The sequence below is a fragment of the Spinacia oleracea genome, chromosome 1 (genome assembly GCF_020520425.1).
Source record: "Spinacia oleracea cultivar Varoflay chromosome 1, BTI_SOV_V1, whole genome shotgun sequence".
In the NCBI taxonomy this organism is placed as follows: Eukaryota; Viridiplantae; Streptophyta; class Magnoliopsida; order Caryophyllales; family Amaranthaceae; genus Spinacia; species Spinacia oleracea.
In genome coordinates this window covers 31,432,804-31,504,892 of record NC_079487.1, presented here as the reverse complement: position 1 = coordinate 31,504,892, position 72,089 = coordinate 31,432,804, and the positions used below count along the sequence as shown (strand labels likewise).

Genomic DNA, 72,089 nt, shown 5'->3' with positions numbered 1-72,089 from the left:
CCTCTGTTGTAGAATCTGCGATGGTACTCTGCTTAGAACTCTTCCAGCTCACAGCCCCTCCATTGAGACAAAATATGAGACCAGATTGTGATCGGAAATCATCTTTGTCACTTTGGAAGCTTGCATCGGTGTATCCAGTGGCAACCAACTCATTATCTCCACCATAGACCAAGAAATCATCCTTAGTCCTTCTTAAGTACATAAGGATATTCTTTGCTGTCATCCAGTGCGCCTCTCCTGGGTTTGACTGGTATCTGCTGCACATACTCAAAGCATATGCAACATCCGGTCGAGTGCATACCATGGCATACATAATGGACCCTACTGCAGAGGCATAAGGAACATTACTCATGCGCTTGACCTTATCAGGTGTCGAAGGACACTGAGTCTTGCCAAGTACGTGAAATGCCATGTTGCATGGGAATGAAACTTCTTTTGGAGTTTTCCAGCTTGAACCTTGCAAGAACCTTATCAATATAAGTCTCTTGGCTAAGTCCAATCATCCTTTTGGATCTATCTCTATGGATCCTTATTCCCAAGATGTATTCAGCTTCTCCTAGGTCTTTCATGGAAAAACAACTATTAAGCCATTCCTTGACTGACTCAAGCATGGTCTTGTCGTTTCCTATGAGAAGTATGTCATCCACATACAAGACTAGGAAAGCAATACTACTCCCACTCAACTTCTTGTATATACAAGATTCCTCTTCATTTCTAAGGAAGCCAAAAGATTTGACTGCCTCATCAAATCTGAGGTTCCAACTCCGGGATGCTTGCTTAAGCCCATAAATGGACTTCTTAAGCTTGCAAACTTTTCTTGGACTGTTTGGATCTTCAAAACCTTGTGGTTGTGTCATGTACACATCCTCTTTCAAGAACCCATTCAAGAAAGCGGTTTTGACGTCCATCTGCCAGATCTCATAGTCATGAAAGGCAGCAATCGCAAGAATTATCCTAATGGATTTCAGCATGGCTACTGGTGAGAAGGTTTCATCATAGTCAATACCATGAATTTTTCTAAAACCTTTTGCCACTAGTCTTGCCTTAAAGACATCAATGTTTCCATCTTTGTCCTTTTTCAGTTTGAAAATCCATTTGCAACCTATGGGTTTAACCCCATCAGGCAAAGCAACCAAGTCCCATACTTGATTTTCAAACATCGAATCCATTTCGGATCTCATGGCTTCAAGCCATTTCTCGGAGTCTTGACTCGTCAAAGCATTTGTGTAGCTAGTAGGTTCCTCATGTTCTAAAATCTCTATTTCAGAACTTTCAGTCAAAAGGAAATCAATATATCTCTTTGACGGAATGACGGTCCTACTAGACCTACGTTGGGGAACAACAGGAGAAGTTTCCACCTCATTAGGTTGAGGGACTTCGCATGGATTATCTCCAAGTGGGACGGTAGAAGGCGCATGAATGGAATGCACCGCCTCCTGAGCATTTTCATGCTGGGTCGTCTCTGACGAGGTGTGAACCTCATCCATTTGTTGCTCATCTCGAATTTCTTCGAGATATACATTACTCCCACTTGTTTTTCTGGAAATAAACTTCTTTTCCAGAAAGACACCATCGCGAGCAACAAACACTTTGTTTTCGCTTTGGTTGTAGAAGTAGTATCCCTTAGTCTGTTTTGGGTAACCCACAAAAAGACACTTATCGGACTTGGGTGAAAGCTTATCAGAAAGTAAACGTTTTACATAAACTTCACAACCCCATGTCCTTAGAAAAGACAATTTCGGAACTTTTCCAGTCCACATCTCATATGGCGTCTTTTCTACTGCTTTGGACGGAGCTCTGTTGAGTGTGAATGCCGCTGTTTCAAGCGCAAATCCCCAAAATGAGGCAGGAAGGTTAGCAAGACTCATCATGGACCGAACCATATCTAATAGAGTTCGGTTCCTTCTTTCGGAAACCCCATTCAATTGTGGTGTCCCTGGTGGAGTCAATTGCGAAAGTATTCCACAATCTTTCAAATGATCACCAAACTCTTGAGATAAATATTCACCACCACGATCGGATCGCAATGCTTTAATTTTCTTTCCAAGTTGGTTTTGTACTTCATTTTGGAATTCCTTGAACTTTTCAAAGGATTTTGACTTATGTCGCATGAGGTAAACATATCCAAATCTGCTCACATCATCAGTAAAAGTAATGAAATACCCGTACCCTCCCCTAGCCAAAGTACTCATAGGTCCGCAAACATCAGTATGTATGAGGGCTAAAAGATCATTGGCCCTTTCACTTGAGCCTGTGAAAGGAGACTTTGTCATTTTCCCCATTAAGCAAAACTCACATACTTCAAATGATTCAAAATCAAATGATTTGAGAATTCCATCCTTATGAAGTTTCTCTATGCGCTTTGAGCTTATGTGGCCTAATCGACAATGCCATAGGTAAGTAGGGTTCAAATCATTTGGTTTGTGTTTCTTGTTTTCTATGTGATAGATATGGTTTTGTAAGTCTAGTACATACCAACCATTTGATAATTTAGCAGAGACATAGAACATACCATTCAAATATGCTGAACAACAATTATTCATAATTTGAAATGAAAAACCTTCCGAATCCAAAATCGGAATATAAATTATGTTCTTGGTAATAACTGGAACGTAATAACAATTATAAAGTTCTAATATTAAACCAGAAGGCAAGCGTAAACTATAATCTCCTACATCTAAAGCAGCAACTCTTGCTCCATTGCCTACTCGGAGATCCACTTCGCCTTTGCTCAAGCTCCTACTTCTTTTTAGTCCCTGCACATTACCAATAATGTGAGATCCACAAGCGGTATCAAATACCCAAGAAGCAGTTGTAGCTAAATTAACTTCTATGACATAGATACCTGAAGTTAAAGCACCAGTCTTCTTATCCTCCAGATATTTGGGGCAGTTCCTCTTCAAATGACCAATCTTGTGGCAGTGGTAGCACTCATGTTGAGCAGCTACCTTAGCCTTGGGAGTGGCCTTTGGCTTGGTTGAAGAGTTCTCATTGGCAACTACCTTGCCCTTGTTCTTCTTCATGGGAGCCCCTTTCTTCTTGAACTGCTTACCTTTACTAACCATTAGAACATCCTTATGTTTAGGTTTACTTGGTAAGTTTCTCTCAGCCTGAATTAGTGAACCATGCAACTCTTGCAGGGTAGCCTCCCCTCCTTGCATGTAGAAGTTCAACTTAAAGTTATGAAAATCTTCAGGCAAGGATCTGATGACTATGTCAGTTGCCAGGTCCTTAGGATAAGGGAAGCCCAATTTCTCCATGGTCTGAAAAGTCCAATCAAATCGAACACATGCGGACCAACGGGCTTCCCCTCTTCCAACTTGGAATCCAGAAGTTTGCAGTTTGCTTCAAATCTCTCCAATCTAGCATTTTTCTGAAACAAAGTTTTCAGTTGCTGGATTATGCTGTAGGCATCCAGACCATCAAAACGTTTTTGATACTCTGGTTCCATGCAAGCAAGCATCAAGCATGTTACTTGCAAGGAGTTATCCTCTAGAGTTTGTCTAGCTCGCCTTTGAGCTGCAGTAGCATTTTCTGGCAGGGGTTCAGGGAGAGGATTGTCAAGAACACTTTCTTTTCCTTCCGCTCTGAGAACAATTCTCACAACCATTTTCCATTGTAGGAAGTTGGTAGCATTCAGTTTGTCTTTTTCAATTAGAGGGCGCAAGTTAAAAGTAGAGTTGTTTGCACCAGACATGATAACTACAATAAAAAGTAAAGCAAGATTCAATATAATGTTTATCAAAAGTAGCAATTAAACAAATTCAATTCACTACTACCCTTTATTCAAAATTAGAAGTCCCCATTGAATAAAGAATTAACCAAGATCCCCTCCCACTACAATCAAACGGACTTTGGCCCTGCTACTTTAATTTATAGTATTCGAGGTAAGTAAACATTTTACTAATTATAACTAATTATAACTCTTGGTAGACAGGTTAACAACTCTTTGTATTTTCCTATCTCTTAGCTTCAAAACCCAAAACTTTGTCTTTTGATAGTTTTGTTGAGTTAAACCAAACATTAACATGTAAGTTTCAAAAAACCTACCCTACTATCCCCGGAATTATAAGCAACACCCTGCTTTGGCAGAACCTATTACTCATGATCTAAGGCTTTATAGGTGTTGTATGGAAAAGCACTTAAACTCAATATTATTTTGGGACCTAAGTTTACTATGTTGGTTAATTAAAAGTGAACACATCGCTTTAAATAACCACATACATAAACTCAATAAGCATTTTAAGGCAATATAAAATGCATAAAAATAAATGTGATCCTAGTATGGCCCCTAAAAAATAAGCTCAAATCTTCTTGGGTTCCTGTTCATCTTTCTTGGATCTCCATCCTTGAATTTCGGATTGAACCTTCTTACTCCATCGAGCTCATAATACGAACTTTATAATCTAATTTAAACTTTTAAATTAAATTACACCTTCTTACTCCATCGAGCTCATAATACGAACTTTATAATCTAATTTAAACTTTTAAATTAAATTACAATAATACAGAACGATGCGCAGATCGTATTTCAAAATTTACAAGAATACAAAACGATACGCAGATCGTATTTTCTATCCTATTTTGGGCCATACTAGTCACTTGCATGTAACAAAATATCATATATATTCCATACACGCATATAATATCAAACTATATTAAACACAAATTATTTACTTATTAACTGTTAATAAGCAAATAGCATTTCCAAAATAATTATAAAAACTTAAACAATTTAAGTTTAACATTATTTATGAAACTTTATTATTTTAATTCAATTACTATTTAAATATGGCTAGAATAATCGTATTAATCAAGAATTTGCATTTAAAGAAACATATTAATTTATGCTCAACTTAGAAAATCATATTTTCCAAAAAAAAAATATTTCCAAAATTACCAAAACTGATTTTTGGGAAATTTATTCAATTTATAAAGGTTGATTTGGGAAACTTTTCCAATTTGGACCTTGATTAGGAAAATCAGATTTTCCTTTTAATGCACTGTGAAAATGATTTTCAAAATTCCCTTTTCCTTTTTTTTTTTTTTTTTTTTTTTTAAAATGAAGAACAAAGCAGGAACAGTAACATTTCAAAATAGCTTCATCGCCGGCCAGCAGCCACCAGGGCCGCCGACCAGCTTCCACGGGAATGACCCAGCCACGCCGCCCGACCCATCTACCAGCAACTGCCGGCAGCAAGACCGGCGTCGACGTCGTGGCCAGCACAGCAGCAACCGAACAGCAGCGATGCTGGCTGCTCTTCCGCCGCGATGATAACCGACTGCCGCCCTGATAATCGCCGGAACACGGCCCTAATTCACCCCCCCACCGTGGCTCCATCATCGGAGGTGGGCCACCCAGCCATGGTGGGCAATTTTTCATTAAATTGTGCAACATATTACCAATTTAAATTAATCTTTATCCAACCTTTTAGATTAAGAAATTTAATTAGGTGTGATAATCCGAAAATTATGGCAGAAAATTTGAGTAATTTAACAAAATTAAAACTGAATTTTTAGGTTTGTTAAAAGTTAGATTTCAATTAGAATCTTTATTCAAATTAAATCTAACAAGAATTTAAAATTTAGGGCATAATTATCTCATTTTATTCAAATAATTCAGAATAATAACAATTATAATCCAAAAAATTCGAATTAAATTATGAGGCAGTTCTATTGAATTTTCTTAACAAATAAAATTAAAAATTTTAATTGTTATCCTTAAATTTTATGATTAATCGAATTAAACATAAAATTTAACCAAATTCAATAATTAATAAACAAAAATTCCGAAAATTAGTTAAAAAATTACCAAAAAATTTCGGCTATTGTATAAAAATTAGGGGATAATCATTAGATTTATTTAACAAATTAAAAATCAAATCTTTAATTGTTAACAAATTATTTCCATGATTAATCTTATTAACCAATAAATAATTTAAAATCTGACGAATTTAATTTAAAAAAATCCGAAATTTTTTATGTGATATTAACTGTTAATTTCGACCCTGTGATAAAAATTTCGGAATTTTATAAATTTATTGTGAGCAAAAATTAATTAAATCACGATTTAATGATTCCAATCAATTAATATCATATATTAATTTTGCAAATTCAAGCCATAAATAAATCTTCCCTTAATTGAATCAAAATAATAATGTTGCATACAATCATGATCATAAAATATTATGCAAGAGGCTAAAACTGATACCACTGTAGGAACATATAGATGCATAAAGCGGAATTTCAGGAAACAATTTCCTAACATCTATCACAGGATCTCATGCATAACGATAGTATAGATCAGATTAAGTCGAAAGAATAATCACCTTTGAAGCGTGTTCTCCCGTTCATATGCAAGCTTCGAAGATCTTAGAGCCCCACTTGTTGCTCCTCTACTCAGTCCACAAGCACGAATTGAATCCCATGTATGCTAGTACGGAAGAGAACGATCACAATCTGTCTCTTGCTTTGTTTGGGATGTACGGCGTTTTGAGAATCACAGTTAGGGTTTTTTGTGTTTCCTTTTTGTGTCTGATATTCAAAAATCACGTAGTTACTGAATCCCTGACATTATAACTATTATAATGTTTAGGGCTTTTAAGTTAACACAAAGCCCAACCTTGTTTCTCTTAGCAGGCCGGTTGCCATAGGACCTTTTGGGCCCATTCCAATTAGTGCTTATATGTTTGACCTTATAGGATTAATATATTTTAGTTGTAGGTCCAATCAATATTGTCCTACTAATCACATTTATTCTCTAGCAAGCAAATATGATTACTAAAATAATTAATTTATTATCTTCATAATTAATTCCTATTTATATTTAGTAATTGCCGGAAATGTCTAAGGACATAATTCCTTCATACCTCTCATCAGAAGTTGCCTTTGCTTAATTCATGTGTTGTTGCTAGCCTTTTTAGATATTGCGATGTCGCATGCTTTTAAGCTTTCCAAGACCCATCAAAGTCCCTTGCAAAACAGATACACTCTCGTCGTCAGTCCCGCTTGTGCCTGTTGTGCGCACACAAGCTCCCCGATCGACCCTCGACCCTCGCTCTTGTCGCCAATAGGCAAGAGTGCCCATTCTAAAGCAAACACCCGGTCGTGCCCCGAGCCTTGAGATTCACTTTCCGCACAAGGCTTGCGCCCTTGCCGCCCCATAGGCAAGAGCGCGCCGCACGGATCCGGTGTCAAAACACTCGGACCGTGACACTATTTGTTTGGCTATGATACATATGACAAAACATAAATCATGCGGAAAACCTTAATGCCAGGAAACATATTAATTTCACATAATCATTTAGCATAATTCAGATGCATACACTTTGTAGCGTGCCCTCCCTAGCTGCGCCCGAACCGAACAAGAACAAGTCTTTAGGACTCCAAGTGTCGTCCCTCCGTAGATAGTCCACAGCACGTCCGGATCCGCCTTAAGCTTGACCAACTAGAATCGCCCTTAAGGTTCCTAGGATTTTCGGCTAAATAGGTTGCAAGTGTTTGGCTGATTTTTGCTCCAAAATCTTACCTTTGAATACTTCAATGTTGTGTGTAAATATGTGACCCTAGGCACCTATTTATAGAGTTATGGAAAAGGAATTATAATCCTATTAGAATACAAATTTATTTAATTAGAATCCTGCTAGAACTCTATTTAAATAAACATTATCTATTAGGATTAGATTTAATCATATGACGAATCCCGGTAGCCTTAGGATTCGAGTAACACACACGAGAGGCGCACAAGCACCGCACGCAGGCCTTACGACCCACGCACAGCGCAAGGCACACTCGTCGCAGCCCCTTGCTCGGCATGCGCGCCCAAAGCTTCGGCTGGGCCTGGCTTTTGCGCTGGGCCTGGTCGAGGCTTGGCGTGTGTTTGTTGCGCTTTGGCTTGCTGGGTGATGGCCCGGCTTCGTGATGGGCCTTCGTCTGACAGGCCTCGTCCGATGCTTTCGTACGATACGCTTCCGATTAAATTCTCGATTCCGGAATTTATTTCCGATACGAACAATATTTAATATTTCCAATTCCGAAATTAATTTCCGTTTCGAACAAATATTTAATATTTTCGTTTCCGAAATTATTTTCCGATTTCGATAATATTTCCGATTCTGACAATATTTCCGTTTCCGGCAATATTTCCGATTCCGGCAATATTTCCATTTCCAATAATATTTTCCGATACGTACCATGTTTCCGTTTCCGGCAACATCTACGACTTGGATAATATTTATATTTCCGATACGATCCATATTTCCGTTTCCGGCAATATCATCGTTTCCGGAGTATTCACTTGCTTGCCTTTGACGATCTCAGCTCCCACTGAAACCAAGATCCGTCGATTCCGAATATCCATAGATGGAGTATTTAATTCCATTAAATACTTGATCCGTTTACGTACTATTTGTGTGACCCTACGGGTTCAGTCAAGAGTAAGATGTGGATTAATATCATTAATTCCACTTGAACTGAAGCGGCCTCTAGCTAGGCATTCAGCTCACTTGATCTCACTGAATTTATTAACTTGTCAATTAATACTGAACCGCATTTATTAGACTTAACATTATATGCATACTTGGACCAAGGGCATTATTTCTCTTACTATTGACATTCTACTCTTCAGCCACTTTTCTCAATTTTAACTGGGATACCCTCGCCAGCAGTTGGTGGTTCTTCTTCATATTTCCTTTTGCCTTTGGTCCCAGCCAGATCTTTCCTCCATGTTGATGGGTTAAGAGTTGTGAGGTAGAAGTATCTTGCTTGCTGTTGATCTCCGTGTATAGTCCGTATTGCCCCATCGTCACACACATACTTCAGAAGCATGAGATGGGTGACAACCACTGCCTTAATCTTGTTCAAGGTGGGGCGTCCCAAAATGACATTGTATGCTGTCAAATCTTTGAGGATTAGGAAGTCCACCCCCATCTTTCGTCCATCTTTTCGCCCTCCAATTCGAATTGGCAAGTTGATGACGCCTACTTGATGTATGATGCTTCCTCCAAAGCCAATGATAGGGTAGTGGATGGTCTCTACGGTCTTAGGATCGTGAGCTAGGCGGCTTAGGCACTCCATGCTCATTATATCAGATGAACTTCTTCTATCTATCAAGATGTGTTTTACTCTCATGTTAGAGATTTTGATCTCGACCACGAGAGGGTCGTCATGTGGGGTGGGCCGGGTGGCTACATGTCCGTCGTCTGATTCACATATTTCTATCCGAGGGAATGGGTCCACTGTGACGGAAATAATGCCCTTGGTCCAAGTATGCATTTAATGTTAAGTCTAATAAATGCGGTTCAGTATTACTTAACAAGTTAATAATTCAGTGAGATCAAGTGAGCTGAATGCCTAGCTAGAGGCCGCTTCAGTTCAAGTTGAATTAATGATATTAATCCACAGCTTACTCCTTACTGAACCCGTAGGGTCACACAAATAGTACGTAAACGGATCAAGTATTTAATGGAATTAAATACTCCATCTATGAATATTCGGAATCGACGGATCTTGGTTTCAGTGGGAGCTGAGATCGTCAAAGGCAAGAAATGAATACTCCGGAAATGATGATATTGCCGGAAACGGAAATATGGATCGTATCGGAAACATAAATATTATCCAAGTCGTAGATGTTGCCGGAAACGGAAACATGGTACGTATCGGAAAATATTATCGGAAATGGAAATATTGCCGGAATCGGAAATATTACCGGAACGGAAATATTGTCAGAATCGGAAATATTATCGGAATCGGAAAATAATTCCGGAAACGGAAATATTAAATATTTGTTCGAAACAGAAATTAATTCCGTAATCGAAAATATTAAATATTGTTCGTATCGGAAATGAATTCCGGAATCGGGAATTTAATCGGAAGCGCGTCGTACGAATTAGCATCGGACGAGACTTGCTAGACGAAGGCCCAGCACGAAGCCAGGCCTACGCCCAGCAAGCCCAAGCGCCCAAACACACGCTGCCAAGCCACGCCAGGCCCAATGCAAGGCCAGGCCCAGCAATGGCCTTGGCGCGCGCGCGGGGCTGCGACGAGTGGGCTGGCGCTGTGCGTGGGCCGCAAGGCCTGCGTGCGGTGCTAGCGTATCACTCGAAGTGTGTTACTCGAATCCTAAGGCTACTGGGATTCGTCATATGATTAAATCTAATCCTAAAAGATTTAGTTTATTTAATTAGAGTCCCAGTAGGATTATAATCAAATAAATTAGTATCCTAATAGGATTCCAAGTCCTTTTCCATAACTCTATAAATAGGTGCCTAGGGTCACATATTTACATCGAGGATTGAAGTATTCAAAGGTAAGATTTTCAAGCAAAAATCAGCCACAAACACTTGCCCTATTAGCCGAAATTTATAGTACCTTAAGGGCGATTCTAGTTGGTCAATCTTAAGGCGGATCCGGACGTGCTGTGGACTATCTACGGAGGGACGACCCTTGGAGTCCTAAAGACTTGTTCTTGTTCGGTTCGGGCGCAGCTAGGGAGGGCACGCTACAAAGTGTATGCATCTGAATTATGCTAAATGATTATGTGTAAATAATATGTTTCCTGGCTTTATGGTTTTTCCGCATGATTTATGTTTATTCATATGTATCATAACCTAACAGTGGTATCACGAGCCTCTTATTATTTTCATAATCTAAATTGCATATAACATGGTTAAATTTTACAAATTTGCAAGGAATTAAAGGGGTGATTAGTTTTCATAATTAATTGCAAATTGCGTTTATTTAATTATATGTACACAGTTTTTCGGCAGAATATTCGTTACTCAATCAAATCGAGTGATTTTTGTGTCAATTTTGCATGTAAAAGGCATTCTAAAATTTTGACAAAACTAGTATTTTTCGGCCGAACCCAGAATTCCCAAATTCGAAGCCTAACTATGACTTTTCGGAGGTTTAAGTATTTCGAACGCAAAAGTTTGTAAATTTAAGATGTTAAATTAAGTATTTGCGATTCTTGTTGATAAATCTTGAGTTTTTGATTGACCTACAGTATATGTTTAACAATTATGAATGCCTAGACTTAATTTGTAATTATGATTAATTTGTTGAAATTCGAATAATTTAGAATTGATTTGTTTTTCATAATTAATTAATAATTTAATTAGGTATCAATGATTAAAATCCACCATAAAAATTGTTAATTTATGTTAAATTTTAAATTTTTATGACCTAGATTTGAATCCATGTTAATCGGAAATTAATTGATTAATAAAAATTTCGATTTTTCGCCCTAGAATTATGAAATTAATATGATTTATTAATTTGTCATTAAATTTGAATTAAAAATTTTAAATTTTTATAAATCACGCCCGTAAATCTTGCACGCACAAAGCAATGGACGCTACGTGTTACCCTTAAGGGGTGTTGTATAGTGCAGGCACGCGACGACGAGCAAGGGAGCTCGTCGCCCGTGCGGTACAATGCAGCGAGCAAGGGCCATGGCGCACGAGCACAAGGCAGCACGGTGCCCTTGTGTCGAGTGCCGTGTGCAGCGTGGGTGAAGGGGCAAGGGCGAAGGCATTGGCGCAAATCCAGGCGAGCAGTCGCGTGTGGGCAGCAAGCATGCTGCGCCACAGCGCGCGCTGCAGCGCCCAGCGAAGCATCCAGACGCGTCGAAGTGAGCGGGCTGCGCGTAGCGTGGCCTGGGCTTGCTGCGTTGCGTGTGGCCTGCTCGCGTATGCCATACGATTAGTCGTGCGGGGCGATGCGACCTCGTAGCACGATGGGCTTGGGCGCAAGCCCAAGTGCCTCGTCTTGAGACGATTGATACGTTTTGATATTAATTTAGGATTTTCAGTTCGGAAATAATTTTAATTAATTTTAAAATTAATAATTTAAATTGTTTTCTCGGATTTTAATTTTGAATATTATAATTATTATAAATTTTATTTATACTAATTATTTTACTAAAATTAAACCTTGAATTAATTTAAATTCATTTAATTCAACTGAAAAATAAATTAAATAAAATGGATTCAATTATAAATTTGTATGAGCTTTAAATTTTAATTAAATTTGTATGTTTCCGGTTAGACTAGAAATACATTTTTATGTTTAAAATTAGTAAAGCATATGAATTTATTGGTTTAAGTGGGAGCAATTTTAGTCATAAACTCTTGATTAGGTCTATAAATCCTTTAAGGTTAAACAACTTGATTAGAATTAATAAGGACTGAATAATTGGTAGATTATTGGTGCCCTTGATTAATTGCTGCAAATATTTATGTGATACATACAATGTGTTTTTACTAACCAATTATGTGGGCCATTCATGATAATGAATGGGTGAATGGTATATATTCTATATGTACTGTTTTGCAGGTTATGAAGTGACTAGTATGGCCCAAATAGGATAGAAAATATGGTCTGCGTACCATTAATTTGAATGTAATTGGTCTAAAGCACCAAATTTATTTTTTAATTCAAATATGGTATGCGTACCATCAAATAGTTGTAATTAGTTTAATTATAGCTTATCCTATTTGAAGAAAATGGCGCCTCCCACGGTGAAATTCAAGACGGAGTTTCCAATCCATTTTCAAGACGGACTTTGAAGTTGAAGCTTCAAGATGAAGTCGGGCCATACTAGATCACAATTATCTTATGCATGCTTTAAGTTATTTATTGCTTTTAAATATGTCTTAAATATGCATGAGATTGTGGCTTGATTATGTTGCATGATTAAGGATTTTAGTTCACTTAAAATCTAACCAACATAGTAAGAGCCTTAAGTTCCAAACTTAAAAAAAATTGAGTTAAAAGGTGCCATGCCAAAATAACACTTACTTGGATATCCTTTACATTGCTGGACGCGGGCCTGGCTTCATGCTGGGCCTTCGTCTAGCAAGCTCGTCCGATGCTAATTCGTACGATGCTCTTCCGATTAATTTCCCGATTTCGGAATTCATTTCCGATACGAACAATATTTAACATTTCCGATTCCGGAATTAATTTCCGTCTCGAACAAATATTTAATATTTCCGTTTCCGGAATTATTTTCCGATTCCGATAATATTTCCGATTCTGACAATATTTCCGTTTCCGCAAATATTTCCGATTCCGGCAATATTTCCATTTCCGATAATATTTTCCGATACGTACCATGTTTCCGTTTCCAATAACATCTACGACTTGGATAATATTTATATTTCCGATACGACCCATATATCCGTTTCCGGTAATATCATCGTTTCCGGAGTATTCATTTCTTGCGTTTGACGATCTCAGCTCCCACTGGAACCAAGATCCGTCGATTCCAAATATCCATGGATGGAGTATTTAATGCCATTAAATACTTGACCCGTTTACGTACTATTTGTGTGACCCTACGGGTTCAGTCAAGAGTAAGCTGTGGATTAATATAATTAATTCCACTTGAACTGAAGCGGCCTTTAGCTAGGCATTCAGCTCACTTGATCTCACTGAATTATTAACTTGTTAATTAATACTGAACCGCATTTATTAGACTTAATATTATATGCATACTTGGACCAAGGGCATTATTTCCTTCAGTCTCCCACTTGTCCTTAGGGACAAGTGTGCATTTCCTAATTCCTTTGTCACTCGATGCTTGCTCTTGAACATAAGGTAAGAGTTGTCATCCTTATTATGTTCAGAGGTGTTTCTCGGTTTCAGAGTTCAACTGATCAAATAAACAGATAATGATAGCCTATGATTCATCCGAGCACGGCCATGCATTTTACAGTTTCTAGCTCTCCGAGTGGCGTTGTACAATTTTTAAGCATCTCATCCCGATTTATGGGAGGACAATCCCGATCTTGCGATCTTGAGATTAGACTTCGTTTGATAGGTGATTACCTGAGCGTTGCCTTTATAACCTCCTTTTACGGTGCGACGGTTGGTCAACGTCAAAGTAACCAGTTCTCAAACAAGTAATCTCAAATCACTCAGGTATTGAGGATTTAGTGTCTAATAATTTTAATGAAATTTACTTATGACAGATTTTCATCTCTTACAGTAAAGTTTCATAGGTATGTCCGATACTAGTCTTCCCAAAGTAAGTATCTATGCAAATGATTACGATATTGCCATGTCTACATAGTTCAAGAAACAGAACTACTAGTCATCTTGCATTCTAATCGTCTAATGTTTTTTATGCGTCCATCTTTATAGAAAAATCCGACCAGGAACCATTTTCAACTTTTGACATTCAAGTTCACTTGATAGACATTTCTTAGTCACAGGACTGGTCCTGACAGTCTATCTTGAATATATTGTCAAATTGAAAGGACTCATCATTTAATACTAATCCAAGATTAAATGGAATATGAAAATACATTTCATATATGATAAATGTTTAACCCCAATGTTTTACAACCATGGGCCTCAAACCCATTTTTAAAACAGTTCATGGAAATCAAAGCTATGCTTGATTTCCAGTGCTACAATGTGAGTGTTGCCTCTCACTTGTTGCATAGGTTTAGTTATCATGCTTTGCCAATCTTAATATCCTTTTCATCGAATGTTCTTTGAGATAGGATGGTAAGATCTTTTGAGTTTGTTTATTGTGTGATCTAGTCTTTCTTACTTCAATAGTGGTTCTACACATTTTGCAATGAAGAACTATTAAGTCAACAGACATGTGATCTACCCAAGTTCAATGAAGAACTCTTTAACATAAACAACCCTGTTTAATTGCTTCTTAGGCAATAAGTACTTTTACTTCAACTGTTTAGGTTTCTAGTGATGCTTTGTTTGGATTTACTTATCCAAGCAGTTCACATATATGCGGAAGACTTTCCAACTATATCTTAGAACAACGAAATTATTATTTTAATTTCCCACGCAACAACTCATGGTCTCCAATCCATGTTGCCATTTTCAAAACACGATGCTCTATAGCTCGTCCTTGCCAATGGTTAACTCCAAAGGGATCTTGCTTGATCCTTTGCCAGTGTTTATGCGTGTAGCATCAATATTTAGCATATCTTTATTTCCTTGAATCAAGAACTATTCCTATGTACCTTTTCAAGTACCATAAGTTTTTCTTGATCTCAATCTAGTTGATCTTCACTTAGATCAATAGAGACTGGTATATGTTCGTCCTGCCTAAAGCCATACGATACGTTTTTGGCGATCCTCATATTATATCATACATGATAATTTCTTTTGAAGAATAATTCCCAATTGAATTCTATTCATGTAACTTTAGCTCATCTAGTTTCAGTAGATACTAATTCCAGCTAAATTCTTTGACATATAATATAGGTTAAGAATCTCATTTAGACTCTTTGATGTTTAACTTTGTAAATGCTTATACATAGTTCAAACATCCTTTACTTAGATTTATTCATATGGGTCGAATATCTCCAATGGAGTCTTTCGTGTTTGATTTAGTAAATGCCATTACTTAATCCAAAACAATATCATAAGATCTTTGTAAATAGATCTTAATACCCAGTATGTACTGAGTTTCGCCTTGGTCCATCATTGATGAATAATTTCAAATCTAAGTCATTAGCATTTGAATGTTATTTCACAATAGAGAGATATGTGTGTGATACACATAGGACCAATTAAGTTTTATGTACTCCCACTAAACTTCTTATACATCTATAAGAGTCATGTACATTTTATGAAACTAAAATACTTATTAGCTTCACTAAAATACATTTCTAATTCCCAATTGCTTGCTTAAACCTGTACTTAGATTTCATAAGCTAGCTTTCCTTTTCAAGCATTTATTTGGATCCACAAATCCTATGACATACCATGTACATAGTTTATTCCAACATTTGATTGAGGGATTGTTTTGTCATCCAATTGCCATATGTACCAATATGCAATCATTGCTTGATTTATATACTTAAGCATTACGATTATGCATGAGGTTTCAACACAATCCACATCGTGAATTTGCTTGTAACCTTTAGCAACTAATCTAGGTTTGTGTGTGAACATAATTTCATGTTTGATGGTTTTTATCCTTAAAACCAATTTGCAACCAATAGGTGTTAACCCATTCTTGCAAATCAACAAAATTTCAATTTTGTCATCAAAACATTGGTTATGTTTTATGGCCTTTAACCATCTAAAACATTTGAGTCTATATATGGCCTTTAACCATTTTAGGGAATATAGGTTTCGTCATAGCTTTCTTAGAAGTCACAAACTTATTAATCTACATGATAATAGTTTGACTGCAAGTTGTAGGTTTCTTCACTATCTAATAGAAGAATCGCATAGCTTCAGTGACCTGAACTCCATGATTCTTTACTATCTAATAGAAGAATCTCATAGTTTCAGTGACTTGAACTCTATGCCTACTTGGGTATAGAACATCAAACAATAGAATATCAATAGCCACTTGAAAGTCCTTTGAATATTCTGTTCTCCTTGAAGCACTTGTAAAGACTTCTAAGAGATGTCTATTCTTTAAAGCCACTTCTAAAGTCCTTAAAGAATACATGTTCGGATTTTCTAAAGAACTTCGAAAAGCCTCCTGAATGTCCGTTTATGGTTTTTGTTCGCCTCGAAGACTTTCGAGGTCTATTTTCTCCCACTTGCCATTTTGGAAACGAATCTCCAAAAGGACATTATTTCGAGCAAACAAACATTATGTTCTCAAAAATTCGTGGTAGAAACAATACCCTTGTGTCTCATTTGAATAAATCACAATGAAATGTATATCTATACTTGGGCCTTAGTTTGTTGAATAACAAACACTAAGCTTCCACTGAGTTTAGGAACTCTCTAGATATATGATGAAAAGATATTCTGAAATTACTTTTCAATAGCTTTGACGAATTTTGGTTTAGTTTGGTGGTAGTTGAGCATTTTGTTTTTAGAAATTATAGGAAAAGCCTTTATGATCCATCATTGATCGAATCAAGTACTAATCGACTTCGATCATTCCAATTTAGAAATGCCATATCTTATGGAGCTAGATTGTGAATTTTTACTACACACAATCATTGATGATCATTTTGGTCTCAAGTAATCATTAACATGATCTATCCTAGATCTTTATGATTTTTTGCCAAGTGGATTTTATACTTCTTAATCTTTGAACTAGCCAAACAGATTCAAACTTATATCACTTCGAGTAAATGAACCAACATTCACTAAAATCTAGGTGAAATAATAAAGTCATAAAATCTCTTTCTTTAGCTTTGAATTCTATTGTCTAGGCGTTCTAACAATAGTTCATATCTTTTGTTACTTTCAACGAGTAAGACTAGCTTGTCTTGAATTGATCTAGAAATCAATCAACTTTCAAAAGTCCATTAAAATAGAGCTTATGAATGTTAACTTGTTGATATGGTCTAAGCAACAATGGCAAATGATGTGGCCTAAAAGAATGCCACGTCGTACTTTCAAAGCCCAGAAAAAAGGCCCAAAAGCTTGCCTGCGGGCCTTTCTCAACTTCACAGGGCCAAGGCTCAAATGATTAAGAGGCCCACTTGGTCCAAACCAAAGCCTCCAAAACCTTAGCAGGACACGTGTCCCGATCTTGCATAAACACCCAATCATGCAGGACCAGTTCCCAAGAAACCCTAGCACTATAAATAGTGCAGATCCCTAGGTAAAAGGCATTTAATTCATCCCCACCAACAAAAACTTATCTTTGCTCTGCCTTCTCTCTACAAATTACTTATCTCTCTAGCTTATACTTACTTAAGCATCGGAGGGAATATTCCTACGGGAATATTCTTGTTTTGCAGGTTGCCAGAAGTTCGTGCCAGGTCATACTTGATACCTCCGAGGAACGCGTGCCACGTCAGCACCGTAAAAGATCCCACAACATTTGGCGCCGTCTGTGGGGAGGTACAATGTCATGGCCTAACTACACTCTGACAGAGAGTACGCTGGTGGAGAAGAAGAGAGACGACACATTGAAGAAGCCAATTGAATCGCAAATGCAGGGAACACACCGCGACGGATGCAGGCTGAGGTGGTTGTAGAAGAAGAACCAATAACTGAGGCGTCTCCGCCAGGCGGCCATCTAAGCCCCAGCGTCCGAGACGCCGTATTAGACGAGAATCTAGATTTTCCAGTCTCGGTGGGCTCCCTACGCGAGATCTTAACAGGATTCCAACAGCAAATGAATCAGACCTTTCGACAACAGATGAGCACTACACTGCAAGATGAAATTCGGAAAAATATGCTAATCTACTGCGCTGAGAGGACGGCTCCGCAGAGGCCCCTCAGATTCAACATTTGGAGAGCTGGAGAAGGTTCTCGTCCACAAGCAAGCAGGGGAGTCAGCCCTGTGCCTGAGCACTCGGGAAATGGCCGTGACCCCCCCACCTTCTTACCTCGAAGGGACCCGGTCATACGACCATCATCTAGAGGAAGCCCACTAGCCGTCTTACAGCCAGCCTCAAGGCGTCAAGAACATTATGAGGCTGAATCTGAACTATCAGACACCGGGTCCACTCCTGTGATGGAAGATCCGCCATTTTATCCCACTACACGTGGACCGACCCAGATGACGCCCCATAGGGTAAGTATGCGCCCCCGCCTGCTATCCAACCGTCGTGAACCAACCTATCATATTCAGCAAGGGCTCAACAACCTGACGTTAAGGCACATGAGTACCCCTTTCTCTGACGAGATCATGAATGCCCCGAAGGAACCCAAAGTAAAAACTCCTACAATTGAAGCTTATGACGGGACCACCGATCCCGATATGCACCTTGTCGCATACCGCCATCACATGTACGTTCAGGGAACCAATGAAGCCACTTGGTGCAAATACTTCCCAGCCACGCTCAAAGGAGTAGCGTCTAAATGGTTTGAACGGCTGCCCCCAAGATCAATTACCTCTTTTAACGAACTACAGACTTTGTTCTCTACGAGGTTCATGGCACACAAGGAAGAAAGGAAAACCAGCATGCATTTGGGACGGATCCAACAAGGGAAAGACGAGTCCCTAAGAAGCTACGTGAAGCGTTTCAATCTAGAGGCAGGACAGATCCCAGACTTGCCTGATGGCGTCTCTTTTGATAATTTTATCAGGGGATTGAAGAAGGGATCCTTCAAGTTTGACCTGGTTAAGAAGAGTGTAAGGACTATGGCCGAGGTCCTGGACGAGGCTGAAGCATTTATCCATGCAACAGAAATATGCAGCGCGTCAAAGGAAGGAAGGATTGGAGAAACAACAGACTCCTCCGGGAAGAAGGATAAAGTGGACCGAAAATCCCCGCGAGTGAATGGCACATGGGCTCTCTCAAAAGAGCATGATACCAACTTTCCTGGACACAAGAGAGAACGACCGCAAGAAAGGGAATATTTTGAGTACAACACAGATCTTCTCACCATACTAAAAGACGTGGGAACAAGGTACGACCTTGATCGACCATTCCCCATGAAGTCTCCTGCTGAGACTCGAGACCCCAAATTATATAGCCAGTTCCATGAAGATATAGGACATGAAACCAAGAATTGTAGAAGCTTGAAGAGGGCTTTAGTGAAGGAAATAATGCCCTTGGTCCAAGTATGCATTCAATGATAAGTCTAATATATGCGGTTCAGTATTAATTAACAAGTTAATAATTCAGTGAGATCAAGTGAGCTGAATGCCTAGCTAGAGGCCGCTTCAGTTCAAGTGGAATTAATGATATTAATCCACAGCTTACTCTTGACTGAACCCGTAGGGTCACACAAATAGTACGTAAACGGATCAAGTATTTAATGGCATTAAATACTCCAACTATGGATATTCGGAATCGACAGATCTTGGTTTCAGTGGGAGCTGAGATCGTCACAGGCAAGAAATGAATACTCCGGAAACGATGATATTGCCGGAAACGGAAATATGGATCGTATCGGAAATATAAATATTATCGAAGTCGTAGATGTTACCGAAAACGGAAACATGGTACGTATCGGAAAATATTATCGGAAATGGAAATATTGCCGGAATCGGAAATATTGCCGGAAACGGAAATATTGTCTGAATCGGAAAATATTATCGGAAATGGAAATATTGCCGGAATCGGAAATATTGCCGGAAACGGAAATATTGTCTGAATCGGAAATATTACCGGAATCGGAAATATTGCCGAAAACGGAAATATTGTCTGAATCGGAAAATATTATCGGAAATGGAAATATTGCCGGAATCGGAAATATTGTCTGAATCGGAAATATTATCGGAATCGGAAAATAATTCCGGAAACGGAAATATTAAATATTTGTTCGAAACGGAAATTAATTCCGGAATCGGAAATGTTAAATATTGTTCGTATCGGAAATGAATTCCGGAATCGGAAAATTAATCGGAAGCGCGTCGTACGAATTAGCATCGGACGAGCTTGCTAGACGAAGGCCCAGCACGAAGCCAGGCCCACGTCCAGCAAGGGAAACGCGCGCCACAACACGCCAGCCCAAGGCTGCGCCAGGCCCACCGCAAGGCAGGCCCAGCGCGCGCCCAAGGCTGCGGCAGTCGTGGGCTGCGATGATCGGGCTGTGCGCGCGCGCGCATGGCGCCCCTCGTGGGTTGCTGTACGTGCGTAGGTGTTTGTGTTCACATACGAAACCTAAAACGTACAGGATTCGTTTAATGATTAAATTCCTAATTCTATTTGATAAATTAATTAAATAAGAGTTTCATTAGGATTCTAATTTAATTAATTCGTATCCTAATAGGATTCCAATTCTCTTTCCATACCCCTATAAATATGTGGCCTGGGTTCACAATTTATAACAAGTTTTTCAAGTATTCAAAGTGAGTTTTTGAGAGAAAAATTCAGACACATTCCTTGCTCAAAAGTGCCGAAATTTTTAGTACCTTAAGGGCGATTCTAGTTGGTCAATCTTAAGGCGGATCCGGACGTGCTGTGGACTATCTACGGAGGGACGACACTTGGAGTCCTAAAGACTTGTTCTTGTTCGGTTCGGGCGCAGCTAGGGAAGGCACGCAACAAAGAGTATGCATCTAAACTATGCTATATGATTATGTGTAAATAATATGTATTCCTGGCTAAATGGTTTTTCCGCATGATTTATGAATTGTCATATGTAACATAACCTCACAGTGGTATCACGAGCCTCTTATTATTTTCATAATCTAAATTGCATGAACATGGTTAAATATTACAAATTTGCAAGAATTAAAAGGGGTGATTAATTTTCGTAATTGTTAATTAATTGCAAATTGCGTTTATTTAATTATACGTACGCAGTTTTTCGGCAGTTTCTTCGTTACTCATCCAAATCGAGTGATTTTTGTGTCAATTCCGCATGTAAAAGGCATTCTAAAATTCTCAAATTCGAAGCCTAACTATGACTTTTCGAAGGTTTTAGTTTTTCGAATGCAAAATTTCGTAAATTTAAGATGTTAAATTAAATATTTGCGATTCTTGTTGATAAATCTTGAATTTTTGATTGACCTACTGTATATGTTTAACAAGTTTGAATGCCTAGCCTTGTTAATTATGCAATCTAATTTGTAATTATGATTAATTTGTTGAAAATTAGAATAATTTAGAATTAATTTGATTTTCATAATTAATTATAATTTAATTAGATACCTATGATTAAAAACCACCATAAAAATTGTAAATTTATGATAAATTTTAAATTTTTATGACCTAGACTTGAATCCATGTTAATCGGAAATCAATTGAATAATAAATTTTCGACTTTTCGCCCTAAAATTATGAAATTAATATTAATTTATTAATTCGTCATTAATTTTAAATATAAATTTTTTAAATTTTATGCGATTCGTTCATATAACTTGCACGCACAAAGCAATGGACGCTACGTGTTACCCTTAAGGGGTGTTGTATAGTGCGGGCATGCGACGACGAGCAAGGGAGCTCGTCGCCCATGCGGCACGAATGCAATGAGCAAGGGCATGGTGCACGAGCACAAGGCAGCAGCCCTGCCTTGTGTCGTGGGCAATGAGCAATGGACGAATGGGCATGGGCGAAGGCAAGGCACGGCAGTCGCGTGTGGGCAGCAAGCGAGCTGCGCCACAACGCGCACTGCCTCGAGCAAGCGCGCGCAGCGAGCGCAAGCTCGCGTGCCACGAGTGCTGCGCCCAGCGTCGATGCCTCGCGCAGCGAGCGCTGGCGAGCGCGCGCAGCGAGCGCTGGCTCGCATCAAGCGAGCGCTGGCGAGCGCGCACATCGAGCGCTGGCGAGCGCGCAGATCAAGCGCTGGCGAGCGCGCACAGTGAGCGATGGCTCGCGTGCATCGACCGCTGGCGCGCGCGCAGCGAGCACCAACTCGCGCGATTGCTTGCGAAGGGTAGAAGCAGCAGCTATGCGACACAGCGCATGGGCTGCGCGCACATGGCCAGCGATGGCTGTGTGCGTGTGGCCCATGGGCGTGCGATGCGTAGGGTGTTTGCGTTTCGATTAGATCGTTTTGAATGTTTAATTTGAAATTTTCAGTTTACGTAATTTTAATTAATTTTAAAATTAATAATTTAAATTATTTTCTTGGATTTTAATTTTGAATATTGTAATTATAATAAATTCTATTTATTCTAATTATTTTACTAAAATTAAAATCATGAATTAATTTAAATACGACTGAAATTAAATTAAACTTTTTGGATTCAATTCTAAATTTATATGAGCTTTAAATTTTAATTGAATTTGTATGTTTCCGGTTAGACTAGAAATACATTTTTATGTTTAAAATTAGTAAAGCATATGAATTTATTGGTTTAAGTGGGAGCCCTTTTAGTCATAAACTCTTGATTAGGTCTACAAATCCTTAAGGTTAAAACAACTTGATTAGAATTAATAAGGACTGAATAATTGGTAGATTATTGGTGCCCTTGATTAATTGCTGCAAATGTTTACGTGATGCATAATGTGTTTTACTAACCAGCTATGTGGGCCATTCATGATAATGAATGGGTGAATGGTATATATTGTATATGTACTGTTTTGCAGGTTATGAAGTGACTAGTATGGCCCAAATAGGATAGAAAATATGGTCTGCGTACCATTAATTTGAATGTAATTGGTCTAAAGTACCAAAGTTGTTTTTCAATTCAAATATGGTCTGCGTACCATAAAATAGTTGTAATTAGTTTTAATTATAGCTTATCCTATTTGAAGAAAATGGTGCCTCCCACGGAGATTTTCAAGATGGACTTTGAAGTTAAAACTTCAAGATGAAGTCGGGCCATACTAGATCACATTTATCTTATGCATGTTTTAAGTTATTTATTGCTTTTAAATATGTCTTAAAATGCATGAGATCATAAGCTTGATTATGTTGCATGATTAAGGATTTTAGTTCACTTAAAATCTAACCAACATAGTAAGAGCCTTAAGTTACAAACTTAAAAATTGAGTTAAAAGGTGCCATGCCAAAATATACACTTGCTTGGATATCCTTTACATCAATCTAGTAATAGTTTTCGCTCAGCGAGGTGTTACTTATTGGTCCTAAAGGGGCAAGGTACACAAATAATTGTGAGTACATGTTAGTTTTGGTGAAACTCAACGATATAAGTAAGGAGTCCTTTTATGTCGTGGCAAAATCGATAGGTTTACCTAATAAGTTCTTAGACGTACCTATCAACCAAGAATAGTTTCTAGACTATTAGCAAAAGGTTTTTGCTTACCTAAGATGTTTTAGGATTAAGTCGACAAACTGTGCTTAGTTCTTCAATGATTTTAGGATCTTGGAATCATTTTATTCACACCTGCCGGAACACATAACTTGAATAAAATGCTTAATAAACATTGAATTATGCATGTATGCTAGAATTTAAGTTTATTAAGAGAAACTGTGAATGGTTATTTATTTGTTTATTCTTTTCAATTGTAGTTTTTAATATGGCAAACAACAATTCATTCAACATTCGATCAATTCTCGAAAAGGAGAAGTTGAACGGGAAAAACTTCCTTGACTGGCAAAGGAACTTGCAAATAGTTCTTATGCAGGAAGAAAAGGAGTAGGTCCTAGAAGAGGCGATGCCCGAAGCCGCAGGCGACGGGGTCACTCAGGCAGCCCTCAATCGTTGGATTGATGCCAACAAGGATGTGAAATGTCTAATGCTCGCCACCATGAGTGCGGATCTGCAGAAAACGTTCATCAACTCAGATGCTTTCACAATCATCAGTGAGTTGAAGAACATGTTCCAAGATCTGGCTCGAGTCGAAAGATTCGAGACTCATAGGCAAATTCTTGAGACTAAGCTTAAGAAAGGCGAGCCCGTAAGTCCACATGTTCTCAAAATGATTGGACTCATTGAGAATATGAGTCGGCTGGATCAGCAATTTTCTCAGGAAATGGCTATATACACCATCCTCCATTCTCTTCATAGCGGGTATGATCAGTTCAAACTGAACTACAGTATGAATAGTCTGGACAAAACGCTCACTGAGCTTCACGGTATGCTGAAGACCGCTGAAAAGACGCTCAAAAGTGATAAGCAGGATGTGCTTATGGTGCGTGGGGGCAAGTTCAAGAAATCTGGAAAGAAGAGGAATGCTAAGAAAGGTGGCAACAAGGCCAGCCCAACTAAGCAAACTGGCGCCAAATCTGTAAATAGGAAGGTCAGTCAACCCACTTCTGAATCCGAATGCTTCTACTGCAAGAAGAAGGGGCATTGGAAGAGAGATTGCTTGAAGCTAAAGGAAGATCAGAAGAACGGAACAGTCGTTCCATCTTCAGGTATTTTCGTTATAGACTGTATACTTGCTAATTCAACTTCTTGGGTATTAGATACAGGTTTTGGCTCACACTTATGTTCCAATCCACAGGGACTAAGAAGAAGTAGAAAGTTAAGCAAGGGTGAAGTCGACCTACGAGTGGGAAATGGTGCACGGATTGCTGCATTAGCTGTAGGAACTTACTATTTGTCGTTGCCCTCCGGGCTAGTTTTGGAACTGGAAGAATGTTTCCATGTTCCAAGTCTTACTAAAAACATCATTTCAGTTTCTTGCTTAGATGCTAAGGGATTTTCCTTTTTAATAAAAGACAATAGTTGTTCGTTTTATTTTAAAGAGATGTTTTATGGATCTGCTAGATTAGTCAATGGACTTTATTTATTAGATCACGACAAACAAGTATATAACATAAATACCAAAAAGGCCAAAAAGGATGATTCAGATCTCACCTATCTGTGGCATTGTCGATTAGGCCATATAAACTTGAAACGCTTAGAAAGACTTCAAAAGGAAGGAATTCTAGAACCATTTGACTTAGAGGATTATGGTAAATGCGAATCATGTTTACTTGGCAAAATGACAAAGCAACCTTTCTCTAAAGTTGGAGAAAGAGCAAATGAACTATTGGGTTTAATCCATACAGATGTATGTGGACCAATGAGTACAAATGCTAGAGGTGGTTTCAGCTACTTTATCACTTTCACTGATGACTTCAGTAGGTATGGTTATGTCTACCTAATGAAGCATAAGTCTGAATCCTTTGACAAATTCAAGGAATTTCAGAGTGAAGTAGAGAATCAATTAGGCAAGAAGATTAAGGCACAGCGGTCTGATAGAGGCGGTGAATATCTGAGCTATGAATTTGATGACCATCTGAAAGAATGTGGAATTCTATCAGAATTGACTCCTCCTGGAACACCACAATGGAACGGTGTGTCAGAACGGAGGAACAGAACCTTGCTAGACATGGTCAGGTCAATGATGGGTCAGGCCGAACTTCCATTAGAATTTTGGGGACATGCACTAAATACAGCTGCACTCACTATAAATAGAGCTCCGTCTAAAGCTGTCGAAAAGACTCCATATGAATTATGGTTTGGAAAGCCTCCAAATGTGTCTTTTCTTAAGATTTGGGGATGTGAAGTATACGTCAAACGATTAATTTCAGACAAACTTCATCCAAAATCTGACAAATGTATCCTTGTGGGCTATCCAAAGGAAACAAAGGGGTATTACTTCTACAATACATCTGAGAACAAGGTGTTTGTTGCTCGAGATGGTGTCTTTTTGGAGAAAGATCACATTTCCAAAATGACAAGTGGGAGAAAAGTAGACCTCGAAGAAATTCGAGTCGAACAACAAACTCTAGAGAATGCTCAAGATGACATTCAGGATGAAACTCAGAGATCTTTAGAAGAATCTGGTGAGAATCATGGTCAAACTAGAAATGTTACCCCGCGTAGATCACAAAGATATAGATCTCAACCGGAAAGGTACTTAGGTATTTTGACGAGCGAGAGCTATGACGTTCTATTACTTGAAAGTGATGAACATGCGACTTACAAACAAGCTATGATGAGCCCTAGCTCCAAGCAATGGCAAGAAGCCATGCAATCTGAATTAGACTCCATGTCTGAAAACCAAGTATGGGATTTGGTCGATTTGCCAGATGGCTACCAAGCCATTGGAAGCAAATGGGTTTTCAAACTGAAAAAGGACAAGGATGGGAAACTTGAAGTTTTCAAAGCTATATTGGTTGCAAAAGGTTACAGGCAAGTCCACGGTGTGGACTACGATGAAACCTTTTCACCAGTTGCAATGCTAAAGTCTATTCGGATAATGTTAGCAATCGCTGCATATTACGATTACGAAATATGGCTGATGGATGTCAAAACTGCTTTCTTAAACGGCGTTTTAACAGAAACTGTGTTTATGACACAGCCTGAAGGTTTTGAGGATCCAAAGAATGCTAAAAAGGTATGCAAGCTAAAGAAGTCAATCTACGGATTGAAGCAGACATCCAGGAGCTGGAATATACGTTTTGATGAAGCAGTCAGTGACTTTGGTTTCATCAAGAACGCAGAGGAATCTTGTGTATTCAAGAAGGTCAGTGGGAGCAAAATTGCTTTCCTAGTATTATATGTCGACGACATATTACTTATCGGAAATGACATTCCTATGTTGAACTCTGTCAAGATTTGGCTTGGGAAATGTTTTTCGATGAAAGATCTAGGAGAAGCACAGTACATATTGGGCATCAAGATTTACAGAGATAGATCTAAAAGGATGATTGGACTTAGTCAAAGCACTTATATCAATAAGGTGCTTGATAGGTTCAAGATGGCGGACTCCAAGCGAGGCTACCTACCCATGTCTCATGGAATGACTCTAAGCAAGACTCAGTGCCCAAAAACACTTGATGAGCGTAGACGAATGAATGGGATTCCATATGCATCATTGATTGGTTCAATAATGTATGCTATGATATGTACACGCCCGGATGTTGCGTATGCACTCAGTGCTACGAGCAGATACCAGTCAGACCCAGGAGAGGCGCATTGGACTGCTGCCAAGAATATTCTGAAGTACCTGAAAAGGCACAAAGATGACTTCCTGGTCTATGGTGGAGATGATGAATTAATTGTTAAAGGCTATACGGACGCAAGTTTCCAAACCGACAAAGATGATTTCAGATCACAGTCTGGGTTTGTCTTCTGCCTCAACGGAGGAGCAGTAAGCTGGAAAAGTGCTAAGCAAAGCACCATTGCGGATTCTACAACTGAAGCGGAGTACATTGCTGCACATGAAGCAGCAAAGGAAGCTATATGGCTAAGGAAGTTCATAGGTGAACTTGGTGTAGTCCCCTCCATTAAAGGACCAATAGCCCTGTATTGTGATAATAACGGAGCTATTGCACAGGCAAAGGAGCCTAGACACCACCAGAGAGTCAAGCATGTACTTCGTAGATTTCACCTTCTACGAGAGTTCGTTGAAAGAAAAGAAGTCGAGATAAGCAAAATTGGAACTGATGACAACATATCAGATCCATTGACTAAACCTCTGCCGCAGGCGAAGCACAACTCGCACACTGCAGCTATGGGAATCAAGCATATTGGAGAATGGCTTTGATGTCTCTGTTTAATGTTTTAAAGGTTTAGAGTTTAAATCTTTGTAAAACATTATTGGTTAATCATTCACAATAAATGAAAAGAATTCATTTTTCCATTTAATTTGTGGTTTATTAAATGATGAGTCCCTTCAATTTGACAATATATTCAAGATAGACTGTCAGGACCAGTCCTGTGACTAAGAAATGTCTATCAAGTGAACTTGAATGTCAAAGGTTGAAAATGGTCCCTAGTCGGAGTTTTCTATAAAATTGGACGCATAGAAAACGTTAGACGATTAGAATGCAAGATGACTAGTAGTTCTGTTTCTTGAACTATGTGGACATGGCAATGTCATAATCATTTGCATAGATACTTACTTTGTGAAGACTAGTATCGGACAAGACCTATGAAACTTTACTGTAAGAGATGAAAATCTGTCATAAGTAAATTTCATTAAAATTATTAGACACTAAATCCTCAATACCTGAGTGATTTGAGATTACTTGTTTGAGAACTGGTTACTTTGACGTAGACCAACCGTCGCACCGTAAAAGAAGGCTATAAAGGCAACGCTCAGGTAATCACCTATCAAACGAAGTCTAATCTCAAGATCGCAAGATTGGGATTGTCCTCCCATAAATCGGGATGAGATGCTTAAAAGTTGTACAAGGCCACTCGGAGAGCTAGAAACTGTGAAATGCATGGCCGTGCTCGGATGAATCATAGGCTATGATTATCTGTTTATTTGATCAGTTGAACTCTGAAACCGAGGAACACCTCTGGACATAATAAGGATGACGACTCTTACCTTATGTTCAAGAGCAAGCATCGAGCGACAAAGGAATTAGGAAATGCACACTTGTCCCTAAGGACAAGTGGGAGACTGAGGGAAATAATGCCCTTGGTCCAAGTATGCATTCAATGATAAGTCTAATATATGCGGTTCAGTATTAATTAACAAGTTAATAATTCAGTGAGATCAAGTGAGCTGAATGCCTAGCTAGAGGCCGCTTCAGTTCAAGTGGAATTAATGATATTAATCCACAGCTTACTCTTGACTGAACCCGTAGGGTCACACAAATAGTACGTAAACGGATCAAGTATTTAATGGCATTAAATACTCCAACTATGGATATTCGGAATCGACGGATCTTGGTTTCAGTGGGAGCTGAGATCGTCACAGGCAAGAAATGAATACTCCGGAAACGATGATATTGCCGGAAACGGAAATATGGATCGTATCGGAAATATAAATATTATCCAAGTCGTAGATGTTACCGGAAACGGAAACATGGTACGTATCGGAAAATATTATCCGAAATGGAAATATTGCCGGAATCGGAAATATTGCCGGAAACGGAAATATTGTCTGAATCGGAAAATATTATCGGAAATGGAAATATTGCCGGAATCGGAAATATTGCCGGAAACGGAAATATTGTCTGAATCGGAAATATTACCGGAATCGGAAATATTGCCGGAAACGGAAATATTGTCTGAATCGGAAAATATTATCGGAAATGGAAATATTGCCGGAATCGGAAATATTGCCGGAAACGGAAATATTGTCTGAATTGGAAATATTATCGGAATCGGAAAATAATTCCGGAAACGGAAATATTAAATATTTGTTCGAAACGGAAATTAATTCCGGAATCGGAAATGTTAAATATTGTTCGTATCGGAAATGAATTCCGGAATCGGAAAATTAATCGGAAGCGCGTCGTACGAATTAGCATCGGACGAGCTTGCTAGACGAAGGCCCAGCACGAAGCCAGGCCCACGTCCAGCAAGGGAAACGCGCGCCACAGCACGAAGCCAGGCCCACCGCAAGGCAGGCCCAGCGCGCGCCCAAGGCTGCGGCAGTCGTGGGCTGCGATGCTCGGGCTGTGCGCGCGCGCATGGCGCCCCTCGTGGGGTGCTTTGCGTGCGTAGGTGTTTGTGTTCACATACGAAACCTAAAACGTACAGGATTCGTTTAATGATTAAATTCCTAATTCTATGTGATAAATTAATTAAATAAGAGTTTCATTAGGATTCTAATTTAATTAATTCGTATCCTAATAGGATTCCAATTCTCTTTCCATACCCCTATAAATATGTGGCCTGGGTTCACAATTTATAACAAGTTTTTCAAGTATTCAAAGTGAGTTTTTGAGAGAAAAATTCAGACACATTCCTTGCTCAAAAGTGCCGAAATTTTTAGTACCTTAAGGGCGATTCTAGTTGGTCAATCTTAAGGCGGATCCGGACGTGCTGTGGACTATCTACGGAGGGACGACAGCTAGGGAAGGCACGCAACAAAGAGTATGCATCTAAACTATGCTATATGATTATGTGTAAATAATATGTATTCCTGGCTAAATGGTTTTTCCGCATGATTTATGAATTGTCATATGTATCATAACCTCACATTTAGATGGCCTAGCCTCCAAAGGACACCTCAAGAACTACTTACAGAAGAATGCTCATGGCTTTGGAAAAAACCAATACAAAAAGAACAAGTCACCTGCCTCGCCGACTAAGGGACAACACAACGACGGAGGATTTGTAGCCGTCATATCTGGAGGACCGGCCGCTGGAGGACCCACCATGAGAGGACAGAAAGATTATGCTTGCCGCTTAGGACAAGTGCTGCTGTCAGCCAAAGCGCCCATGGATCCATTCCCAAAAATAGAAATATGTGAGTCAGATGGCGGACGGATAGCCACGCCGCATGATGATCCCCTTGTGGTTGAATTCAAGATATCTAACATGAGAGTTAAACGCATACTAATAGACACGGGAAGCTCGTCCGACATAATGAGTCTAGAATGCCTCAATCGCCTAGCGCACGACCCCAAAACCATCGAAAGAATTCACTATCCCATCATTGGTTTTGGAGGGAGTATCATTCACCCTGTTGGCGTCACCACTATGCCGGTTCGAATTGGGGATAGGAAGAATGGGCGAAAGATGGAGGTGGACTTCCTAATTGTTAAAGACTTGACTGCATACAATGTCATCTTGGGACGACCCACCTTAAACAAGATTAAGGTTGTAGTCGTCACCCATCTGATGCTTCTGAAGTTTGTGTGCGATGATGGAGTTATAGGCACCATACATGGAGATCAACAACAGGCTAGGGACTGTTACCTGACGACCCTCAACCCGTCAGCATGGAAGCAAGATTCTGCCGAAGTCAGAGGAAAACGAAAGCATGAAGATGAACCCCAAGTCGCCAAAGAAACTAGACCCGTCCAAATAGAGGCGGCCAAAATTGAAGAAAGTGGCTGAAAGTAGAACATCATTAGGGTAACTATTGTACTCAGAGCCTACAAAACGGCCTAGCTATTGTACCAGAGCCCACAAACGGCCTGTAAATGCCCGCCTAATTAAGATGCGGTGAATGTAGCAAGCAATTTAGTAAATTAGCACTTATCTGACAAATACAAGTCTCAGTTGAACCTTCAAAAAGGAACACTAAGAGGTGAAGAAACTCACCAGAAAACAATCCCTAAAATAGTGGCGTCAATATCTGCTAAATAAGCAATACCCAGTGCTAATAAACACGAAGGGTTTGGACGTACCCAGTGCTAATAAACACAAAGGGTTTAGACATCCAGCAGGACGCCTTTTCTTCGAAAGGCGCCCAAAAAAGAAAAGACTCAAACAAGAGCAAACATTCAGACATAAGACCTCCTCCTTGGATGGCGTCTAAAAAGACTAATCGTTTGACGGCCTGAGAAGTGGCCTAGATTAGCGCGTCAAATTAGGCTGATCACCTAAAACACTGAGGTATCCGTCCAACAACTGGACCCAAAGAAAGAATTCCCAAAGAAATCAGTAACGAACTAATGGAATTAAAATAAAATAAAGTGCACAACGGCACGAATTGTTTATACATAGCGCCCAAGGCGCAAACAAACCAAATCAAATCAATTCCAAAAGGCACTAAAGTTATTACAAACGCCCACGGCGTCATTCAAACCAACTACAAGAAAAACCGCTCAAGGATGAGGGGCAATAGAACTCCCGTCCTGGACGTCTTGGCCTTCAGGGGAGTTCACCTCGTCTTCCTCTATGTCCTCTTCCCCGTCACTGACGAACTCAGGGGGATCTAATCCTAGGCGCCTAGCCGTCGAGACGGCTATCTGGTGGGAGATACGGCGTTTGAACCAGGAAAAGTCCTTCCCGTCCATAGACTGATCCCACGCCTTTTGGGCACTCTCCAAGATGGCCTCCTCGCCCAACTTGAAAGAGCTTACCGCCTCCTTGCGCACGGCCTCAATCTTTCCCTGCATGGCCTTGAGCTAACCTTCAAGAACGTTCACCTTGGAAGAGAAATTAGTCACCCGCTCCGAGACGGAAGAGTACTCCTTTCTGAGCACGGCAAGCCGCCCCTCATGTTCCAGCAACTTCTCTTTATACTTCTCGGCGTCCTCCTCGGCCTTCTTCAGATCTTCCGTCTTGGATTTGATCTTCTTGTCCGCGTTCAAGTTGATCAACCTGGCCGTCTTCTCAGCATATTGCTCATGATTCTCGATTTGGTCCTTGTGCTTGAGCATCTCATTGTGCATATCAAAGCGATAGTTCCTACTCTCGGCACAGCGAATGAAAAGCTGCCAAAGACAACATAGAATTAAAAATAACGTACATATATAATCATAACTACAGAGATCCAGGAGTAAGTGTCTCACATCAAGGGCGAGAGACTGAATGGACCCAAAGAATCCCAAGTCAATCCCGAGGAGTGACCTCACATATTCCTCAGGGATGGCCGCATACACGTCCGCAAGGATCTTATCCTTCGCCTCTGAGCTAAAACCGGCAGAAGGGGGGATGCTCGCCACCTCGGCCTGCCGCATCCGCTTGAACATCTCAACTGATCCAAATGCCAAGATTATCAAACATCGTGCAAATCCCAACTTGACATAACAGATTTAAAGTACAGAAACACTAACCAATTGGCGAAGCTGCAGGAGAAGTAGAGGCATTATCAGTAGAAGGAGCCTCAACTTCCTTGCCTTTACCCTTGTCCTCCTTGGACGAGGTGGTGGCGTCAGCAGCCTTAGTCTGTTCGACTGCTACTTCGTCAGCAGCTACTCCGGCAGTACAATCCCTTTCGGTGTCTACCTGGGAAGGAACCTCTTTTTGCTCAGGAGGAGGAATGAACGTCTAGGTAGGAAGAACCTCCCTCTCAGCTGGGGGAGCGGACGGTTTGGTACCGACGGCTTGGTGACAACATCGGCCGGACCCATCTTCTTAAAGAAGGGCCGTTTTGGCTTAGGAGCCTCCGTCGAAGATGCAGGATGCTTCTTCGTAGCTGGCAAAGTGGGTTCCTAAAGATGAAGGAAGTCAGCGACCAAATCATGAACAAGAAATGAACAGAGGCAAAAAATAATAAAAATTACCTTGGCGACGTCGCCAGAGGCACCCTCGCTGGACTTCTTGGAGGAGTCCTTTTTCTTGGCCTCCACGGCCTTGAGAATGTCCTCGGTATACACCTCGGACAGCCAAGCGGGTACTTCCACTACACCCTTTTCTTCGGAGGATAGGCGATCCATGGCAGAACCTACAAAGCCAAGGGTTAGTAAAAAAAAAAAAGAAAAAAAAAGAAAAAAAAAAGGGATGTTGAGTGAAAATCTATGGGGAACTACCTCTACTCAAATAGGAACAAAGAACAACGGCCAAAAGAAAGACTAAATTGGTGAACTAGCCGACATGGGGAAGCCAAGCATTAGGCACCCAGGCATGGCTCTTTGACGACAGCCGATACATCTCGGCCTGGAACAGGGGCTTCACTAGTCCCCACTCCCTGGACGAAAGGCGAGGGTAGGCGTCAGCTTTAGACAGATAGCGGGGCCGACGGTTCCACCTAGAAAGACGTCTAGAAAGAGAGAGGTCTTCCATTCGAACAATAAACCACTTCTTCCTCCACCAAACCCAACTAGAGGTCTTACCCACCACCGTCTTATATCCCCGACGACTGTAAAGGGTGAACCACCCCTGGGGAGAACGAGAAGAAGGGGCAATGACTACGAGACGAAGGAAAGCAGGAAAGGAAGGGGTGACGCCGCTCAAAGCACACTTGGCAATAAAACCAAAAACGTTTGCCCAAGAGTTAGGCGTCAATTGAGCAAGGCCAATGTCATACCCCTCCAAAACGTCCATCACAAAGGGGTGCAATGGAAATCTAAGACCCAACCTAAAGGCAACAGTATAAACAGCTACCTCTCCTTGAGAGAGTTGGTCCACGGAGTCATGAGGTCGAGGGCTCCTAAGACTAAAACCTGGGGGCAGAAGCAGAAAACGCTCAAAGTCACGTCCCTGCTCCCTAGGGTACCTCAGCCATTTCATGCTGGGAATGATATCAGACGGAAATAGATTGACGTCCTCCTTCCCCCGGACCATAGGAGGAAGGTTTTTTGCAAACTCCTCGTCTGAAGAGCTAGAGGAGTCATCTTCAAAATCCTCGCGTGGAACGCGGGGACGGGAAGCCACATTCTTCCTTCTTCTAGGAGAATATGACGTTATTATGGGAGGAACGGACTCCACTCCTACTTCCTTGGGACGGGTTCGAAAAAGGAACCCTATCGTCCCCCTCTCGCGGTGCAGCCCATGCACGCACGTTGGCTGTTTGTCTAATTCGAGCCATGCCGTCCTGCATAAGGGACAGGACGTCTGACTTTAGAAAAAGAATGAAAGAGATAGGTGTCATAACCCCCAAGACGCCTCCACAGAACACTATAAATAATAAACAAGAGAGGTCCCACAAGCATACAAAAAACAAAGTTTTGATAGAGAACTTACCAGAAAATGATCAAACCGATGAGAAGTCTTGACAAATCCTCTAAACCCTCAAGAACACTGGACAGCGAATCCAAGAACACTCAAGCGCAAGCACAAGCAGATCTTTGGCAGGACGAAATTTTCTTTCTCTCTCTAAGAAAAATTTCTCTGAAGTAACAAAAGAAAAATGAAAGAGGAACTGAAGCTTTTAAAGGAAAGTCTAAGCTCTGAATAGCCCTCACACGTGGCACTCCCTCCGATCAAGCAGTCTACCCCACAAGGACAAGGGGTATCCTCCTTGAGGGGCAAATGATGTGGCCTAAAAGAATTCCAGGTCGTACATTCATAGCCCAGAAAAAAGGCCCAAAAGCTTGCCTGCGGGCCTTTCTCAACTTCACAGGGCCAAGGCTCAAACGATTAAGAGGCCCACTTGGTCCAAACCAAAGCCTCCAAAACCTTAGCAGGACACGTGTCCCGATCTTGCATAAACACCCAATCATGCAGGACCAGTTCCCAAGAAACCCTAGCACTATAAATAGTGCAGATCCCTAGGTAAAAAGCATTTAATTCATCCCCACCAACAAAAACTTATCTTTGCTCCGCCTTCTCTCTACAAATTACTTATCTCTCTAGCTTATACTTACTTAAGCATCGGAGGGAATATTCCTACGGGAATATTCTTGTTTTGCAGGTTGCCAGAAGTTCGTGCCAGGTCATACTTGATACCTCCGAGGAACGCGTGCCACGTCAGCACCGTAAAAGATCCCACAACACCAAAGATTGGTGGAACTCAAATCAAGGGGTTGATTTGAACCTAGTAAAGTTTTTATTGTTAAAGAGTTGTTTGTTTTAATCAAGCATATTGACTCAACCCGTAAATGACCATTTCATTCAAATAAAAACAAACATTGTTTTTGTTATTCTTGAATGTGAGTCTTTCTGTGTTTGAAGCAGAAATTTAGGTATGCTGATTATGGAACAAAATAGCCATTAAGTTCCAGCCTTGAAAGGACTTAAAACAAACTAGATGACCCTACAACTAATGTAGCATTGCCATGCTTCATTTCCCACTTGTAGGCCATTAGTGTATCCTAGCTTCCATTGTTTGAGTCATTACCGAAGTAAGAACCCCAAGCAGTACATGATACCAAGGAAGTTTGATTGCTAGGTCACTTTTCTTTAAACATAAACTTATAGGTAGAAACGGAATTGTAAATTCCTTTCATCTGTTCCTTTGTTTTCCTATTTCTTGTACCCTTTCTTATAGCCTTAAGAATTGAATTCTCTAGTGTTGACTTTTATACTCTGTTTAGACATGTCCAATGTCACTCCAACAAAGTTCTTACCATTTATGTTGAATATTAAGTTTCAACTAGATGATCTTACCAGAAGCTTCTAAAGTTCTCTAAGCATCGATCTATTCGAATGTCTAGGGACTAGACTCATTCGAGAATTAAATGGACAAAGATATTAGGTTGTTTAACCATTGGTAAAGCTGAGCGTTTTAAACTCAATGCTTTATGATCTCAAAACTACAGTGTATTTTGAATTCACAAGCACCAATTGGTTTGCCATTCGATTTTGATATTCGAAAACAACCATAAAAGTCGATATAAGAAACGTACATTTTAAATTGCTCACTTTCTCTCATTTCCGTGAATCGTTCTTGGATTCACTACCAATCGAGGAAATTTACTGTTACCTTTCTAAAAGGATTTACTGCAGTGCAAGATATTTAATTATAAACATTAATTAAAACATACATTGAAGCATGTAAAGTCTAAACATTTATCATGAATAATAATTTGAAAATTAAAGCAATCATGCAATTCAAACAAGTTATGAGCATTTTATTCGAATTTATGTGTTTTGGCAGGTGTGAATAAAATGATTCCAAGACCCTAAAACCATTGAAGAATTAAGCACATTATGTATTTTGACTCAATTCTAAAACATTTTAGGTAAGCGAAAACTATTACTAAGATCGATGTAAAGGATATCCAAGTAAGTGTTATTTTAGCATGGCACCTTTTAACTCAATTTTTAAAGTTTGGAACTTAAGGCTCTTACTATGTTGGTTAGATTTTAAGTGAACTAAAATCCTTAATCATGCAACATAATCAAGCCACAATCTCATGCATATTTAAGACATATTTAAAAGCAATAAATAACTTAAAGAATGCATAAGATAATTGTGATCTAGTATGGCCCGACTTCATCTTGAAGCTTCAACTTCAAAGTCCGTCTTGAAAATGGATTGGAAACTCCGTCTTGAATTTCACCATGGGAGGCGCCATTTTCTTCAAATAGGATAAGCTATAATTAAACTAATTACAACTATTTGATGGTACGCAGACCATATTTTCTATCCTATTTGGGCCATACTAGTCACTTCATAACCTGCAAAACAGTACATATACAATATATACCATTCATCCATTCATTATCATGAATGGCCCACATAATTGGTTAGTTAAAACACATTGTATGCATCACATAAATATTTACAGCAATTAATTAAGGGCACCAATAATCTACCAATTATTCATTCCTTATTAATTCTAATCAAGTTGTTTAACCTTAAAGGATTTGTAGACCTAATCAAGATTTTATGACTAAAACTGCTCCCACTTGAACCAATAACTTTATATGCTTTACTAATTTTAAACATAAAAATGTATTTATAGTCTAACCGGAAACATACAAGTTTAATTAAAATTTAAACCTCATTTAAAATTATAATTGAATACATTTATTTAATTTATTTTTCAGTTGAATTAAATGAATTTTAATTAATTCAAGGTTTAATTTTAGTAAAATAATTAGTATAAATAAAAATTTATAATAATTATAATATTCAAAATTAAAATCCGAGAAAACAATTTAAATTATTAATTTTAAAATTAATTAAAATTATTTCCGAACTGAAAATCTCAAATTAAAATTAAGACGAACCAATCGGGTCAAGACAAGGCCATGGGCTTGCGCCCATACCTCGTCAAGTCCAACAAGCAACAAACCCCTTGTTACTCGATTGATCGTACCGCAAAGCCCAAGCAACAACGCACCAATGCGTCAGGCCCAGCGAGCCACGCTTGCGCGCAGCCCACTCGCCCATCGCCTTGGCGCGCTGTTGGGCATGGCTTGCTGGACAGCTCGTCGCTGCCTTGGCCCATGCCTTGGCGTGCTGCTGGGCGAGGCAACGCATGTGTGGCGCAGCATCCATCGCTGCCCATGCGTGCTTGCCTTGCTCGCTGCACTTGCTCGCCCGTTGCCCCATCGCCCACACGCGTAGCACACAGCCCTTAGGCACATTGCCTTGTGCATGCCACGCTCGTTGCTCGCTGCACTCGTACCGCACGGGCGACGAGCTCCCTTTCTCGTCGTCTCGTGCCCGCACTATACAACACCCCTTAAGGGTAACACATAGCTTCCAGTGCTTTGTGCGTGCAACATTTATGGGCGTTTTCATAAAAATTTAAAATTTTTTAATTTAAAATTAATGACAAATTAATAAAACATATTAATTTCATAATTTTAGGGCGAAAAATCAAAAATTTATTAATCAATTAATTTCCGATTAACATGGATTCAAATCTAGGTCATAAAAATTTAAAATTTAACATAAATTAACAATTTTTATGGTGGATTTTAATCATGGATACCTAATTAAATTATTAATTAATTATGAAAAACAAATCAATTCTAAATTAATCATAATTACGAATTAGGTTGTATAATTAACAAGTCTAGGCATTCATAATTGTTATACATAAACAGTAGGTCAATCAAAAACTCAAGATTTATCAACAAGAATCGCAAATACTTAATTTAACATCTTAAATTTACAAACTTTTGCGTTCGAAAAACTAAAACCTCCAAAATGTCATAGTTAGGCTTCGAATTTGGGAATTCTGGGTTTCGGCGAAAAATAATAATTTTGTCAAAATTTTAGAATGCCTTTTACATGCGGAATCGACACAAAAATCACTCGATTTGGATGAGTAACGAAGAAACTGCCGAAAAACTGCGTACATATACTTAAATAAACGCAATTTGCAATTGATTAACAATTACGAAAATTAATCACCCCTTTTAATTCTTTGCAAATTTGTAAAATTTAACCATGTTATGCAATTTAGATTATGAAAATAATAAGAGGCTCGTGATACCACTGTTAGGTTATGATACATATGAATAAACATAAATCATGCGGAAAAACCATAAAGCCAGGAAACATATTATTTACACATAATCATTTAGCATAATTCAGATGCATACACTTTGTAGCGTGCCCTCCCTAGCTGCGCCCGAACCGAACAAGAACAAGTCTTTAGGACTCCAAGTGTCGTCCCTCCGTAGATAGTCCACAGCACGTCCGGATCCGCCTTAAGATTGACCAACTAGAATCGCCCTTAAGGTACTATATATTTTCGGCTAATAGGGCAAGAATATGGCTGATTTTTCTACTTAAAAATCTTAGCTTTTTATTGTTTGAATACTTGAAATTATCTGTATAAATTATGAGCCCTTAACTCATATTTATAGGCCATGGAATAAGTAATCGAATCCTACTAGGATACGAATTAATTAAATTAGAATCCTAGTAGAACTCTTATTTAATTAATTTATCTTTTAGGATTAGGAATTTAATCATTAAACAAATCCTATACACTTTAGGTTTCGTATGTGAACACAAACTCTACACGAGCATGACCCGCAAGCGTGCAAGCCATGCTCGTGCACAGCCCACACGGCCGCTCGGCCCACGTGAGCTACAAGCCCACGCGAGCGCAGCAGCATTGCTCGCAGCTGCGCGCGCAGCCACGGCCTGCTGGGCCTGGCCTTGCGCTGGGCCTGGCGTGGCCTTGGCTGTTCGTGTGGCGCGCTGGCTTGCTGGACGCGGGCCTGGCTTCGTGCTGGGCCTTCGTCTAGCAAGCTCGTTCCATGCTAATTCGTACGATGCTCTTCCGATTAATTTCCCGATTCCGGAATTCATTTCCGATACGAACAATATTTAACATTTCCGATTCCGGAATTAATTTCCGTCTCGAACAAATATTTAATATTTCCGTTTCCGGAATTATTTTTCGATTCCGATAATATTTCTGATTCTGACAATATTTCCGTTTCCGGCAATATTTCCGATTATGACAATATTTCCGTTTCCGGCAATATTTTCCGATACGTACCATGTTTCCGTTTCCGGCAACATCTACGACTTGGATAATATTTATACTTTCGATACGACCCATATATTCGTTTCCGGTAATATCATCGTTTCCGGAGTATTCATTTCTTGCGTTTGACGATCTCAACTCCCACTGGAACCAAGATCCGTCGATTCCGAATATCCATAGATGGAGTATTTAATGCCATTAAATACTTGATCCGTTTACGTACTATTTGTATGACCCTACGGGTTCAGTCAAGAGTAAGCATGGGGGTATCGTAGGCCTCCTAGGCGTGATCTACGGGCTATGGATGAATTTAAAGTCACCGAACTTCTTGAATTTGTTGGTGGAACAGATCCGGAAGCCTATTTGGAGTGGGAGCGCAAAATAGAGAGAATGTTCGATTTCAAGGACATTGATGATGAGAAGCGTTGCAAATATGCCATATTGAAGCTAGGACGAGGGGCTTCATTGTGGTTTGAGGGACTGAAATCCAAGAGAATACGTGAAGGGAAGGAGAAAATTACCTCTTGGGAGTCTTTGAAACGTAAGCTACGTAAAAGGTATGTGCCAACAACTCATAGAATAACAACTTATCGTAAAATTGCCGAATTGAGGCAAGGAAAAATGAGTGTGGCTGAATATATTGATGAGTTTGAAAAGTTGTCCTTAATGGGAGAAATTGAGGAAATTGAGGAACAAAAACTGTCCAGATTTTTAAGGGGTCTAAATTATAATATTGCCAATACCGTAGACCTTTATCCATATTCTGATTTTGACACTCATTGTGGACTTTGTTTAAAATTGGAAAATCAAGGGAAGGCAAAATATGGGGGAGGGTCTAGTATGGATGGTAAAGCCAAGTCTTGGGCTAAATCCGAACCTAGCTTGAAACCAAACACATCACCTAGTACCGTAGGTTCAAGTAATTCTACGGCTGCCCCTAAACTATCTAACCCAACCAAAGAAACAAGTCTGTCCAAGGTGCGTTGTTTTAAGTGTCAAGGGTTTGGGCATTATCAAAATGCGTGTCCAAATAAACGAGTAGTGACCTTGAGAGAAGCTGTTGAATGTCGTGAGGAGTTGTTGGAAGAGGAAAAGAGGTTGGGGGACGTATTTGTGTTTGATGAGAGTGGTGATGAGGAGGAAGAGGAAGGGTATGAGGCTCCAATTTATGACACAAATCTGGTTCTTAGAGCGCTACAAACTCAAATTTCACCTACTGATCTAGACCAACGAGATCAGTTGTTTCATACTAAATGTCTAGTGAAAGATAAGTGGTGTAGTGTAATTGTTGATGGGGGGAGTTGTACTAATGCTGCTTCTAGTGAAATGGTGTCAAAATTAGGCTTAATCACTACTGCCCATCCAAGGCCATACGCACTCCATTGGCTTAATGATGGTAATAGTGTAAAAGTGTCGAAGCAAGTAAGGGTTGGTTTGACTATGGGTTCGTATGTGGATGAAGTTCTTTGTGATGTTATTCCTATGGATGCTTGTCATATTTTGTTGGGTCGTCCTTGGCATTTTGATAGGGACGTGATTCATAAAGGGAGAAGCAATGAGTATGAATTGAGAGACAAAGGCAAGAAAATTATGCTAAAGCCTATGTCATCTCAAGCGGTTCGATCCATGAGTGTGAAACAAAAGAAAAAGCCGAATCTCACCATGTTGGCTAGTGAACGAGAAATTGAGCAAGCTCTTGATCATGGAGAGTTGGTGTATTTGCTCGTGGCTAAGGAGAGTCCAATTGAAGGCCAAAATTGGAAAGAAGGCAGTCCCATTGTCGAATTGCTGTTTGAGTTCAAGGATGTATTTCCGGATGAATTACCACCAGGTTTGCCCCCTATTCGTGGTATTGAACATCAAATTGATCTTATTCCAGGAACTTCTTTGCCTAATAAGGCTGCCTATCGTTGCAATCCGGAGGAAACAAAGGAATTATAAAAGCAAATTGATGAACTTGTGAATCGAGGCTATGTTAGAGAAAGCTTGAGTCCATGTGCTGTTCCGGTGTTGCTTGTGCCTAAGAAAGATGGAACATGGCGAATGTGTGTTGATAGTAGGGCTGTGAATAACATTACCATCAAGTATCGTTTTCCAATTCCGAGACTTGATGATATGTTAGATGAGCTCCATGGTTTGAAGTTGTTCTCAAAAATTGATTTGTGAAGTGGTTATCATCAGATTCGGATGCGTGAAGGAGATGAGTGGAAAACGGGTTTCAAGACAAAACATGGTTTGTATGAGTGGACCGTCATGCCATTTGGTCTCACTAATGCTCCTAGTACGTTTATGAGGCTAATGAACGAAGTGCTTAAATCATTTTTGGGCAGATTCGTTGTGGTATATCTTGATGACATCTTGGTGTATAGTATGAACGAAGAGGAGCATCTGATTCATTTGAGGGATGTTTTTGAAACACTTAGAGCTCAAAGACTCTATGGGAAGCTAGAGAAGTGTTCATTCCTTGTTGACAATGTTGTATTCTTGGGCTATGTGGTTTCGAAAGATGGAGTGTCCGTGGATCAGTCCAAGATCGAGGCTATCAAATCGTGGCCTAATCCTAAAACTATAAGTGAGGTGCGTTCATTTCATGGTCTTGCTTCATTTTATAGACGTTTCATTCGTGATTTCAGTACTATTACTAGTCCTATCACTAGTTGCTTGAAGAAAGGTGCTTTTGTATGGGGAGAGGACGCTCAAAAGGCGTTTGATGTGATTAAAGAGCGTTTGTGTGCTGCTCCTATTTTGGCGCTGCCAGATTTCTCTCAACCTTTTGAGGTCGAGTGTGATGCTAGTGGAGTGGGGATTAGTGCTGTTTTGATCCAAGGTAAGCGTCCCATAGCTTATTTTTCGGAAAAGTTAGGGGGTGCTCGTTTGAATTATTGCACTTATGATAAAGAGTTCTATGCCATTGTTAGAGCTTTGGATCATTGGAGTCATTATTTGCGTTCTAGCCACTTTGTTTTGCATTCTGATCATGAATCTTTGAAGTATATTAAAGGGCAACAAAAATTGAGCCCAAGGCATGCTAAACGGGTTGAGTTCTTGCAATCCTTTCATTTTTCTTCGAAATACAAAGATGGTAAAAGCAATGTGGTGGCTGATGCATTATCACGAAGGTACACTTTGCTTGCTACACTTGATGTTCGTTTGTTGGGGTTTGAGACCTTAAAAGATTATTATCATGATGATGGTGATTTTGGAGTTGCATTCGAGAAATGTGTAGTTGGTGCTTATGGGGAGTACATGTTGCAAGATGGGTTTCTTTTCAAAGGTAATCGCCTTTGTATTCCTAAGCATTCAATTCGTGAGTTACTAGTGCGTGAGGCTCATGGTGGAGGATTGGCTGGTCACTTTGGCATAGCCAAGACCTTGGAAATCTTGAGAGAACATTTCTTTTGACCTAAAATGTTAGGTGATGTAACGAACATTGTGAATAAATGTGTGACTTGTCATATGGCCAAGAGTTCTTTCAAACCCGGTTTATACTCACCTTTGCCGGTTCCAGTTCGCCCTTGGGAAGATGTATCCATGGATTTTATAGTGGCTTTGCCTCGTACTCAAAGAGGTAAGGATGCTATTATGGTCGTGGTGGATAGATTTCCAAAAATGGCTCACTTCGTTGCTTGTCACAAAACGGATGATGCTTGTAATGTGGCTGATTTGTATTATAAGGAGATTGTTCGTTTGCATGGAATTCCAAAGACTATTGTTTCTGATCGAGATTCCAAGTTCTTGAGTTACTTTTGGAATACATTGTGGAGAAAGGTGGGAACCAAGTTGTTGTTTAGCACTTCACATCACCCTCAAACTGATGGGCAAACAGAGGTGACAAATCGAAACTTGGGAACGCTATTGAGAGGGTTGTTAAGTAAAACTCAAAAGGATTGGGATGTCAAGTTAAAGTCTATGTTGAAACTGCACCAACAAGTTTGTGAGCGAATTGAAGCTATTAATGCCTCTTATAAACAGAAATCAAATAAGAATCGCAAACCGAGGTTGTTTGAAGAAGGTGATTTGGTTTGGGTTCATTTAAGGAAAGAGCGTTTTTCAAGCAAACGCAAGAACAAGCTTATGCCTAGGGCTGAAGGTCCTTACAAGGTGGTTGCACGTGTGAATGATAATGCTTACAAGATTGAGCTTCCGGGAGACTATGGTGTCCATGCTAATTTCAATGTAGGTGATCTTTCACCTTATCTTGATGATGATGGCCTTGCTGAATTGAGGTCAATTCCTTTTAAAGGGGGAGGGGATGATACGGTTATGGATGAAAGTGATAGTCTTATGCTAGCAATTGGAACCAAAACTGATTTGGGTTCAATGGCTCATTTTGTGTGCATGGTGACTTGGATTGAGTGAGCTCGTTATATGGTCCTTATTATCAAGGTGGTACGTTAATCAAACTGGTCCGTTTAATCACATTGGTCCGCTTGTTTAAACAGATTGTACGCACTTATTATTTTTAATTGCTTTGGTTAAAGTCGGTTTAATAAAGGGATATTTTTTTAAATCCCCAATTTAAATTCAGTCATTACTTAGCTTTGATTATTGCTGTTTGTAAGGAGAGTTTTAAGCCTTGTAACCTCCAATTTAGTGACTGAATTAGGAGGCTTTAGAGCTTGTAAATACCAGTTTTAAAGGCTCTTAAATGGCTCTTAATTAGTCGTTTATAGCTCTTGTAGCTATTGGTTTTTGGCTATTTATAGTCAGCTTCTTGATTGGAATAAACAACCAACTGGATGATTAAAACACTTGTTTGTTACATTTCGAATTATAGTTTATAATTCAGCTTTTTTTCTTTGTTTTGGACGCGTTTCCTATTCAAAGAACTGATTGTGAGTCAATAGGTCTTGTCTTGCATTCACGATCAACGAGTTAAAGGTCTAGCTTGTTAATCAACTATCCTTGTTTATACAACGAGTTTTTAAACTCGTATCAATCTGAGCTATGAATTTGATGACCATCTGAAAGAACGTGGAATTCTATCAGAATTGACTCCTCCTGGAACACCACAATGGAACGGTGTGTCGGAACAGAGGAACAGAACCTTGCTAGACATGGTTAGATCAATGATGGGTCAGGCCGAACTTCCAATAGAATTTTGGGGACATGCACTAAATACAGCCGCACTCACTATAAATAGAGCTCCGTCTAAAGCTGTTGAAAAGACTCCATATGAGTTATGGTTTGGAAAGCCTCCAAAAGTGTCTTTTCTTAAGATTTGGGGATGTGAAGTATACGTCAAACGATTAATTTCAGACAAACTTCATCCAAAATCTGACAAATGCATCCTTGTGGGCTATCCAAAGGAAACAAAGGGGTATTACTTATACAATACATCTGAGAACAAGGTGTTTGTTGCTCGAGATGGTATCTTTTTGGAAAAGAATCACATTTCCAAAATGACAAGTGGGAGAAAAGTAGACCTCGAAGAAATTCGAGTCGAACAACAAACTCTAGAGAATGCTCAAGATGACATTCAGGATGAAACTTAGAGATCTTTAGAAGTTTCTGGTGAGAATCATGGACAATCTAGAGATGTAACCCCGCGTAGATCGCAGAGATATAGATCTCAACCGAAAAGGTACTTAGGTATTTTGACGAACGAGAGCTATGATGTTCTATTACTTGAAAGTGATGAACCTGCGACTTACAAGCAAGCTATGACGAGCCCTAGCTCCAAGCAATGGCAAGAAGCCATGCAATCTGAATTAGACTCCATGTCTGAAAACCAAGTATGGGATTTGGTCGATTTGCTAGATGGCTACCAAGCCATTGGAAGCAAATGGGTTTTCAAACTAAAAAAGGACAAGGATGGGAAACTAGAAGTTTTCAAAGCTAGATTGGTTGCAAAAGGTTACAGGCAAGTCCACGGTGTGGATTACGATGAAACCTTTTCACCAGTTGCAATGCTAAAGTCTATTCGGATAATGTTAGCAATCGCTGCATATTACGATTACGAAATATGGCAGATGGATGTCAAAACTGCTTTCTTAAACGGCGTTTTAACAGAAACTGTGTTTATGACACAGCCTGAGGGTTTTGAGGATCCAAAGAATGCTAAAAAGGTATGCAAGCTAAAGAAATAAATCTACGGATTGAAGCAAGCATCCAGGAGCTGGAATATACGTTTTGATGAAGCAGTCAGTGACTTTGGTTTCACCAAGAACGCAGACGAATCTTGTGTATACAAGAAGGTCAGTGGGAGCAAAATTGCTTTTCTAGTATTATATGCCGACGACATATTACTTATCGGAAATGACATTCCTATGTTGAACTCTGTCAAGATTTGGCTTGGGAAATGTTTTTCGATGAAGGATCTAGGAGAAGCACAATACATATTGGGCATCAAGATTTACAGAGATAGATCTAAAAAGATGATTGGACTTAGTCAAAGCACTTATATCAATAAAGTACTTGATAGGTTCAAGATGGCAGACTCCAAGCGAGGCTACCTACCCATGTCTCATGGAATAACTTTAAGCAAGACTCAGTGCCCAAAAACACTTGATGAGCGTAGACGAATGAATGGGATTCCATATGCATCATTGATTGGTTCGATAATGTATGCTATGATATGTACACGCCCGGATGTTGCGTACGCACTCAGTGCTACGAGCAGATACCAGTCAGACCTAGGAGAGGCACATTGGACTGCTGCCAAGAATATTCTGAAGCACCTGAAAAGGCACAAAGATGACTTCCTGGTCTATGGTGGAGATGATGAATTAATTGTTAAAGGCTATACGGACGTAAGTATCCAAACCGACAAAGATGATTTCAGATCACAGTCTGGGTTTGTCTTCTGCCTCAACGGAGGTGCAGTAAGCTGGAAAAGTGCTAAGCAAAGCACCATTGCGGATTCTACAACTGAAGCGGAGTACATTGCTGCACATGAAGCAGCAAAGGAAGCTATATGGCTAAGGAAGTTCATAGGTGAACTTGGTGTAGTCCCCTCCATTAAAGGACCAATAGCCCTGTATTGTAATAATAACGGAGCTATTGCACAGGCAAAGGAGCCTAGACACCACCAAAGAGTCAAGCATGTACTTCGTAGATTTCACCTTCTACGAGAGTTCGTTGAAAGAAAAGAAGTCGAGATAAGAAAGATTGTAACTAATGACAACATATCAGACCCATTGACTAAACCTCTGCCGCAGGCGAAGCACAACTCGCACACTGCAGCTATGGGAATCAAGCATATTGGAGAATGGCTTTGATGTCCTTGTTTGATGTTTTAAAGTTTTAGAGTTTAATACTTTGTAAAACATTATTGGTTAATCATTCACAATAAATGAATAGAATTCATTTTCCATTTAATTTGTGGTTTATTAAATGATGAGTCCCTTCAATTTGACGAAATATTCAAGATAGACTGTCAGGACCAGTCCTGTGACTAAGAAATGTCTATCAAGTGAACTTGAATGTCAAAAGTTGAAAATGGTCCCTGGTCGGAGTTTTCTATAAAATTGGACGCATAGAAAACGTTAGACGACTAGAATGCAAGATGACTAGTAGTTCTGTTTCTTGAACTATGTGGACATGGCAATGTCATAATCATTTGCATAGATACTTACTTTGGGAAGACTAGTATCGGACATACCTATGAAACTTTACTGTAAGAGATGAAAATCTGTCATAAGTAAATTTCATTAAAGTTATTAGACACTAAATCCTCAATACCTGAGTGATTTGAGATTACTTGTTTGAGAACTGGTTACTTTGACGTTGACCAACCGTCGCACCGTAAAAGGAGGCTATAAAGGCAACGCTCAGGTAATCACCTATCAAACGAAGTCTAATCTCAAGATCGCAAGATTGGGATTGTCCTCCCATAAATCGGGATGAGATGCTTAAAAGTTGTACAAGGCCACTCGGAGAGCTAGAAACTGTAAAATGCATGGCCGTGCTCGGATGAATCATAGGCTATGATTATCTGTTTATTTGATCATTTGAACTCTGAAACCGAGAAACACCTCTGGACATAATAAAGATGACTACTCTTACCTTATGTTCAAGAGCAAGCATCGAGTGACAAAGGAATTAGGTAATGCACACTTGTCCCTAAGGACAAGTGGGAGACTGAAGGAAATAGTGCCCTTGGTCCAAGTATGCATATAATATTAAGTCTAATAAATGCGGTTCAGTATTAATTAACAAGTTAATAATTCAGTGAGATCAAGTGAGTTGAATGCCTAGCTAGAGGCCGCTTCAGTTCAAGTGGAATTAATTATATTAATCCATAGCTTACTCTTGACTGAACCCGTAGGGTCACACAAATAGTACGTAAACGGATCAAGTATTTAAAGGAATTAAATACTCCATCTATGGATATTCGGAATCGACGGATCTTGGTTTCAGTGGGAGCTGAGATCGTCACAAGCAAGAAATGAATACTCCGGAAACAATGATATTGCCGGAAAAGGAAATATGGATCGTATCGGAAATATAAATATTATCCAAGTCGTAGATGTTGCCGGAAACGGAAACATGGTACGTATCGGAAAATATTATCGGAACTGGAAATATTGCCGGAATCGGAAATATTGCCGGAAACGGAAATATTGTCAGAATCGGAAATATTATCGGAATCGGAAAATAATTCCGGAAATGGAAATATTAAATATTTGTTCGAAACGGAAATTAATTCTAGAATCGGAAATATTAAATATTGTTCGTATCGGAAATGAATTCCGGAACCGGGAATTTAATCGGAAGCGCATCGTACGAATTAGCATCGGACGAGGCTTGCTAGACGAAGGCCCAGCACGAAGCCAGGCCCACGCCCAGCAAGCCGAGCGCCCAACACGAAGGCCACAAGCCTCGCCAGGCCCAGCAAGGCTGCCGGCGCGCGCGATGAGCGTGCTCGTGGGCTGCGAGGCAGCGCTCATGCGTGTGGGCCGCAAGGCCTGCGCGGTGCGTGCTTCCCTCGTGGTCGTGCGACGCTCGTGTTCGTAACGAATCCTAATCCTATCGGAATTCGTGCATTGATTAAAATCCTAATCCTAAAAGATTAAATTTATTATTTAGAGTTCTAATAGGATTCTAATTAATAAATCCATATCCTAGTAGGATTATAATTCGTTTCCATAAACTCTATAAATAGGTGCCTAGGGTCACATATTTACATTGAGATTTGAAGTATTCAAAAGGTAAGATTTTCAAGCAAAAATCAGCCAAACACTTGCAACCCAAATAGCCGAAATTCCTAATAACCTTAAGGGCGATTCTAGTTGGTCAAGCTTAAGGCGGATCCGGACGTGCTGTGGACTATCTACGGAGGGACGACACTTGGAGTCCTAAAGACTTGTTCGGTTTGGGCGCAGCTAGGGAGGGCACGCTACAAAGTGTATCCATCTGATTTATGCTAAATGATTATGTGTAAATAATATGTTTCCTGGCTTTATGGTTTTTACGCATGATTTATGTTTATTCATATGTATCATAACCTAACATGGTTTTGTTCCCCAATTTGGATGTTAAAAATGTGGGCTACGCAATGTGGGTTTGTTTGGGAGCTTCAGTTCGTTTAGGTACTCGAAGTAATGTAGTTTCGACAGTTATTAGTTGGGCGGTTCGTTATTGTGTTAAAAAAAGAGCTATATTCCTCCCCAATCAACCGTTGGAAAACTATTGAATCTTTAGACTGAAAGCAAATCATTCTACCAGTGTTACCCTGAAATATCAGCAAGAAAATTACAAAAAGCAGCAACTTTATATGGAGGATAACACAGATTACTCCCTCCGTCCCGGAATACTTTACCTGTTTTCCTTATCTTATCGGGCCGTCCCTTAATACTTGACCTGTTTCTAAAAATGGAAATATTCTAACAATATTATATTATTTCTTACTCCACCCCTATTAACCCACCTACCCCCTACTCCATACAAAAAATAATTAAAAATTCAACCCTACTCTCCCCCAACCCCACCTCTTAACACATTTCCCACTAACTACATTAAAATAACAAAAGATCTTGCGCGCACAAGGTGTACAATAATTTATTGTACACCAAGATAACTTTTATACAGTTTTTTGTAACTTTAACCTATTTTTCTGTAACTTTTATATTATAAAAATAAAAAGTTGATAGATAAATATTTTAAAGGGTTAAATGATTAATTTATACATTATTAGTGATTTTGAAGAAATAATTTTGATTCAAATGAAAAAATTTATCATTAAAAAATAGATAACTTTTACATATATAAATGTAACTTTTAAGCATTTTGAGTCAACTTTTATTCCGGTGTACAATATTTATTGTACAACCATTGTAAATAAGAATTTGTGTTAAAACAATACCCCACAATCAACTACTACCTATTAAATTAAATAAGTCAATTCAAGTACATTAAACTCTGTGCCGGTCAAACCGGGCCGAGTATTCCGGGACGGAGGGAGTACTTGCTAATTTAGGAATACATTGAAAATTGTACATCCGCTGCATTTTCCAGAATATAAATTTTTATACAAAAAAGAAACAAGAAAGTGAAGGTTCAGGAATCAGGTGGAATGGTTGAAGGAAGTGAGGGGTCTGTTCTAAGCTCCTTGACAACAGCGGCAAGCGCTTCAGGGTTTAAGCCAAGATCACATAATGCGATTAGGACAGAGAGAGTGTGGCGATCTACTCCTGTATCAAGTATGTTTGACATTTGAAATGCCAATTCTAAAGAGTCTCGCGCAGTGCGTGCAGCTTCTGAATCCATTTATGCAATTTTCACCAAGTTAAAGATTCACCTTCCTTTGTTGAGTACTGTAATGAGTTCATTGTAGAAAGAGGAAAGTATCATTAGAAACACCCATCTAAAATTGAAAATAAATCTCGAAATGGTATTTCAATCTTGTATGTTTCAACTTTCAAGCGAATAAATATTAACATCAAGCTCATGCTCGGTTCCAACTTCACAGTTCATCAATTTACGGCGAGATCAATACATTATCAAAAGGCAGAAATTAAAATTGCAGAAACTTATTATTCAAATAAATAATAAATACAGACAATCAGTAAAGCACATCAACGGGTTACAGTGAATTTAGTACCCAAATATGCAATGTAATTGAGGGAAATTGGCATCCACATCGCTCGAATTCTCAAAACTTTATCTGTAAGTGTTGATTTTCAGGGACTTGCATCATTTTAGGGTCGATTTGAAAACTCCAAAAGACATAGTTTAGGCACAGGTTATTATTCAAATTGTAATACAATTATTACATAATTGTTCAAATTCTATATTATAGGCAAATCAGAAGACAACAATTGCAACAATAATTTAACAGGGACTGTAAAACAGCAATTGTTGATTAATGAAAATACAAAGTTGATCATTTTAGTTTAAATTTCACGAAATTTGACTTCTTTTATCAAATAAAAGTTGGCATTCATATGAATACATGATTGAATTAGCTGAACAGTTGAAGCAGTAAAAATTGTGGATGAATACTAATTAGGGTTTTAATCCAATCTTCATTCTCTCAATTAAAGCACAAATTACAAAAATTACGAAGGGTACAAGATCAAATAGATCAGCAACTCGATCTGGGATTCACACGTTTTGGTCCTAACCCAAAAAAATAAAAACAAAATTGTAGTTCTAAATTTCCAAATTAAAAGTTTCGAGGGAAAGAAGAAGATGGAAATAAGCATGAAATTGGGAATATTAAGGGTTGTTGAAACATACCTTAGTAAATGGAATCGTAGCGGCAGATTACTGCATTGGGAAAGAAATCAACAAGGATGGTGATGCTCAGAGTGAAGGCCGATGGAGGAGATAGATAGGGGAAGCGGAAGCGGAAAACCAGTACTAAATCTACTGATATACCTGTGGCTCAATTTGGCAATTAGAGATTCAAAAGGTCTTGCGCGCACAAGGTGCACAATAAATTTATTGTACACCGAGATAACTTTTACCCCTTTTCTCGTAACTTTAACCTAGTTTTGATTAACTTTTATATTAGTAAAAAAAAGTTGATAGAAATGATTAAATGATTAATTTTATACATTATAAGTGATTTTGAAGAAATAAGTTTTACTAAAATGAAAAAATTAATCACTTAAAAATAGACAACTTTTACATATATATGCTTAACTTTTAAGCATTTTGAGTTAACTTTTACTTCGGTGTACAATATTTATTGTACACCCATTGTAAATAAGAATTTGTGTTAGCGATTAGCCTTTAGCTTTTTACCATTTGTATTATCACTTTAGGTGATTATCTTTTGTTTAGCAGATTTGACTAGCGGTTTGTATAAATGTATTTGAACTCTGTATTTTTTTACACTAATTCTTTACAGACCAGGTCCACATTAAGACTTTATTCTATTCGACTTATCAGATATTTTCACACACAAATAAGTATATTTCAGATAAAATAAGTTTTTTTTTTCCAGATATAATAAGAGCAAGATCAAGGGGGTTTTGTCTTAAGATTTTTTTCATTTGCCATGTCAGCATTTCATTAATATTAAATAATTAAATTATTGTTAAGACTCCTTAAGATTCAATCAAATTTAGTTTATCACCCATTAAATCATTTAAGACTTGTAAATTTATGTAAAGTATCATTTTATTATTTAATTTAACTCACATACCAAGTCTTAAGTTGAGTCTTAATTTTTCAAGACTCACTTTAAGACTTTGATAAGACTTGTCTACTTCAATGCTACAATTTCTATATGTCTGATCTTAAGACTGATGAATCATATGCCATGTCAGCACAATTCATGTCTTAAGACTTGGGGCTGATCATGCTCTAAGTTCGATAAGTTATGATAAGTTATGATAGTTAAATTAAGTTCAGATAAGTTATGATCGTTCAATTAAGTTCAGATAAGTTAAGTTCAGGAAAAATAAGTCTAATATAACAAAACTTATTGTGGACCATGCCTAAAAAAGTCAACAACTTGATTCTAATTTATTTTGACATGGTAGGGTGGCAAGGTTGACAAGAGTTTAGACAATATTAGGACAAATTAGGCATTTTACATTCAATTTCCCAAACATCTATTTGCAAAAAGCTCATATGTTGAACTTTTTTAAAATTAGCAGAGAATATTGTGGCAAGGGGGTATCAACACGTTATCATTTGTAACAGAAATTCCTTTAATCTATTTTAATTTACTTTAAAAAAAAAAAATTAAGTATGTTTCTTTAAGGTTAAATAATCATATGGTGTCAAGGTTAATAAAAAATTATTTCGCAAATAATATTAGATACTCAAGCGGCATTTTTTTTTTCTATCTTTGTGGTGGATCGTCATTATGTGCTACAGAAGATGTAAACAACTGATATTATTAACACGCCAATAAAAATATATATATTAGGAGCTACATATCCCATTTGGATACTGTTTCTGCGAAGAAAATGTTAAGTGTGAAAATAGGGGAAGCCTCGTCAACCAGGCTGTTGTTTTCCTCCGATCGATTGCGGTTTGTCCTACAAAAAAGGGTAAACGTAAACTGGCTCGAGGTGGTTCCCGAGAAAACCCTCTCTGACGCTCAAGTCAGTTCTTGTAGAGAGAGAAAGTAGTGTGAGAGTCAGTGTGGGAATAATTGCATACCTGAGTAATGATTAGGTGAGATATATTTATAATAATGCATGATGGCATTATTAGTAAATATGGGCAAGTGCAGGGGTATGAAACCTTGGGCTTGCATGAGGCTGATATATGGGCCCCGAAATTCTGGTCTGAGCCCATTAGAGGGTTTGTGTTTGAGGATATTTGAGTAATGTACCCTGGGAGGGGTATTTTGGTAATTTCTGTAAAAGTGGGTCCCGCAAGAGGTCCCAAACATTAGCCCCACGCCAAATATATAAGACGGGTCGTCTCAAGACTTGTGTGTTTGGCGGAATAATTTCGGCTTTTGATGTATGACATAGTATTTTGATCGAACATGGCTGATTGTTGGAGGAAGGCCAAGCTCTTTTGGTAAGCGGATAATCTTGGATGTGTGAGCCTTGCTCGCTTGTGCGAGAGTTTTGTAATATGGTGGACATGGGTTGGCGGCCCATGTGAGAGAGTTTGTATGTGTAGGGGCGGCTGGTGGGTGATGCATGCACAAAGAACAAAAAAATCACATTGTAACTTTGGATTTGATAATCCAAGGTGGCATATATAGGAGTTGATAATTTGGGCGTACATTCTCATGTAATTTCCTTAAAGAATGGAAATCCAAGGCGGCAACTAAATTTTGGCTTTTGATTTCAATAATTAATGCATTTCTCTCACTGCATTTGTGAGTTGGGCGAATGATGTCCGCAGCCATTGGCAAGCGCAAGGTGCGAGTATTAACAGCCAAGTGTTAAGGGTGTGTTTCCTTGTTGTTCGCTAGGCCCGAGTTGGGGCTTGGTTTGATTTGCGCGCGTATCAAAAGCCAATGCTCAAGTTGGACGACGATACACGGGTTTTGGGGTAAGTATGTGGGATGGGCTGCCACTATATTTCTTGTAGGTTTGGGCGGCTGGTACATGGGTTGGCGTGGCTGATGATATACTCCGTAATCTATATGGTTGACAAAATGGATTAAAAATATTCTAAGTACTTATACTTTTGTGGTTTTATAAGGCTATGGCTGTTGGTTTTGCCTCAACAAATGGTGGGGTGTATGAAATATGGGAGGTTATTCCTGGCATTTGTAATGCGAGCTCAAGGATCAAGGTAGCTCCATATTGTTGGAGTGGAAATCTTAGTGGCGTTTGGTTGTATTAACACAACCACCACTTTATTCCTTTAATATTTCATTTGCATTATCCATGTTGGCTAGTATTAATACCAAGGACCCAAGGTAATATTGGTGTAACTTTTCCTTCTTGAGTGGGAATCCAAGGTGTCCATCATAATCATTTTGTCTCTCCCAACAGTTGGGCGGTTGGTTTGATCTGCGTTCCAAGTTGGGCGGTTAATGCTTCTTGGCGGATGATGTATACTTTTGGCGGATGCGCACACGCTAAGTGATGGGCGGTTGATGTAGTTTGTTTGCAAGTGTTGGGCAGGCGTGTGATAATGCGCGAGCATGGCCAACCCAATTTTGGGCGGATGCTTTCCGTAAGGTATGTGGTGGACGCTCATGGGTTGTCAATGCGTGCATGAGGTGTCGAGAGCTGGGCACCGAGAGTTAGTCACGCACGATAGGCGGACAATGCTCGCCCTCAAGGCTTGTGAGGCGGGTGATACTTTCGCGAGTGGATGATACAGTTACCTTGTGTATGTTTGTTGGGTGTTGGGCAAGCGGTGAAGCGCCATGCTTGAAAAGCTTAGATTATTTTTCCAAGTATGAGGGTTGGCTTCTACTCTTCAAATGGACTAATGAGCCTCATTCTTGGGCGAACGATGAAGCGCCATGCTCGAATAGACTTAGATTATTTTGCTAAGTATGAAGATGGGCTTCTATTTTCCAAAGGGACTAATGAGCCCCATGCTTGGGTGAACGATGAAGCGCCATGCTTGAAAAGGACTTAGATTATTTTGCTAAGTATGGGAATGGGTTGTTGTTCTCCAAAGGGACTGATGAGCCCCATGCTTGGGCGAACGATGATGCACCATTCTTGAAAATGACTTAGATTATTTTGCTAAGGATGAGAATGGGTGTAGACACCTACTTTTGTCCCCATTCCCGAAAGGGAAAGGTTCGATGATGAAAGCATAAATCTCCACTTGACAACGCATCTCCTATAAAATAAACGAATCTCAATTCCCCTTTTCATTTCACCCAAAACCTGCTATTTATGGAAACCTGCTAAAAATAGTAACTGCCGTAAAAGGTAGCTTCTAAAAGTGGCAAATCATAAAAGATAGAAACCTGTTAGAATTAGGTGTTGCACTCCAACATAAATCCTAAATGAGATAGAAAACTGCAAGAATCCTATTCCTAATAAGATTCGGAAATAAGAGTTACGTATTAATTAAAATCCTAAGGAGCCTAGAGTTCGTAACGGGCCCAGACGCATTCCGTCATAAAATTGATACGCGCTAAAAGACTCGAATTAATCTCAAACTCTACGGATTTCAGGAATCCGAATCTGACTAAAGAAAACAGCCCAGACCCTATTTTCAACGCCTGGCTCTGGGCGCTGGAAATACCTGGGTACGTGTTTTTTTTCCTAATTCTTTGTGGATTAGAACTCTGCAATTCTATCTTTCCACGAACTCTTCCCTATAAATAGACCCCTAAATTCGACGTGAAAAGAACACACAACAACACACAATTATATTCTGAGTATTGACTCCAACCCTTAGCCTAAGCCTCTCGCTGCGAAACTGTTTACGCGTTCTGTCGCAATCGATCCATAAATCGAACAGAACATATCCTGTCCCATAATTGAGATTCGTTAAATAAAAAGGAGAAATAGCAAAGTCAAAGTGGTTAGTTTTCTGAGAACCGTGACGCACCTCTCAAGGGTGCGTCGTAATGTGTCCCTTTTCGATGATTTAACTGCTTTCCTCGCCCTTTTTATGAACTGTTAAACTAACTAAATCTGATTGTTCTATCACGCCTAACAAATATGATATTTTTGGGAAATCGGATTATCATGCTAGGTCCCTTAATGCTATTTAAATCAGATAATCACGATCGACTTAGTATTATATGTTGCATATTGCTGAAATCAACTCAGATTAGTTTAATAGTTAACGCATGTCCCTTCAATTATTTATGCTGAGCTAGTAAGGATTGAAGGAAATAATGCCCTTGGTCCAAGTATGCATTCTATGTTAAGTCTAATAAATGCGGTTCAGTATTAATTAACAAGTTAATAATTCAGTGAGATCAAGTGAGCTGAATGCCTAGCTAGAGGCCGCTTCAGTTCAAGTGGAATTAATGATATTAATCCACAGCTTACTCTTGACTGAACCCGTAGGGTCACACAAATAGTACGTAAACGGATCAAGTATTTAATGACATTAAATACTCCATCTATGAATATTCGGAACCGACGGATCTTGGTTTCAGTGGGAGCTAAGATCGTCACAGGCAAGAAATGAATACTCCGGAAACGATGATATTGCCGGAAACGGAAATATGGATCGTATCGGAAATATGAATATTATCCAAGTCGTAGATGTTGCCGGAAACGGAAACATGGTACGTATCGGAAAATATTATTGGAAATGGAAATATTACCAGAATCGGAAATATTGCCGGAAACGGAAATATTGTCAGAATCGGAAATATTGCCGGAATCGGAAAATAATTCCGGAAACGGAAATATTAAATATTTGTTCGAAACGGAAATTAATTCCGGAATCGGAAATATTAAATATTGTTCGTATCGGAAATAGATTCCGGAAATGGAAATTTAATCGGAAGCGTATCGTACGAATTAGCATCGGACGAGGCCTGCCGGACGAAGGCCCAGCACGAAGCCAGGCCGTCGCCCAGCAAGCACGCACGTCACAAGCCCAGCGCGCGCCAAGGCCACGGATGCGTGGGCCTTGCTGCGTGGGCTGCAGCTCGCACGCATGGGCAGTCCTTGTGGCTGCCGTGTGTGTGTGAGTTTGTGCTCATGCGTGATTCCTGAATCTGCAAGAGTCAGTGTATGATTAAATGTCTATTCCTAATTGGATAAATTAATTAAATAGAATTCATGTAGGATTCTAATTCCAATTAATTCGCATCCTACTAGGATTACGATTCCTTTTCCATAACTCTATAAATAAAGGCCTAGGGGTCATAATTTATATACAAGTTTCAAAGTATTCAAAAGTGAGTTTTTGAGAGAAAATTAAAACACATCTTGCTCATAAAAGTGCCGAATTTTCTAGTACCTTAAGGGCGATTCTAGTTGGTCAATCTTAAGGCGGATCCGGACGTGCTGTGGACTATCTACGGAGGGACGACACTTGGAGTCCTAAAAGACTTGTTCTTGTTCGGTTCGGGCGCAGCTAGGGAGGGCACGCAACAAAGAGTATGCATCTAAATTATGCTATATGATTATGTGTAAATAATATGTTGTCCTGGGTTAATGGTTGTTTCCGCATGATCTATGTAATGTCATATGTATCATAACCTAACAGTGGTATCACGAGCCCCTTATTATTTTCATAATCTAAATTGCATGAACATGGTTAAATATTACAAATTTGCAAGAATTAAAAGGGGTGATTAATTTTCGTAATTGTTAATTAATTGCAAATTGCGTTTATTTAATTATACGTACGCAGTTTTTCGGCAGTTTCTTCGTTACTCATCCAAATCGAGTGATTTTTGTGTCAATTCCGCATGTAAAAGGCATTCTAAAATTTTGACAAAAATAATATTTTTCTGCCGAACCCAGAATTCTCAAATTCGAAGCCTAACTATGACTTTTCGAAGGTTTTAGTTTTTCGAATGCAAAATTTCGTAAATTTAAGATGTTAAATTAAATATTTGCGATTCTTGTTGATAAATCTTGAATTTTTGATTGACCTACTGCATATGTTTAACAAGTTTGAATGCCTAGTCTTGTTAATTATGCAAGCTAATTTGTAATTATGATTAATTTGTTGAAAATTAGAATAATTTAGAATTAATTTGATTTTCATAATTAATTGTAATTTAATTAGAAACCTATGATTAAAAACCACCATAAAAATTGTAAATTTACGATAAATTTTAAATTTTTATGACCTAGACTTGAATCCATAACAATCGGAAATCAATTGGATAATAAATTTTCGATTTTTTCGCCCTAAAATTATGAAATTAATATTATTTATTAATTTGTCATTAATTTTAAATATAAATTTTAAATGTTTATGCGATTCGTTCATAAAACTTGCACGCACGAAGCAATGGGCGCTTCGTGTTACCCTTAAGGGGTGTTGTATAATGCGGGCATGCGACGACGAGCAAGGGAGCTCGTCGCCCGTGCGGCACGAATGCAATGAGCAAGGGCGTAGTGCACGAGCACAAGGCAGCAGCCCTGCCTTGTGTCGTGTGCCACGAGCAATGAACGAATGGGCATGGGCGAAGGGCGAGCCAAGGCAGTCGCGTGTGGGCAGCAAGCGAGCTGCGCCACAACGCGCGCTGCCTCGCACAAGAGCGCGCAGCCTCGCGCGCAGCGAGCGCAAGCTCGCGTGCCACGAGCGCTGCGCCCAGCATTACTCGCGCGCACAGCGCGCGATGTCGCCCGCCCAGCGAGCGATGTCGCGCCCCAGCGAGCGATGGCTCGCGCGCACAGCGAGCGATGTCGCGCGCCCAGCGAGCGATGTCGCGCGCCCAGCGAGCGATGTCGCGCGCCCAGCGAGCGATGTCGCGCGCCCAGCGAGCGATGTCGCGCGCCCAGCGAGCGATGTCGCGCGCCCAGCGAGCGATGTCGCGCGCGCGCACTGCGAACGATAGCTCGCGTGCGATGAGCGCTGGCGCGCGCAGCGAGCACCAATGCGTGCGGAGGCTTGCGATAGGGAAGCAGCAGCTATGCGACGAGCGCATGGGCTGCGCGCACATGGCCAGCAATGGCTGTGTGCGTACGGTCCATGGGCGTGCAACGCGTAGGGTGTTTGCGTTACGATTAGATCGTTTTGAATGTTTAATTTGAAAATTTCAGTTCACGTAATTTTAATTAATTTTAAAATTAATAATTTGAATTATTTTCTTAGATTTTAATTTTGAATATTATAATTATAATAAATGTTATTTATTCTAATTATTTTACTAAAATTAAAATCATGAATTAATTTAAATACGACTGAAATTAAATTAAATTTTTGGATTCAATTATAAATTGATATGAGCTTTAAATTTTAATTAAATTTGTATGTTTCCGGTTAGACTAGAAATACATTTTTATGTTTAAAATTGGTAAAGCATATGAATTTATTGGTTTAAGTGGGAGCGCTTTTTAGTCATAAACTCTTGATTAGGTCTACAAATCCTTAAGGTTAAAACAACTTGATTAGAATTAATAAGGACTGAATAATTGGTAGATTATTGGTGCCCTTGATTAATTGCTGCAAATGTTTACGTGATGCATAATGTGTTTTACTAACCAGCTATGTGGGCCATTCATGATAATGAATGGGTGAATGGTATATATTGTATATGTACTGTTTTGCAGGTTATGAAGTGACTAGTATGGCCCAAATAGGATAGAAAATATGGTCTGCGTACCATTAATTTGAATGTAATTGGTCTAAAGTACCAAAGTTATTTTTCAATTCAAATATGGTCTGCGAACCATCAAATAGTTGTAATTAGTTATAGCTTATCCTATTTGAAGAAAATGGTGCCTCCCACGGAGATTTTCAAGACGGACTTTGAAGTCAAAGCTTCAAGATGAAGTCGGGCCATACTAGATCACAAATATCTTATGCATGTTTTAAGTTATTTATTGTTTTAAATATGTCTTAAAATGCATGAGATCAAAAGCTTGATTATGTTGCATGATTAAGGATTTTAGTTCACTTAAAATCTAACCAACATAGTAAGAGCCTTAAGTTCCAAACTTAAAAATTAAGTTAAAAGGTGCCATGCCAAAATATACACTTGCTTGGATATCCTTTACATCAATCTAGTAATAGTTTTCGCTCAGCGAGGTGTTACTTATTGGTCCTAAAGGGGCAAGGTACACAAATAATTGTGAGTACATGTTAGTTTTGGTGAAACTCAACGATATAAGTAAGGAGTCCTTTTATGTCGTGGCAAATTCGATAGGTTTACCTAATAAGTTCTTAGACGTACCTATCAACCAAGAATAGTTTCTAGACTATTAGCAAAAGGCTTTTGCTTACCTAAGATGTTCTAGGATTAAGTCGACAAACTGTGCTTAGTTCTTCAATGATTTTAGGATCTTGGAATCATTTTATTCACACCTGCCGGAACACATAATTTGAATAAAATGCTTAATAAACACTGAATTATGCATGTATGCTAGAATTTAAGTTTATTAAGAGAAACTGTGAATGGTTATTTATTTGTTTATTCTTTTCAATTGTAGTTTTTAATATGGCAAACAACAATTCATTCAACATTCGATCAATTCTCGAAAAGGAGAAGTTGAACGGGAAAAACTTCCTTGACTGGCAAAGGAACTTGCAAATAGTTCTTATGCAGGAAGAAAAGGAGTATGTCCTAGATGAGGCGATGCCCGAAGCTCCAGGCGACGGGGTCACTCAGGCAGCCCTCAATCGTTGGATTGATGCCAACAATGATGTGAAATGTCTAATGCTCGCCACCATGAGTGCGGATCTGCAGAAAACGTTCATCAACTCAGATGCTTTCACAATCATCAGTGAGTTGAAGAACATGTTCCAAGATCTGGCTCGAGTCGAAAGATTCGAGACTCATAGGCAAATTCTTGAGACCAAGCTTAAGAATGGCGAGCCCGTAAGTCCACATGTTCTCAAAATGATTGGACTCATTGAGAATATGAGTCGGCTGGATCAGCAATTTTCTCAGGAAATGGCTATAGACACCATCCTCCATTCTCTTCATAGCGGGTATGATCAGTTCAAACTGAACTACAGTATGAATAGTCTGGACAAAACGCTCACTGAGCTTCACGGTATGCTGAAGACCGCTGAAAAGACGCTCAAAAGTGATAAGCAGGATGTGCTTATGGTGCGTGGGGGCAAGTTCAAGAAATCTGGAAAGAAGAGGAATGCTAAGAAAGGTGGCAACAAGGCCAGCCCAACTAAGGAAACTGGCGCCAAATCTGCAAAGAGAAAGGTCAGTCAACCCACTTCTGAATCCGAATGCTTCTACTGCAAGAAGAAGGGGCATTGGAAGAGAGATTGCTTGAAGCTAAAGGAAGATCAGAAGAACGGAACAGTCGTTCCATCTTCAGGTATTTTCGTTATAGACTGTATACTTGCTAATTCAACTTCTTGGGTATTAGATACAGGTTGTGGCTCACACTTATGTTCCAATCCACAGGGACTAAGAAGAAGTAGAAAGTTAAGCAAGGGTGAAGTCGACCTACGAGTGGGAAATGGAGCACGGATTGCTGCATTAGCTGTAGGAACTTACTATTTGTCGTTGCCCTCCGGGCTAGTTTTGGAACTGGAAGAATGTTTCCATGTTCCAAGTCTTACTAAAAACATCATTTCAGTTTCTTGCTTAGATGCTAAGGGATTTTCCTTTATAATAAAAGACAATAGTTGTTCGTTTTATTTTAAAGAGATGTTTTATGGATCTGCTAGATTAGTCAATGGACTTTATTTATTAGATCACGACAAACAAGTATATAACATAAATACCAAAAAGGCCAAAAAGGATGATTCAGATCTCACCTATCTGTGGCATTGTCGATTAGGCCATATAAACTTGAAACGCTTAGAAAGACTTCAAAAGGAAGGAATTCTAGAACCATTTAACTTAGAGGATTATGGTAAATGCGAATCATGTTTACTTGGCAAAATGACAAAGCAACCTTTCTCTAAAGTTGGAGAAAGAGCAAATGAACTATTGGGTTTAATCCATACAGATGTATGTGGACCAATGAGTACAAATGCTAGAGGTGGTTTCAGCTACTTTATCACTTTCACTGATAACTTCAGTAGGAATGGTTATGTCTACCTAATGAAGGATAAGTCTGAATCCTTTGACAAATTCAAGGAATTTCAGAGTGAAGTAGAGAATCAATTAGGCAAGAAGATCAAGGCACTGCGGTCTGATAGAGGCGGTGAATATCTGAGCTATGAATTTGATGACCATCTAAAAGAATGTGGAATTCTATCAGAATTGACTCCTCCTGGAACACCACAATGGAACGGTGTGTCAGAACGGAGGAACAGAACCTTGCTAGACATGGTCAGGTCAATGATGGGTCAGGCCGAACTTCCATTAGAATTTTGGGGACATGCACTAAATACAGCTGCACTCACTATAAATAGAGCTCCGTCTAAAGCTGTCGAAAAGACTCCATACGAATTATGGTTTGGAAAGCCTCCAAATGTGTCTTTTCTTAAGATTTGGGGATGTGAAGTATACGTCAAACGATTAATTTCAGACAAACTTCATCCAAAATCTGACAAATGTATCCTTGTGGGCTATCCAAAGGAAACAAAGGGGTATTACTTCTACAATACATCTGAGAACAAAGTGTTTGTTGCTCGAGATGGTGTCTTTTTGGAGAAGGATCACATTTCCAAAATGACAAGTGGGAGAAAAGTAGACCTCGAAGAAATTCGAGTCGAACAACAAACTCTAGAGAATGCTCAAGATGACATTCAGGATGAAACTCAGAGATCTTTAGAAGAATCTGGTGAGAATCATGGTCAATCTAGAAATGTTACCCCGCGTAGATCGCAAAGATATAGATCTCAACCGGAAAGGTACTTAGGTATTTTGACGAACGAGAGCTATGACGTTCTATTACTTGAAAGTGATGAACCTGCGACTTACAAGCAAGCTATGACGAGCCCTAGCTCCAAGCAATGGCAAGAAGCCATGCAATCTGAATTAGACTCCATGTCTGAAAACCAAGTATGGGATTTGGTCGATTTGCCAGATGGCTACCAAGCCATTGGAAGCAAATGGGTTTTCAAACTGAAAAAGGACAAGGATGGGAAACTTGAAGTTTTCAAAGCTAGATTGGTTGCAAAAGGTTACAGGCAAGTCCACGGTGTGGATTACGATGAAACCTTTTCACCAGTTGCAATGCTAAAGTCTATTCGAATAATGTTAGCAATCGCTGCATATTACGATTACGAAATATGGCAGATGGATGTCAAAACTGCTTTCTTAAACGGCGTTTTAACAGAAACTGTGTTTATGACACAACCTGAAGGTTTTGAGGATCCAAAGAATGCTAAAAAGGTATGCAAGCTAAAGAAGTCAATCTACGGATTGAAGCAGGCATCCAGGAGCTGGAATATACGTTTTGATGAAGCAGTCAGCGACTTTGGTTTCATCAAGAACGCGGACGAATCTTGTGTATACAAGAAGGTCAGTGGGAGCAAAATTGCTTTCCTAGTATTATATGTCGACGACATATTGCTTATCGGAAATGACATTCCTATGTTGAACTCTGTCAAGATTTGGCTTGGGAAATGTTTTTCGATGAAGGATCTAGGAGAAGCACAGTACATATTGGGCATCAAGATTTACAGAGATAGATCTAAAAAGATGATTGGACTTAGTCAAAGCACTTATATCAATAAGGTGCTTGATAGGTTCAAAATGGCGGACTCCAAGCGAGGCTACCTACCCATGTCTCATGGAATGACTCTAAGCAAGACTCAGTGCCCAAAAACACTTGATGAGCGTAGACGAATGAATGGGATTCCATATGCATCATTGATTGGTTCAATAATGTATGCTATGATATGTACACGCCCGGATGTTGCGTACGCACTCAGTGCTACGAGCAGATACCAGTCAGACCCAGGAGAGGCGCATTGGACTGCTGCCAAGAATATTCTGAAGTACCTGAAAAGGCACAAAGATGACTTCCTGGTCTATGGTGGAGATGATGAATTAATTGTTAAAGGCTATACGGACGCAAGTTTCCAAACCGACAAAGATGATTTCAGATCACAGTCTGGGTTTGTCTTCTGCCTCAACGGAGGAGCAGTAAGCTGGAAAAGTGCTAAGCAAAGCACCATTGCGGATTCTACAACTGAAGCGGAGTACATTGCTGCACATGAAGCAGCAAAGGAAGCTATATGGCTAAGGAAGTTCATAGGAGAACTTGGTGTAGTCCCCTCCATTAAAGGACCAATAGCCCTGTATTGTGATAATAACGGAGCTATTGCACAGGCAAAAGAGCCTAGACACCACCAGAGAGTCAAGCATGTACTTCGTAGATTTCACCTTCTACGAGAGTTCGTTGAAAGAAAAGAAGTCGAGATAAGCAAAATTGGAACTGATGACAACATATCAGATCCATTAACTAAACCTCTGCCGCAAGCGAAGCACAACTCGCACACTGCAGCTATGGGAATCAAGCATATTGGAGAATGGCTTTGATGTCTCTGTTTAATGTTTTAAAGTTTTAGAGTTTAAATCTTTGTAAAACATTATTGGTTAATCATTCACAATAAATGAAAGGAATTCATTTTTCCATTTAATTTGTGGTTTATTAAATGATGAGTCCCTTCAACTTGACGATATATTCAAGATAGACTGTCAGGACCAGTCCTGTGACTAAGAAATGTCTATCAAGTGAACTTGAATGTCAAAGGTTGAAAATGGTCCCTAATCGGAGTTTTCTATAAAATTGGACGCATAGAAAACGTTAGACGATTAGAATGCAAGATGACTAGTAGTTCTGTTTCTTGAACTATGTGGACATGGCAATGTCATAATCATTTGCATAGATACTTACTTTGGGAAGACTAGTATCGGACAAGACCTATGAAACTTTACTGTAAGAGATGAAAGTCTGTCATAAGTAAATTTCATTAAATTATTAGACACTAAATCCTCAATACCTGAGTGATTTGAGATTACTTGTTTGAGAACTGGTTGCTTTGACGTTGACCAACCGTCGCACCGTAAAAGGAGGCTATAAAGGCAACGCTCAGGTAATCACCTATCAAACGAAGTCTAATCTCAAGATCGCAAGATTGGGATTGTCCTCCCATAAATCGGGAAGAGATGCTTAAAAGTTGTACAAGGCCACTCGGAGAGCTAGAAACTGTGAAATGCATGGCCGTGCTCGGATGAATCATAGGCTATGATTATCTGTTTATTTGATCAGTTGAACTCTGAAACCGAGGAACACCTCTGGACATAATAAGGATGACAACTCTTACCTTATGTTCAAGAGCAAGCATCGAGCGACAAAGGAATTAGGAAATGCACACTTGTCCCTAAGGACAAGTGGGAGACTGAAGGAAATAATGCCCTTGGTCCAAGTATGCATTCTATGTTAAGTCTAATAAATGCGGTTCAGTATTAATTAACAAGTTAATAATTCAGTGAGATCAAGTGAGCTGAATGCCTAGCTAGAGGCCGCTTCAGTTCAAGTGGAATTAATGATATTAATCCACAGCTTACTCTTGACTGAACCCGTAGGGTCACACAAATAGTACGTAAACGGATCAAGTATTTAATGACATTAAATACTCCATCTATGAATATTCGGAACCGACGGATCTTGGTTTCAGTGGGAGCTAAGATCGTCACAGGCAAGAAATGAATACTCCGGAAACGATGATATTGCCGGAAACGGAAATATGGATCGTATCGGAAATATGAATATTATCCAAGTCGTAGATGTTGCCGGAAACGGAAACATGGTACGTATCGGAAAATATTATTGGAAATGGAAATATTACCAGAATCGGAAATATTGCCGGAAACGGAAATATTGTCAGAATCGGAAATATTGCCGGAATCGGAAAATAATTCCGGAAACGGAAATATTAAATATTTGTTCGAAACGGAAATTAATTCCGGAATCGGAAATATTAAATATTGTTCGTATCGGAAATAGATTCCGGAAATGGAAATTTAATCGGAAGCGTATCGTACGAATTAGCATCGGACGAGGCCTGCCGGACGAAGGCCCAGCACGAAGCCAGGCCGTCGCCCAGCAAGCACGCACGTCACAAGCCCAGCGCGCGCCAAGGCCACGGATGCGTGGGCCTTGCTGCGTGGGCTGCAGCTCGCACGCATGGGCAGTCCTTGTGGCTGCCGTGTGTGTGTGAGTTTGTGCTCATGCGTGATTCCTGAATCTGCAAGAGTCAGTGTATGATTAAATGTCTATTCCTAATTGGATAAATTAATTAAATAGAATTCATGTAGGATTCTAATTCCAATTAATTCGCATCCTACTAGGATTACGATTCCTTTTCCATAACTCTATAAATAAAGGCCTAGGGGTCATAATTTATATACAAGTTTCAAAGTATTCAAAAGTGAGTTTTTGAGAGAAAATTAAAACACATCTTGCTCATAAAAGTGCCGAATTTTCTAGTACCTTAAGGGCGATTCTAGTTGGTCAATCTTAAGGCGGATCCGGACGTGCTGTGGACTATCTACGGAGGGACGACACTTGGAGTCCTAAAAGACTTGTTCTTGTTCGGTTCGGGCGCAGCTAGGGAGGGCACGCAACAAAGAGTATGCATCTAAATTATGCTATATGATTATGTGTAAATAATATGTTGTCCTGGGTTAATGGTTGTTTCCGCATGATCTATGTAATGTCATATGTATCATAACCTAACAAGGATATCCTGCCTCTGGAGTTATCGACGAGCGAAGTACTCCTCTCGGTAGTTACAGTCCCCCGAACCCTCAATCTCTACCTTGCGGGTGTATGTTGAGAGATCCCCACACCAGGGATCACAAGGGAACCTACGGCCGTCGTGGTCAAACATAATTGCACTCCCTTTATGTCACGATAACCGGGTTTTGTCAGTTTTTCTCATTGTCGTTAAAAACTGAATGGCGACTCCTATATTACTAGTCAATTGGGTGTATACTCACAGGAAATCCAATTACACTTGATTGAATAAAAAGAATCGTCACACCCACGAGGGACGAGGTCACGCATTAGCCTCGTGCTTTTTCGACCCCCTCACAGTGGCGACTCCACTGGGGATAGTGAAGGAAATCCTCGTGCTTGTAGGTAATCAAAATAGCCGAAGGGTGAAACGATCCTACCCCGCGTTTATTTCCCCATCAAGTTGGGATGACCTGAAAATCAGCATATTAATGTGAACGGGCAGGACCGCATAACGAATCTCGGCTCCCTCGGGAGTTGGGACTAAGGATACCCTTTTTCGCCAATAGGGGGGTGCATACGCCGCGCATGTTGCCCACTCGGTACTTGTGCAGGTAGTACACCTATCCCGAACCCAATCGCTCGCTCATTAGGTCCCTCTCGCCTGCATGCCCCCTTGGCTTGCACTTGCGGGTTGGCCTCTTGAGCGAAATTCGTCTGTTGAAGACACTACCTCGACCGGGGCATGTGTTGGATCTACGATAGAAGCGGTACCAAGCTAGGCGCAAATACTACCCATAGAAGCCTATCATAAACTACGTGACATATTTAATTTTCAAATCCATGTTTGTAATGTAGTTATGTGTAGTGAACTATGTGACTATGTTATGATTGTGCGTATGAATAATGCTAGACAAATAATGCTAGAAAACCAACGACCTTAAAAATTGCCCAAACATTCATGAACCAATTGGCCAAAGAGTTATACCAACATACGTGTTCCGCAAGCCCGAACGATCGCCACAAAAATAAGCGACGCTCTGGATGGTCTATAACGAATCCCACAAACGCTGCACAACGCGTAAAGGACGTTATAAGGCAAGCACGCAAAACTAAAGTCGCAAAAACAAAAGTATACGCAAACAGAAAACGAGAACCAGCCAGGGACGCATTGTCAACGCCCCAGGCTGGGCGCCAAAATTTCTCACGCCCACTGCTGGGCGCTGAAGTTGCTGCCTGGCCTTTTGGTCAGGCACAGCAGCCTCGGTGCCCGCGCATAAAAAAATATACGTAGCAAAAAAAAACTTTTCGTAAAAATTGCTGCAGGGGCATATGAAAAGGCACTCGACTCTAAAAGCGACTAAAAAATAAAAAAATAACTCTTTGTGTCGTTGTTAGGCCTCCTACGACGACAATGCTCGGCACCAAAACCGAGCATGCTAATTAAACGACCTTGAATGTCGCATGGGCAAAATATTCAAAAAATAATGTTCGAATAAAGTCTTCAAGAAAAAAAAAATGTTCAAATAAATCCGAGTCTAGACTAGGCTATTCCAAAGTACAATCTAAATCCTAAGTCTTAGTTGTCTTATCCATAGAATCGGTCCTAATGCTTGGTGTCGTTCTGCAAGTTAAAAGGTTAAACCAAATTGAGTCTCCCTTCCTAACATTTAAATCAATGAGCACCCATATGTAATTGTCATCCCTTGCTAAGAATCCGCGGCCTCAATACTCTCTCTCACCCATAAAAAGAATATGTTATGTATTTGCAAAATGGAAACGGTCACATTCTGAAAATCATAGTTGCACAACCCCTAGAGTGAACCTAAGGTGTCAATACCATTAGCAAAAATTAATGGCCTCAAGGCTTATGATCACATTGGGTCACGACTATCATAGTCCTCTCGAGCCACTCGCTCCTCTAAATACTCCTAAGTACGGACTAAAAGATTTTCCATGAATGCAACATGACCAACCATGAAAATACCCAAATCGGCATACCATAAGGCTACCATTGGGGTAAAGCAATACACACTAAGAGAGAAGCCGCACTAATGATTCTAGTCTTGCAAAAATAAAAATTCGATCTCCCCAACTAACTACCTTGCCAACATTAAGCAAAATGGCGCATGACAAATGAACACCCAAGGTTTAAAATCTAAAGTGTCAACCAACGAAAGTTATGGTCCAATTAGCCTAAGTCTGAGAGTCGCTTGGTCAAGTATTATAGGCTTACGCCATGTCATTATTTTGAGTCTAGGCCACCTCCTTGTATTCATACACGGGTTATAATCAGAAAGATTAATGAAAGTTTGAGTCTAAATCACAACTTCCAATTAAATCACAGAAACTGGAGTCTGAAAAGAAACAAAAAGATCATTTTCGATGTAATTCTTTCGTTAAATTTCAATAAGGTAAAAACAACATTTTGAATCTACGCTATTTGCACATTTTAAGAAACGACTAAATACGCTTGCAAAGTAAGACAATTTAAAGGTCCACCCTAGGCCTACTAAAATTAAAGGTCCACCCTAGGCCTACTAAAATTAAAAGGTCCACTATAGGCCTACCAAACGAGGCTCACTCAGTCTCGCCTCGTGACTCAAAGACCACAACCATCTACCTTTTAGCCCAAATTGATTGAAGGATTTATGTTAGGGGAGAAATCCCAAGCAAAAAGAAATACTTAAAAAGAAAGAGAAAAGGGAGAGCGAAAAGAGCAGGCCATGAAATACTTAGCCCGTACCTCCCAATGTGCGAAATTTACACAAGTAAAGCAAAGGAAAAGAATTGAGTCAACCAATCCAAATCATGCCACAAAAACTACATAAAATTCTACGATGTCTACCCTTTCCAATCCTTATGCTCTTAGACGCCTTTGCTCTGGGGTCCCTGTTCAGCTCATTTAACCCATCTATGTTCTCATTGCCATAACCCAAGAAACCATTACCTCGACTCTTGTTCTTGTTGTCAAACCACGTACGATCATTGACACGTGCGTCATGCCCATTATTTCCAAAACCTGCTCTTACACCACCATTAGCATAATGACCATATAACTTGTGTGGATACATCCTGTTGATATACCCTTGAGCCGCCCCCATGCTACTCATTGACCTTGGTTGATTTAAACTCATGACACTAGCTTAAGGCTGCAAATTGTGAGCCCTAGCAGGTGTAATCCTCATGCTTGACTAGTACCTATACAAATTATCCCAACTCATTCAACCCATCTTTCAAACCGTCTTGAGTCACGAATAAAAAAAAAGAAAACAAATGAAAAGTACAAAAAAATAATAAATAGTAAAAAAGCAAACTTTGCAACGCGCCTCTAAAGTTAGTCTAAAAAGAAAAAGAAGCATTTAGAGCACCAAAAAAGATCCGCCTAGAAGTCATTTTCAGCGCCCAGAGCTGGGCGCCGAAATCATTAGCGCCCCTGCCTGGGCGCCGAATCTCTCTGCTTGCTAAAATTTGTCCAGAAGTGCTCGTCATTTTATCCGCACATGCACGGAAAAATAACGAACACTTGGAGGGGTACAACACGTATTCAGGTATACGTACCACCAAAAAATACATGTACTCAAAAAAAAAAAAATATAAAACAAATTTTTTGGCAGCAGATTTAAATAATAATAAACTTCACTTATTCTACCATTTCAAATAATATGTTTCCACCTCGGAATGTACTTGTTTAAAATCGGCATTCTAAGAAACCATTTTCTAGGCTAAGAACTACGCAAGACCTGATTCCAAATTAAATCTATTTAAGGCGGATACGTAGGCAATCCATGATTCGGTCCAACCAATTTGCAAAAATATTAAAGTCTATAGAATAACAAGAATAAAAATAGAAGTCCCTTATTGAAATTTAATTACTTGCAACCCAAGTCGAAAGAAAAATTTAAGTCAAAGGAAGAATCCAAGTCACCAAGATGCCAAATTAATGAGCACACATCGAAAAATAATAAGGGCACGTACCCTTGCCAGAAGGAGCACTCACACTCCTAGGCACTTAGCCAAGACTCAAAAGATCACTCTGCCTCAATTGAATGGGGGCTAACGCAAGCGTCCATGACCTCTAAAGTACTCGACTTGACCCTCCCTAAAGCGAACTAACTCACTTAAAGACTTTCCTTCACCACTAGACATAGTCGTTCGCTTAAAGACCTTCTTTCACCACTAGACACAGTCATGATCGCCAACAAGTAGTAAGGGCAGTAAGCTTGCAATAAAGAGGATTGTTCTACGGCATCGCCCCATCGTTCCTTCGAACTCAGGGCACCCGTTCATGGTAATTCAAATGCTTGCTAATCCCCTTTGAAAAAAAATAAAAAAAATGGTACATTGTCAATAGGACTTGGCACTTAACCAAGGCTCACCCTACTCAGGAATATGACATGGGCATCTAAAATCGAAATCTGAAAGCATCATTAATGGGAAAACATAACAGCAACTGGGGGCTAAAAAGTGAAATGAAAGAGCTAGGGAAAGAACTAAGTATACCTTGACCTTTTGTGCAGACATACACCAAGTAAATCTAAGTCAATTTGAAAACGGTTTATATTCCCGCAATTCTGGAAAAGATGGCCCTAAAAGCCTAAAGCACATGCCAAACGGGCACAAGTATATCTTGACGCCTGCACCCTGGCTTCCAGCAAATCCTTAGACAGCATTCCAAAAATCGTAACAGTATTTTGATTCACTCATGTAATCCTATACGAACCCTTCTATAAGTCAACCTACTTAGGACACCTCAGATTGTACACAGTAGGACTCGGATTTTAAATAATTTTCAAATGATTTTTAAAGACTTCTTCGGACAAATAAAGTGTCGTTGGTTTAAGCTTAGTGTGCGTCCATCTCAACGTTGCAAGTGAGTCAAAAAGATTTTTAAATATGATTATGGGTAAAGAAAGGCACCTAGCTTTTAGTCAAGGCACACTTCAACATGTGACTACCTTGACCATGGCAATGTCACACAATACGACATTTACAAGAGAAGTAGCAAATCACTACTCGAACATACCCCGCACTAAACGAGTCTGGTTCAAACTATTCATGATCCGTGTCACCTTGAATGCATAAAAACGTATGCAAAGCATTATAGCACCAAGCCAATCCCGTAGCTACAATTGGGGGCTTGAGAAAAACACTCTAAAAATGCTCGAAATGACGATTTTATCGCAAATTCTCGACGCTAATGCTATACATATGTCATAGGGGCTCAATCCTAAGCTTTAATCGTGCAAAACGAACCTTAGAATGGCTACAACCCCTCCCAAATTCTAAAGCACTACTTAGAATATATAAAGT

At 39.5% G+C, this 72,089-nt stretch overlaps 1 protein-coding gene across 1 annotated transcript; it reads right to left on the bottom strand.

Annotated features, from left to right (window-relative positions):
- Positions 1-49,972: 49,972 nt before the first annotated feature.
- On the bottom strand, positions 49,973-51,598 carry LOC130466334 (mitotic-spindle organizing protein 1A). The gene is made up of 2 exons (XM_056835223.1): positions 51,367-51,598; positions 49,973-50,441 (listed from the first exon to the last, which is right to left on the bottom strand). The coding sequence occupies exon 2, from the start codon at positions 50,392-50,394 to the stop codon at positions 50,185-50,187; it is 210 nt and encodes a 69-aa protein (XP_056691201.1). The 5' UTR covers positions 50,395-50,441; positions 51,367-51,598; the 3' UTR covers positions 49,973-50,184.
- Positions 51,599-72,089: the final 20,491 nt, after the last annotated feature.

Excerpts from the sequence above, each read along its gene's own strand:
- LOC130466334 (XM_056835223.1), bottom strand. The coding sequence starts at position 50,394 with ATGGATTCAGAAGCTGCACGCACTGCGCGAGACTCTTTAGAATTGGCA.